This window comes from Crinia signifera, chromosome 19 (assembly GCF_055691185.1).
Source record: "Crinia signifera chromosome 19, ASM5569118v1, whole genome shotgun sequence".
Taxonomy (NCBI): domain Eukaryota; kingdom Metazoa; phylum Chordata; class Amphibia; order Anura; family Myobatrachidae; genus Crinia; species Crinia signifera.
Genome location: NC_139226.1, coordinates 21,145,911 through 21,217,999, shown reverse-complemented (window position 1 = coordinate 21,217,999; position 72,089 = coordinate 21,145,911). Strand labels below are relative to the sequence as shown.

General features: G+C 45.1%; 2 protein-coding genes and 3 long non-coding RNA genes across 6 annotated transcripts in view; 1 reads left to right on the top strand and 4 right to left on the bottom strand.

Moving 5' to 3' along the window:
• The window catches only part of LOC146041739 (sialic acid-binding Ig-like lectin 13), a 147,870-nt gene extending 133,908 nt beyond the window's left edge, over positions 1 to 13,962 (top strand). Inside the window, exons 3-9 of the mRNA XM_083161647.1 lie at positions 2,386 to 2,640; positions 3,147 to 3,188; positions 4,768 to 5,019; positions 7,359 to 7,406; positions 11,465 to 11,558; positions 12,263 to 12,353; positions 13,384 to 13,962. Coding sequence (XP_083017773.1) covers positions 2,386 to 2,640; positions 3,147 to 3,188; positions 4,768 to 5,019; positions 7,359 to 7,406; positions 11,465 to 11,558; positions 12,263 to 12,353; positions 13,384 to 13,536 — 935 coding nt within the window. The 3' untranslated portion in view covers positions 13,537 to 13,962. The remainder of the gene's footprint in view (positions 1 to 2,385; positions 2,641 to 3,146; positions 3,189 to 4,767; positions 5,020 to 7,358; positions 7,407 to 11,464; positions 11,559 to 12,262; positions 12,354 to 13,383) is intronic.
• A 39,058-nt stretch (positions 13,963 to 53,020) lies between these two features.
• Positions 53,021 to 56,049, bottom strand: LOC146041738 (uncharacterized). The gene is made up of 8 exons (XR_014463571.1): positions 55,949 to 56,049; positions 55,679 to 55,781; positions 55,399 to 55,512; positions 55,130 to 55,232; positions 54,862 to 54,964; positions 54,594 to 54,696; positions 54,311 to 54,428; positions 53,021 to 53,340 (listed from the first exon to the last, which is right to left on the bottom strand). It is a non-coding gene; the product is annotated as an uncharacterized LOC146041738 (long non-coding RNA).
• Positions 56,050 to 56,217: 168 nt separating this feature from the next.
• On the bottom strand, positions 56,218 to 57,592 carry LOC146041737 (uncharacterized). Of its 2 annotated transcripts, XR_014463570.1 has the most exons (5): positions 57,331 to 57,592; positions 57,049 to 57,165; positions 56,756 to 56,883; positions 56,487 to 56,589; positions 56,218 to 56,320 (listed from the first exon to the last, which is right to left on the bottom strand). It is a non-coding gene; the product is annotated as an uncharacterized LOC146041737 (long non-coding RNA). The 2 variants fall into 2 exon arrangements; XR_014463569.1 differs by lacking the exon at positions 57,331 to 57,592 and having other exon boundaries at positions 57,049 to 57,310.
• A 307-nt stretch (positions 57,593 to 57,899) lies between these two features.
• On the bottom strand, positions 57,900 to 60,055 carry LOC146041736 (uncharacterized). Its single transcript, XR_014463568.1, has 10 exons — positions 59,942 to 60,055; positions 59,720 to 59,838; positions 59,498 to 59,616; positions 59,276 to 59,394; positions 59,054 to 59,172; positions 58,832 to 58,950; positions 58,610 to 58,728; positions 58,388 to 58,506; positions 58,164 to 58,266; positions 57,900 to 57,998 (listed from the first exon to the last, which is right to left on the bottom strand). It is a non-coding gene; the product is annotated as an uncharacterized LOC146041736 (long non-coding RNA).
• A 1,440-nt stretch (positions 60,056 to 61,495) lies between these two features.
• On the bottom strand, positions 61,496 to 64,712 carry LOC146041467 (uncharacterized). The gene is made up of 8 exons (XM_083161443.1): positions 64,676 to 64,712; positions 64,461 to 64,544; positions 64,246 to 64,329; positions 64,050 to 64,118; positions 63,891 to 63,971; positions 63,662 to 63,805; positions 61,705 to 63,582; positions 61,496 to 61,594 (listed from the first exon to the last, which is right to left on the bottom strand). Exons 1-7 carry the CDS (start codon positions 64,710 to 64,712, stop codon positions 61,712 to 61,714), a joined length of 2,370 nt encoding a protein of 789 aa, XP_083017569.1. The 3' UTR covers positions 61,496 to 61,594; positions 61,705 to 61,711.
• Positions 64,713 to 72,089: the final 7,377 nt, after the last annotated feature.

Here is a 72,089-nt window from a genome sequence, read left to right as displayed (position 1 = left end):
CCCGTAGTGTGACCAGGTGTGCATGACACCAGTGCGGTCCGGATCCAACTTGTATGTAAGTGCACCCTGGACCACCCGGGACACCACCTATGTCCCACTCTATTTTTATCTTGTATATGTTTTTTGGAAATTGCATGAAGAAATATTTTTATACATCTATAACATAGAAAAAGATACCTTTATGAGAGGACCCACAAATCATACCATCGTGAGTACGATAATAAAACTGACCCACACATTGTTTTCTTCATATTTGTTTTCACTACATAATACAAATCCTGGACTGGAGAAAAAAAATCACAACAACACAAAAAGAAAAGGAAAGAATAATCCAAATTCAACAAGAGAAAATTACACAGGGGAGTCCATACTACACATTTTTTTTTTTTTTTTTATTTCTTATTCTTCCTTTTCTTCTCCCTTTTTCGTTTTCTCTCTTTTTTCCATCCAAAAAGGTGTCTGAAACAAAGAAAGCGCCCATTTCCGTTACCCACCCCCCATTCCTCAAATCTCAAGGTGAGATTTTCAGTGTAACAAGATAGCAGCAACCTTGAAGCTCTTGATTTAAATCCAAAACCTTTCAGTTACATGTCATATCTCCTCCTGCCCATACCCAGCCTTCCGTCTCCTGCACCTACCCTGCCCCTTCCCAAACCAGTTACCCATCTCATCCTGCTTATACCCAGCCTCCCATCTCATCCTGAGCATACACAGCCTTCCATTTCATCCTGCACATACCCAGCCTTACTCACTCAAATCACCCCTAGCAGCTAGTAATTAGAAGTTTTACTGTGAGGCTTAATATTTAATGGGCATTGGGGTGTGTGGCATAATGTGTAATGGGCATTAGAGTGTGGCATTATGTGTAATGGACATTCTGGTGTGTGGCATAATGTGTATTGGGCATTACAGTGTGTGTCATGGGGCAGATGTATTAAGCCTTAACAAGAGATAAATGCAAGGGTGATAAGGAGAAATAAACGTCCAGCCAATCAGCTCCTTACTGACTTTTTTCAAACACAGCCTGTAACATGGCAGTTAGCAGGTGATTGGCTGGACGTTTATCTCTCCTTATTTCTCTTGGATTTATCTCTTGTTAAAGCTTAATACATCTGCCCCAATATGTGTAATGGACATTATGGGGTGTGGTTCATGGAAGTTGTTATGGAGTAGCCGCCCCCTATACTCCATAACAACTTCCATGTCAAGGAGGGAACTAGAGAAGTAGCAGAAGAGATATCAGAACACTGTCTTAATCCAAGTGGTGATGAAAGTATTGAATGAAGAGCCCAGCTGTATTTGCCGTGGGAATTATCTTAAGTGCGCTTTTTATCGTCTGTTTGTGAGTGCATTTAGTTGAATAAATTATTTTCCAATTCTCAAAGAAATATTGCACCAATTGTTTTTGTATTATCTCCAAAAAACACTCCAAATTTGGAGTCTTTTTTGGCATTGTTTTTCAGATAACTGGAGGACTTATATGGAATAACAGCCATTTATCCATTATTGAAAGTTATGTATATCATTCCATATTGAATTTTTGGTGTTGGTATATATTGTAATTAGAGGTAGCGCTTATGGGGTTTGAATGAATTCTTTTCTACACAGTATTTCCTATGGTGCATGACAAAACACCATTTTCATTTAATCCCTAGCTGCACATCCTCGCTACGAGGCTGGTATCTAGAAATATCTTTTTCTATCTGGCATTGTGCAGTTGACCATATGGTGCTGACCTATTGACTGTCCACCTAGACACTGTTGACCTATGGACCATAAGCATACCTCCCAACTGTCCCGATTACAACAGAACAGTCCCGCTATTTGGAATCTGTCATGCTGTCTCTCCCACAATTTTCCGCATACGAGGGCAGTTGGGGGAGCCGGAGATCACCACCGGTGATCGCTAAGAGATGACTTCTGCAAGTTCACGGCATCTCTTCAGTGCAGGGAGGGAGCCAGGGGCTGCCCAGTCACTAGGAGAGAAAAAAATGATAAAAGCAGGGGTTGCTGAGCTAGACTACACTTCCTCTACCCAAGACCAAGTTAACTAATTACAAAAGTTAGGAGGTACTCTATGCATAAATCTATGATTGCAACAATTTACAGTATAATGGTGAGATTACTAAGGTTCGCACATTGGAACGGCCATCAACCACCTACAATTTGGCCACTTTTCATCTGATTTCTCGGCCTTATCTGTTGGAATCAGGTGAAAAGAGGCCAAATTGGACAAGTGTATGGGACCTTTTAGTGTACACTCAGTGTAGGGCAGACTAGATGGGCCAAGTGGTTCTTACCTGCTGTCAAATTCTATGTTTGTAATTGATTTACATCAGGAATACCGTATGTAATAATACAGTCTGTTTCCAATGTATCATTTAGGTCGTAAAAAGCCAGAAATCTCCTGTCCCGACAAGCTGATATCAGGGGAAGAGGTGACAGTGACTTGCTCCCTTTCTGTGGCCATTCCTGGAATTTCTCCAGTATTCCAGTGGACAAAGAGCAATCACAATGGAATTTGGGGACAATCATCAACTGTGACATTTACTCCAACTCCAGAGGATCATGGGAAATCTATAACCTGCACAGTGACTGACACTGTGACAAGTGAGAGCACTATAAGCGTGAATGTTCTCTGTAAGTATAGATATTGGCTCATATGTACAATATTCCTGCCTTTTCCATGTAATCAATGACATTTTGGGGTGATTCAGGTTGGTTTGCAAAAGCACAATCCTTTAATGGACAAAATCATGCTGCACTGCAGGTGGGGCAGATGTAAAGTGCAGAGAGAGTTCGTACTGCTCACTTCCACTTCACTTGTAAGTACTGTGGATATTTCAAATTGAGAGAAGGGGGTACTCATAAATAAATATTCTGTAGCTTGCATTTACAGATTAGTTCTGATGGCAGTTTGAAAAGTGCATATGAAACAGTTAGACGAGGCGTCCCGGCCTTAATCATCTTCTGTAAAGTCCACAATTTTGATCTGTTTGGTATCAGCCAGGCTCCGTGTATCGGGCCCAGTGGTCCATTATTCTGTGCAGCATCTGTTTTCTTTATGCAAATAAAGTTTTAAAAAGTGACAGAAAAAAATGGGAATTCAGAGCTGTACAAATTCCACTAATGATGTTTTATTACAGATTCCCCGAGGGAACCAGAGATCAGTGTTTACCCACATGCAGGTATAGTGATAGGACTGTTATTAAGTTGTTATAAGTATTTTGACATGTTACTGTATTCATTATAAAATAACAGCAGTTACTGAATATACGTTGCAATCCAGTTGGTCTGAAATAAGCGTTCTGCTGTAAAAATTAGAAATCAGATCCAAATTGGTGCAAAAACGCACTCTAATACAATGGCCAAGCTCTGGGAAAAGTCAAGTTGGCCCCGACTTCCCCTGAGCTCCCCCAGCAGCTGCCCGGGAGAGCTTGATAAGATATGGAACTTGATGTGCCCTTTTTTACATGTGATAAATCGGCTAGATTTATCACATGTAAACCCAGTCGAGCTGCAGGAGAGCAGGGTTCGGGGGTAGCTGCAGGAGAGGGAGCAGAAGCTGTAGCAGCAGGGTCTGAGTACGTGGTGGGGAGCAGGGACCGGAGAGCATAGTCCGGTCCCTGCAGCGAGCGGTGCGAGAGTAGAAAAAATTTCCATTAAAAAAACTGAGTTGCCACTGATTTTATCTCAGCCATTCAGCGGCCGCCCAGTCTTTTGAATACGATTTTTTCTATTCTCTCGCTTGCCGCAGGGTCCGGGGAAGCTGCGAGCGGCGGGAGAGTAGAAAAAATCATATTCAAAAGACTGGGTGGCTGCTGATTGGCTGAGAGCTCAGTTTTTTTAACAGGATTTTTTTCTATACTCCTGCCGCCCGCCCCTACCCTGGACTCTGCTTTCCGCTCCCTGCCCCCCGCCTTGGACCTGGAACCTACCACTCCTGCAGCACCCCTCCCCCCAAAGACCCTGCTCTCCATCCCCACTCCCACAGATCTGCTCCCTGCCTCACTGACAGCTGCACATAAGATTTATCTTGTGTGCAGACCGTCCGACCTCCAGATCTGATCTGGTGCGCACGGGACCGTGCATCGGATCAGATCGTCATGTCCTACGCAATTTGGGCAATTTCGCCACATTTCTCTGCCCGATCCTCCAGAATCAGGTTAAATCGGGCCCACATCGCGTAGTGTATGGAGGCCTAAAGTGTCTTTATTCCTGTCACTGAAATTGTCTGCCATAACTTCCTGACCTATAGATCAATAATAGGGTGGTCACATCAGCCATATTTGCAATTGGAAAGAATCTAGGACATCACATTGTCTAGATCAGGCATGTCCAACGTTGGCCCTCCAGATGTTTTGAAACCACACATCCCAGCATGCTTTGCCTCAGTTTTAGCATTCTCTAATAGCAAAACTGTGGCAATGCATGCTGGGATGTGTAGTTTCATAACATCTGGAGGGCCAACGTTGGACATGCCTGGTCTAGATTGTACCCAATATGTCTCTGAAGATATGTACTCGCATGCATCATAAGTAACATACCCTGTCCGCCTTGCATGGAAGCCATCGCTAGCAATTGCCATGCTGTTGAATGCAGTATGGCCAGTGCTCAATCACGTCTGGCATCGGCAAGTGTATATGCTTGCTGTTGTGTACTTGCTGTTGCCGGCTCCCCCTGCAGGTGAGGTCACATTGCAGAGTGTGTACCCGGCTTAAGGCAGAAACGTTGCCAACAAGTATTGATATGTTTGTGTTTCTATAGGAATAATACAGAAAGCAGAATCCGTGACAGTGCTGGAAGGAGCCTCGCTGAGGTTAATGTGCTCTGTAGACAGTAACCCGGCTGCTAATGTGACCTGGATGAAAGGAGAAGATGAGGTTCTCAGCAGGACTACTGGACGATGGCTGGAGCTCAGTCTGACGGACATGATATCTAGTAATATTGATACATATTACTGCGCAGCATGGAATGAGCATGGAAACTCAACCAAAAGCATCAATATAACTGTACAATGTAAGTAGCATAGAAGAGCGGAAACATAATGGCGCCCAGTTAGATTTGCATTTTGCACAAGGAATATGTTTCCTGGAGAGGCCTTTCCTGGCTGCAGTGTGACACAACTGTGCGGATGTGCGGTCAGGTGAGGCAGAACCTCTAAACCTTACACAGTCAGATGCAGTCATACACCACTCATACCACTTATCTAAAAATAAAGACTCGGACTACAGAAATATGGCATGAAAGCTGGTGGTTTTTATTGAGTACGGAGGCCTATTAACATCTAACTAGAATATTAAGTCCCTGCTCTAAACTAAAGGTGGTCGGGAGATACATAAATTAAGAAAATAACAAAATATGGGAAATAACAGACATCGAAGGGCCTGCTGCCGTTTTGGCAAGGATCGGCCTTCTGCCAGTACCCTTGCCAACTAAAACCAAATGAAACAAATAAATAGCTACTGGGACAACTGCCCCATATGGTCAGGGGTCGACTTTCTGCCCCACCCCTGACCCCTCATACCAAACACAAAGGCAAAGCTAATCGCTATATCCTTGCTTTAATAAACATTGGGCCACCTGCCCTCTCATACTAATCATTTATATAAAGTAAAACAGACAATCACGAAGGGGCATATGGACCCACCTAGACTGGTGATAACCATACTCGATAACACCTCTAGCCAATAAAATTAAAACATCATGCAGATAACCTTCCCATCCACAAAAAAACTTGTCACCAGTGGATAGAGTGGCAAGTTATCTTCCCAGCCTGGTAAGTTTATGCTGTTGACACTAGATGTCCTATGCAGCCTTCCTATTATTCCACTGTATACTTCAGAGTTAAAAAAGGAGCCCTACAGTTGGAATCCCAACCGACACAGGCTATTTTACCTTGTGGGGATCTACGACCCCCATACAGAGAGAATAGAATAGGTGGTGAGCGCAGCTCGCCACCGAGCACGCAAGGGGCTTGAATGTGCTTTCCCCCTGTCGGGCTCCTGACAGCCGGGATTCTGATGTCAGAGAAATGACTGCTGGAATCCCAACTGTCGGGAGCTTGTAGTATACCCGGACTAGGCAACATACAGCTGGCCATGGAAGAAGCAGTCACTCCTCAGATCCACACCAGTCACTTTAAAACTCTGTCCCTGAGCTTTGTTAATGGTCATGGCCTAGCAGATCTGTACCGAAAACTTCAGCCATTTGAACTGGAAGTGGTCATGTGATTGGGTCAGAGGAATTCTCGTAAAAAAAACCCTGTGAATACTGTTGCTTCAGTTACATGTTTGTGCAGTGTTTTCACCTGCAGCCCGGTACCACTGGACAGTGTGATATATACACGGGTGGATTCAAGTTGCGTAAAAGCATTATGTAGGCACCAAGAACGATACTTCAGGTCGTTGTATCATCTCAAGTAAAACCAAAGAGTGGACTTGGGGGGATGTTAAATAAGCTCCTAATAATCCTCCACTTTACAAAATATTGACGGGGTTTCAATAAAATGTTTTTGTTTTAAAACCTGTGTAGATTAATACGCTGCTAAAATATATACCTTTGGCTTTAGCCCCAATAGGTATATTGCCACAGGTCCGTTATCCGGCAGAAAGCAATTATGTAACAAAAAAAACATTATGGGACATACTGGTCAGAAGCATTTTCAGTGTAGCTGGAATACATGTACAACTGGTATCCGGTCGATGGATCTACAATGTCTAGATCGACCGTTACTGTCAATCTAGACGAGGTTGACTATCTTTAGAAATTTTTTTTTTTTTAAAGATATTTTATTGAATTTTCAATACATAATAAGAAAAAGTAAAACAGATGACCAATGAAATCGTGAGCAGAACATGACAGCATCACGAAACATATGCAATGAATACAATGGTCATATTTGAAAGCGCCAAATCCAAATAACATCACCAGACGCCAATAAAGGACTGGAAGGTGCGATTATATCAAATACAAAAAAAAAACTGCATAATGAAGAAACTGTAAAAAATAAGAGACATACAGTGGGGGGGGGGTGAGGGGGGCAGACATAAGGGAGACAATATAGGGAGACAAAGTTAAATAGCAAGGACAGTAGAGTAGATCCAGTATCATTGCTATCTTTAGGAGTTTAACTAGACGGGTTTGGCCAAGGGTGGACGGCTCTAGCATGGTCGCACTAGACAGCTTTGATCCGCTATACCGTAACCATATAATTTTGCTCTGTTTGATACTGTAGCTGTGCATTTTGGTGTAGAAGATCCTCTTGTCCATGATTGTGTAACATTTGTAATATTAACTTAAAATCTTAAAAACTACAATAAGATAAAACATTTTTAATTTTCTAAATTATTGTTAAGTTACAGACAAGAATAAAACACATGATGGCTGTATTTGCTCCTCTAAAGGTATGGTAAAAAAAAAAAAAAATGTATGTGTTGTGCACTGTTGTATTAATTGTTTGGATCGTTGCAATAACATAAAATAATTTCATATTGTACATCATACAATTGAAAAAAAGTTTATTTACTCTTGTTAATGAAATATATTTATCATCTCTTTTATATTTAGCCAGAACTGTCACTCTGTGACTGTGTGTGTATAACGCTGGGCGGAGTCTGGGCGGAGTCACAGAGTGACAGTTCTGGCTAAATCTATACAATAAAAGATTACAAAAGTTCCAAGATAATATCATACTTAAAATAACAGTAGTATGAGGGGCGAGCCCGCATATAACCCCACACAGAATAAATGCTTCCCCCCTTAGACAGTTACAGCACGTGATGCTGCTGCTGAGGTGCCGCCCTCTATCCCCTCCATCCGCCTCCTTCTATCTATGTGCCACCTCCATCATCAGCCCCTCCCCACCCCCTCTGCTCCCGCTCCCTCCTCCTTCCCAGAAACACTGCGTGGGCCGGCCTCACCCAACACAGGGGCAGATTTATTAAGCTCGGAGAAGTGATAAACTGTCTGTTTTTTATCACCGGCCAATCAGCTCTTACCTGTCATTTTTCATACCAAGCCTGTAGCTTCACAGGTAGGAGCTGATTAGTCGGTGATAAAAACCAGACAGTTTATCACTTCTCCGAGCTTAATAAACCTACCTCACAGCTCAGCCGCCGACATCTTACATAGCAGCAGCAGCTACTGTCATGGAGCCTGCAGGAGCTTGGGACCAGCCCTCCTGCAGGTACAGGGGGAGCCGGCTGCGGGATCAGCTCCGCCCCCACCATCCTCCACAGCTGCCCCCGCTGGACTGACAGAGATTACAGTAATGAGGAATAGCTGCAGAGCCCGGCCACAAGAACCAGGGGAGCCGCCTGCAGGATCAACGCCACCGCCAACATCCTACACAGCCTCCAGTCATAGGCGTGCGCACGGGGGGTGCCAGGGGTGCACAGGCACCTCCTAATGATCGGCACCCCCGCACGATTTTACAGGGGCTGGCAGCTGACACAGCTCTTGCAGAGCCTGTCACTGTCTGGAGAGGAAGCAGTGGCAGCAGAGTCTGCTGCGGGGAGCGCAGAGATAATGATGTGCAGGTCCTTACTGCATTGTTAGCCGTGCAGGAGGACTCGGAGGAGGGCAGTGTTACAAAGGAGTCAGTGGGCGGGGTTACACGGGAGTCAGGGGCGGGGTTACACGGGAGTCAGGGGCGGGGCTACACGGAGGTCCCTACTGGCCTGCTCACATTGCTGCTGCTGCTGCTGCTGTCATGGAGGGAGAGGAGGGGCAGCTCCACATCCTTCCAGACCAGGGCATGCCCATCAGGAAGATTACCCTCTGTTCCTCAGGCAAGAGTGAGTAGAGGGAGTACTACTGTGTGTGTGTGTGTGTTTTTCTTGTGAAATTAATTATGTAAGGTGGGTTAGCATTAGGTTGGAGGAGGGAGGATTAGATTTAGGCACTAGATGGGACATAGAGTTAGGCTGTGGGGTAGGGGGGGGCTTAGGTGGAAAAAAGGGAAGGTTAGGCCGCAGGGCAAGTTAGTGCATCAATGTGATAGACTGCAGGCCGCATGGTGTGTCAGAGTGAGGGAGAGCGCTAGGGTTATAGAGCACAGGCTGCAGGGTAAGAGAATGTGTCAGTGTCACAGAGCGCATGCCGCAGAGTGAGGGAACACATCAGTGTGATAAAGCGCAGGTCGCAGGGTAACGGAGTGTGTCAGTGTGATTTAGTGCAGGCCGCAGGGTGAGGAAGCATGTCAGTGTGATAGAGTGCATCAGTGTGCGATAGAGCACAGACCGCATGGTAAGGGGACGCGTCAGTGTGAGGGAGCGTCAGTGTGATAGAGCGCAGGCTGCAGGGTGATGGAGTGTGTCAGTGTGATTTAGCGCAGGCTGCAGGGTATGGGAGTGTTCAGTGTAATTTAGTGCCGGCCGCAGGGTGAGGGAATGTGTCATTGTAATAAAGAGCAGGACACTGGGTGAAGGAGATTGCTCCATCTAGAGCTCCCAGATAACTGATGCTGTTGCTTTGCCCAGTTAAGGTAGGTAATATTTTTCTCCAACACCCTGTCCCATGTCACTGATACTCACACGCCACTGTCACCCATATGCCACTATCACTAACTATCACTGTGTGGCATAATGTGTATTGTGCATTACGGTGTGCGGCATAATGTATAATGGGCATTATGGCATGTGTTATACTATGTAATGGGTGTGTGACATGTAATAGGCATTACGGTGTAAATTTTTGGCACACACTGTCCCTATTGTCCCTATTTTACAAAAATACAGGGTGTGGCATTATGTAGAAGGGCCATTAATATGTGTAGCATTATTTGGGATCTGGGCATTATGGTGTGGCATTATGTGTAATGGGCATTACTGTGCATGGCATTTTGGCGGGCCCATTCCCTGTTCTAGTACACATGGGAGGGAGGGGTGATTCATTTAAAATGCATGTACATAAATAAGTCACCTACAGTATTTAGTTTGCACAGCCCAGTAGGCTGTAATATACATGCCCAGTAGATGGTGATGGACACTCTCAGTAGGTGGTGATGGACATGCCCATCTAATGGTGCACCCCCTAAGGAAATGGCCTGCGCACGCCTATGCCTCCAGTGCTACTGCTCAAGTAACAGAGCCTGCGGGAGGGAGGATGTGGTGCAGCACCCAGGCCTTGTACAGGTACTGGAGTCGCCTGCTGCAGCCTGGGGGGAGGGTGCAGGACACGCTGTCTATAAGTCCAAAGTGGGAAGTTTCACTTCTATATAACATGGCCCCGAGGCTGCCTACACCAATCCCACTACCCTACTCCCAAACTGGGGGTGACCTGGGACTGCATGTTAGTGTAGAGGCCTGCCGGTGCCAGGGGAGAGGGTGCTCCTGGGGCGCTGCTACCTGTCACCCTCGTGCATGGTGCCCAACGCACTTGCCCCTCCAGCACCCACACTACCCTCCCACACAGCCCTATCCCACGCACCGCACCCACAGCACCTTCACCCAAAGAACCCCAAGACACCCTTCCTGCACCCCCAGCATCACTGCACGCACCCCTCCCCCACCCGCAGGACACTTGCACACACCACTCCCACAGCCACACCCACCCTGCACCTAAGCTGGACACAACTAAAATACCACTTCCCCGCCACTCCACCACCCATGCACACACCCACTACACACCCGTTACTACACAGTTCCCTCATAACTCCATTTTGTACATCTTACTCTCTCTAAGCACTGTTCATACCAATGGAATAGACTACACCCCCTTCACAATCGCACGCCCTTTTCATCTAAAATATGTCACCTCTAGCTAAAGTAGCAATACTAAAATCCTCCATATAATACAACAAATATTTCACGCAATAAAGAAGTCCACGGGTTAAGGGGGCGGAAGCCCCTTACGGTGGTGTGTAGAGCACCCGTAGGGTGCGATGAATCACCTAGTTATTATGTTATATCTGCTTTGTAATTACCAAGGAACTCGCAATGGCATCTCAGACTTCAATTAAAAACTGCTGAGCTAAATCTTTATAATGTCAGTTCTTATTCCTTAGGGATCCCCTCCTTCTACAGCTAGAATCCAGCCACCTGTATTAGTTTCCAGTGCCAGCACTGTTTCTAAGAACCTAATTTGGGGCAATAGATCTCTGTTACATAGATTTTAATATAAAAATGGTGATGTCACAGTGACATCACCAGACTGGGCATGCCAAAGCAAGGAAGAGTCATCCCAAATGATGTCATCAATTGCACTGTATTAACAGTAACCTATTGGTACAAACCTGTCCTCATACACACTGAATCACGTCCCCTTCGCATTCTACAGTAGGTCCCGCAGATGCCATGTCCATCCACTCAGTAGCTCTGTCCCCTTTTCAGCATGCCTTCAGCATGACAGGTCCCAGTTGGTCACTTACAAAAGTTTAGAGTTATGATAACTCAACAAAAATAATTTTTAAATATTGGAGTGAACAAGTTTTACAGTGCCATCTGTTATCTCTGATTTGCAGGTGTCCCATCCACAATTCGTGATATAATGATTGGAATTATATGTGGAATCTTCATTGTTCTTGGTGCTCTTCTACTGGCAAAATTATTTGCAAAGTAAGATTTCCTATGTAGTATAATATGTCGCTTGACCACATTTACAAATAGGTTCTACCTGTATCTATTATCTTCTAAAAGGTTCCTGTGTGTAGAATCTGATTGGTTGTCCATAGGAACATCCCATTCAATAGAATTCTAATCTTCATAAATAAACCTTCTTGAGTGTACATAGTGTTTGGGATGAATCTATAGCAGGGTTGCCTACCCCTCCGGAATGGCCGGGAGGGTCCCGGAAATCGGGTCCCCCTTCTGGTGCCCCGGAAAGGGGAGCAAAAAGGGGCATGGTCCCAGGAAAATTGGTTGTGGCTTTGTAGGAATGATCGCAATCACAAGGCCACACTGGCTGGCATTGGGGGAGTTGCTGGCCATGCCCCTTTCCCTCTGTCTCAGCATCTATTCCCCACTTCTCTAATAAGCAGAGCAGCAAGTGACAGTTGTGTAAGGGTAACTAAATTAACACCAGCTTATATAAAAACCTTTATTGATTATAGGGATAGTTACAATAAGTCTGGTGATGGTTCCAGTACAATGACTCAATGGTACATTAGTAGTCACATTGATGACAATGGTGCAAATAATGTGCTATTAGCATTTCTTAACCTGCCCCTCAGTCATCAACCTGAATATTGGCTAACCAATAGGAAAATTGCAGAGATATGTTACACTGATCACTGATATGACCTAATCCCTGTTATTGGTAGGAGAAAGAACCCAGAAAATGTTCCCAGGGAGGAACCAGCAGCAACAGATGATCCCAGTTTGTTCTACATGAATGTCAGGGCAAGGCCACAGGTGAGTGGAGTTGATTGAGACTATGGGGTGTATTCAATACCGGGTCCTGACTGTCGGTACATCCTGACAGTTTGGACCCTGGCCTATTTTTGGTCCACTCACCATTTTATCGGCAGGTGGGATTCAATGTTACGCCTACCGATCAGCGAAAAGGGGGCATGTCTGTGAAAACGGCAGTGTATTGTCAAGATCCAGCTATGATCTCAACAATCCACGGCCATTTTCGGCAAAACGGGCCAGGCTGCTTTTAAAGTCAGGTCCATTCTTTTGTGCTGCCTCTTCACTGCTCTCAGGAATGACAGCATTGAATAGGTGACCATTGCTATTTCCCCTGATGGAAACAGCGGTGGGGATTGAATACCCCCCCCCCCCCTATGGTGGTTACCATCAGTCACATGTTTATATGCACGTTGTACAATTCTATAGGTAAGAACACTTACATTTTAATAATAAAAAGCAAATACTGCACATTAATTTATTGGGGATGAAGTCACATAATGACACTGGGATTGATTCAGAGTTGTTTGCAAATCCTAAATATTTCTCCAATGGACAAAATCATGCTGCACTGCAGGTGGGGCAGATGTTACATGCAGAGAGCATTAGTGAAAATAAAGCAGCCAGTATACCCTGCACAAAAACAAGATACTGTAACTCACCTAAATCTAGCTCTTTCTGTACACATTACATCTGCCCCACCTGCAGTGCAGCATGGTTTTTAAGATAAACAGCAGTCACTATGATAAGGAATCAATCTCTCTTGGGTTAACTTTACAGCTGTATTGCAGTATGATGCTCTAATGAAAGGCTTGGGCACATGCAGACCCTTTTATAGAGCCAAGTAAACAACATGCACCTGTAGTCTAATCAGCCTGACCTTTAAGTTTGGCTCATAGTTCTTTATGGGTAAAGGAAGACCCATATTACACATACCTACCAACTTTTATGATGTGCTCATAAGCACAATAAAAATAAAAAATAAATGATTTCCTGGGTCTGAGACTTTCATTGGTTATCATCCTTTGCTTAGGAGAGTAATGATACAAGCACACAAATGGAATCAAAGAACATGCCATCTGCCCAGATGGAGCTGAATTACTCAAGAATAAACTTCGCCGCCGCTCCCTCCGGGAACTCCTCCAACCAACCAGACGCGGAGTACGCACAGATAAAGCGCAAATAAATCCAGGAATCCACCACTCACAGCGGCTGATGAGTTGAATGTCCTCCTGGTTTGCGGAGACTGTCATTTTCACCATACATGTGGCAAGATTGAGCATTCATATACTGTACAAATTTTGATCGCACTGATAATTACAGCCTAACAAATGTGCTTGGGTTGGGACAGTTGGTTTTTACCTCACCAAAGTTCAGTATGGGCCTCTACATAACTGCGATTTGTGCAGACCTGGATGTTAGTCTGGACTGGTGATGATAATTAGTCACAAACCAATCATGTACTGTACATAAGGGGCGGACGTACCGCATACAGTGCTGCATGTGGGCGACTATATGTACCATGCTGTAGAGTGTGTGTGTGTATTTGTGCATGTGTGCATGTGGGGGGCATGCACACACACACAAACACTCCCCCTTCCCCCTCTGCCCCTCCCGGGCAGCAGCAGTATACACCTCTACAGCATGTGCTGACTGCAGGCTCAGCATGAGCTCTGCAGCACAGCACATGCTGTAGGTGTGTGCTGCTGCTGAAGAAGGGGGGGGGGGAACCCCTCCCCCCCCCCCGACTTTAGAGTGGCTTTTTTGTAATGTTTTCCAATTAGTCATTGTCCAATTTTATAGTCCTTTTTTTTTCCAACAAAGGTTACCCATTTACCAGCGCAAATGGGACAAATGACAACAAATTCCAAATTCTGTGTGTACACCCCTTACAAGCTGTCCTTTGCAATAATAGGACTTCCAGGTTTAACTACTGTATCTGTGCATGCGTTGGATGATGCGTGCACTGCAGAGAAACTGCTGGGAGGGATCTGATTGGAATCCCTCTTAGCGGTGAGGTGAGATAGAAGACCATAGCTTTCTGTAGAAAAACACCATCTGAATATGGCGTGGCCCACCGCAACCAAACCCCAGAATATATCCCATTCCACACTTACTTCTATATTTATACATACAGTATATAATTATATTACAGAGAGCATATCCTCATATCCAGCAAACCAAACAATGAGGACAACCAGCACCAGTCTTTGTAGAAAAAACACACCAAAGTTTAATGAAGCTAGCAGGCTTCAATAGCAGATAGCAAACACAGCAGCTTTAGGTCACATGGCAAATAATTATACTTATGCTGGTCCTCATGGACGGCAGCCGTTTCGGTGTGCCAACACCTTTTTCAACAGAGTACAGCCATTACAAAAAACGTGCTAGATGCCTGCTATATAAAGAAAAACATAATTACCTTCACCTGTGAGCCATCCCGTCTCCCGGGGAAACACTCCTCTCCACAAGCTGCCGCACACACATTCAGCGCCACGGACGTGACCTCAGCGCCCGGAACCAATGCGCCTCAGCCTGTCTGCGGGGACTTGAGAATAGTTCCCAGGTGCCAGGAAATGACCAACGTGGATTCCAGACAACGCTAGGTTGCCATAGAAACGTCTAAACAAATAGAGAAAAAAAAGATATATGAAGAAATAGCAAATAAAAGTGTACAAGAACGGCATATATATACCAGAGAGTAATGCAATATATCTTATACATTTCTAGGGATAAATACGGAAAGATGCTCGACCAATCACACCCTTAGAACAAAAGACCTACATAGCTAGAGAAACGGTGTAAATGAAAATTCTTCATTAAGCCCCACAGGACTCATGGCATTAAGTTCGTAGATCCAAAAACACTCCTTTTGCAAGAGCATTTTATGCCTGTCGCCTCCACGCCTGGGGGCCGGCAAATGCTCAATTGGCATAAATCCAAAGTCTGACATATTGTGTTTACAGGAGGCATAGTGTCTGGCTACTGGAGGCATGGTGGCTTCCACTTTGCACAAAGCTTTTTTAATCGAAGATTGATGCATTCCCACACGTTATGGTTTTGCCAATATATATTTTTTGGCAAAGGCACTTGATCATGTAAATGATGTATTTAGACTCACATGTCATATGATGTTTAAGATGGTATTTTTTGCCAGTGACCGGATGTTCAAAGCTGTCTGCTACAATAATGTGCTGGCAATTTTATGCAACCAGTGCATTTGAAAGAACCCATAGGTTTAGATAGCCAACTTTTATTCTTGGTGTTAATCTGACTCACATCATTGAACGTCAATTTTTGTTTCAAATTATGGCTGCGCTTGTAGCAGTATAACGGAGGCCTGTGGCAACTTGCTCCCAGAATCGGGTCCGTTTGCAATATATGCCAATGACGATTGATGGAGGTATGAATATGACTGGAGGCTGTAGAATAGGTCCTGGAGAAAAGCAGACGGTCCTCATTAGCACTTGACTTTTTAGGAAGTAATAAGCCCTCTCGCTTTAATTTCAAGGGTCAAGGGTCTTAGTTAATTCCTCTGTCTTAGATGTAATACGGACAGCCCTTAAAAGTTGAGAATATGGTAGTCCTTGTTTTAGAGGTTGTGGATGGAAGCTTGTAGCCAGCAATAATGTGTTTTTATCGGTGGGCTTACGAAATAATGTTGTCACAAAAGATTCCTCTTGAATAGAAACAGTCACATCTAGAAAGTCAATGCGACTCAAACTGCTGTTACAGGTAAATCTGATCCGACCCGGAATAGAATTTAAACAGGCAACAAATTGGTCGAGCATCTCCTGAGTCCCAGTCCACACCAGAAACAAATCATCTATGTATCTAACAAAAAACTTAATAAAATTTGAAAAATTAATTAGACATAATGTGTTGTTTTTCGTATTTGTACATAAAAAGATTGGCATACAGTGGGGCCATGTTAGACCCCATCGCCGTACCCTGGAGCTGTAAAAAAAAATTATTGTCATAAAGGAAATCATTTTTGTGTAAAATTAAATCCATAAGCAAAAGTAAAAATTCAACGTGTGGGCCTTTATAGTGTGGACTGGTACTCTGGGTTTCACGTACAGCATCAATCCCCTCCTGATGGGTGATATTGGTATATAAACTGGTTACATCTAAAGTAAACAATCGGCTGGTGGCTGGCCGAAATAGGACAATTTATTTAAAAAAAATCGGTGGTATCCTTCAAAAAATACGGACTATTTTGCACCACAGGCTGCAAAATAGTCAACGTATTGGGAGACAGGTTGACTCAGGGAGCCCATGGAGGATATTATGGGCCTCCCTGGAGGTGAGACGAGGGTTTTGTGGATTTTCGGAAGAACATAGCTCAGGGGAATCCTGGGGAAATCTTGGGTCAGGAAACCCCTGACCTGCTCATCAATCCATGAATTATTAAAACCCATAAGAATAATAAAGTCAAATTCCTTTTTAAACCTCTCTGTCGGATCATAAGTAAGTTTCATGTAACAATCCGAGTCTGCCAATTGCCTCTCTATTTCTTTCTTATAGTCATCTTTATTTAGAATAACAATACCCCCGCCTTTATCGACGAGGCAGATTATTATTTCAGGATTCTCCCTAAGCGATTTTATAGCTGCAATTTCCTTAGATTAAAGATTAGAGAAAGACTTAGGTGGTTCTTTCAAAACAGGAAGGACATCCCTCCTGAATAAACGCCTAAAGATGTCAATGGAGGCATTAAGACAGGGTGGGTCAAACATGCTCTTGGGTTTAAAGGGCATGGGCGGTTCGGAGGATGCGATCATGGGCTGTCTAGCAAAGTGGTCCCTAATGCGCAGTTGTCTATGAAATTTGTAAAGCTCAGTTTCACCTTGAAAAGGCTTTTGTCTATATACTGTATATATAATTATATTATATATGTGGATGAATACCACAGACCAAAGGACAAGTCAGGATCCCTGTCACTGTGTGCTGGCAGACACTTACTTTAAGTTTCTGCCTCATGTACCCGTAGCGTTTATCTTTATCTCCTCACAAAAACACTGCCCAAGTGGATGGCAGATGCCGTATCTGCCATCCACTTGAGCAGTGTTTTTGTGAGGAGGAAGGGAGATTCCACCGGAGAGCGAGGATTGCATTGTGTCTGCGGCATCTGTGGCCGGAACATCTTCACTTCACCACGTCTCAGCCCCATCCCTCCAAACCTTTGTACACCTGTGAACTACCGCATGTTTTATCGCTTGAATATTAAATGTTTTCATCTTGAAGAGTGGAGGCGTGTTTTGAAAGAACCTGCTACGGGAATGTGAGACAGAACGTCTAAGTAAGTGTTAGACAACTTGGTTGAGTGAAAGCCTATGTGATATCAGCTGTTTTAAGATAAAGAAAACGTCACGGGTACACAAGACAGAAACTCAAAGTAAGTGTCTGCCAGCACACAGCGACAGGGATCCTGACTTGTCCTTTGGACTGTGATATTCATCCACACATATAATTATATGTGTATGAATATAGAAGTAAGTGTGGCTACAACGGGAATACGGTCCACCACAATCCATTCGGGGACTGCAATATTGAAGCAAGCTCAATTACAGCGCTGTTTTTTTCCCTAACCCCTTTTTGTAGCCACGTTCATCACATTCGGGAGATTGATGATCTCCAAGGAAAAAAACTAACTGCTTGTTATTTAATACAAATACTTAGTGCCAGGTCATAAGTATTTGTATTGTTTGCCATATCCCATTCCAGGCTTGGTGCATACAAAGTAAGCAGCCAAACTTAAATTATATTACGAACTGAATATATATTTGGGTAGATGACATGTACTGTATTCTCTCCTAATCTATATCAAAGCAACAAAAATAGTAAAGCGAAATATATGCTATAGAAAAACATAATGCAATAGATATTTTAGAGGTGACAGAGATCCATTCCAGGCAGGGGCAAACGCAAGATTTTCAGAAGGGGGTTTCCAGAGGGGCGGAACAAAGCACGGAGATGGACACTTAGGTGACCCAGTATATGCCGGGTCAGTTAAAGTATTATAGATAGACCAAATGTATATAAATTATAATAATAATAATAAATAAAAAATATATATACATATATATACACACACACACACACACACACACACACACACATATATATATATACACATATATATATATACATATATATATATATATATATATATATATATATATAAATTCCAGGCAGTTCCGCACCTATCACAAAAAAGAGTCACCACGGCGGTGCTCACTCCAGGGATAAATATCCAGACAATAAAGAGCAAAAAGAAGAGGGCACTCACCAATTGTAGAATGTAGTTTTGAAGAGAAAAATTTATTTATGCTTACATGACAGGGCTAACGTTTCGGTCTTGTACAGACCTTTGTCAAAGCCAAGCAATACAGAGAGCAGGTCCTTCCACCATGAACACCCAATGCATACTGGCCACCATAGCAGTATATATACCTGTTACACATCACATGGTATAGCAGACAGCCAATCAACATACCCTGGTATTAAACTCATATTCTAGCACAACTGTATATTATCTATATAAGTGTTATGGCACATAAGCATAGCGTTATGCTAATCAAGGTAATCTTAAATGAAAAAAGAGAAAGAATAATGTATATAGGCAAAAACAAACTCATATCGTAATGACCGGAAGTTGTATGTGCTCCATGTTATTGGAATGCACATCAGATCCCGGAAATGCCCGTAAACACTGTAGTGAGGTATTAGATAAAGCTCCATAATCAACAGCCAACATAAATAGTATAGATAGCGTCTTACCTCAGGCGCTAATGGAATAACACACAACTTAGCATTGAAAAACAGGAGACAGGCAGTAACTTATACATTGCCTCGTATAACCAGGAAGTGGCATGCGTTCCACGCTGTTGGAACGCATGCCGGAAACCAGGAAGTGACGATAGCGTTGTCAGCGCTACCCTGGTAACCGGACAAGCCTCAGGGGGAATTAAAGAAGTAGCGCACAGAAGCGCTGGGGACATGTTACACATACAAGCATGTAACTTACTGAGGGGGTCGCTGGAAACATATTTAGAACTAAATATATACTAGGCAATCGGTAAAATTAATAATGTAACCTTTGATTAGCAAACGCTGCTATGTTACCCAGACAACCAATAAAGACATAATATATGTTAAACAGGCTAAATACTGCTATAATAGTGGTCAGAAAAAATCTCATAGTATGCACAAAAAACACAATTTATACAAAAATATAGACAAAACACACAAATACCACAAATATGATAAAAAAGGCAGATGTCGACAATGTCGACCATAGCCCTCCACTCAAAAGGAGTGGGTAAAATGTACCATAGGATGCCTCATCAGTATCCTATCTGACTCTACCAAAACCAGCCAAAGTTCACAAAAAAACATTCAAAGAGTTGTATTCGTTCAATCCCTTCGGGGTAACCGTCCCCAATGTAGCAATCCATTTTGCCTCTCGTTGCTTTAATTTTCGTTCCCGATCGCCTCCTCTCGGGAGTGGGGGTATATGGTCAATGACCATACACTTAAGACTCGAGATAGAATGTCCCATACGGAGGAAATGTAGTGCCACTGGCTTGTCACTTTTGTTTGTATCGAGCGCTTGTCGAATTGAGTGGCGATGGTTCGCCATGCGCTCTCTAAAACTACGTGTCGTCATGCCGACGTACATCTGGCCGCACGGGCACGTTAATGTGTAGATCACGTGGTTGGATGTACAGGTCAGTCTATGACGTATCTGTATTGATTTGCCACTATGAGGGTGGGCAAATGTCGCACCAGAGGACATTGACCTGCAAGTCGTGCAGTCGGCACACCGGAAGCAGCCCTTACGGCCAGAGGTGAGCCAGGTAGATGTCCCTTTCTCAGGTTGTAGGGTTGGTCTCATAAGGAGTTGTTTAAGGTTAGGACCCCTGCGATACGACAGCATAGGAGGCTTCTTGCTGATGTTCTGAAACTTGGCGTCGGACGTGATCACAGGCCAATGTTTTCTGACCACTTTTTCAAGGTGGTGGGAGTCGGTGTTAAAGGTGGATGTGTAGATCATACGATCCTGGTCAAATGCACGCTTAGTATCCGTGGCATCGAACCTTGCTCTTGCTTTAGTCAGACAACGCTGGATAGTATGGGGTGAGTACCCTCTCTCAAGAAAACGGTGTCCCATCTCAGTCAACTGTTCTTCCGCTAGAACATCAGAGCTATTATTTCTCATAACCCTGAGAAACTGAGAGATCGGAAGGCTCTCCTTGAGGGAGGGGGGGTGGTGACTCGTGGCGTAGAGAACCGTATTCCGGTCAGTCTCTTTCCGAAAAAGAGTGGAACTTAGTGTGTGGCCATCCTTGTACACGGTGACATCAAGGAAGTTCATTTTTTCACTGTCGATGTTGTATGTGAACTTTATCGGATTGTCTAGCTGGTTAAGAGACTGTACCATCTCAAAAAATTCTGCCTTGGTGCCATCCCACAATAAAAACACATCGTCTATAAAACGTTTATAGAACCTTATTTTAGAGCCAAAGCGTGGTAACAGAATAGTACTCTCGTATTGACCCATATAAATGTTGGCATATGCGGGTGCCAGGTTGGAGCCCATGGCGGTGCCCGTCCGTTGGATGTAATAATCCTTACCATAACAGAAGTGATTTCTGTTCAGTATCACTGATGCTAGTGCCAACAAAAATTCGGACGGGGGACCACCATGAGCACCAACCTGGAGTGCCATGCGTAAGGCCTCAACACCTCCCTGATGTGGAATTACGGTATACAGAGAGTTGACATCCATTGATGCCAACCACACACCCTCAGGGACAGGCCCCAAGTCCTTGATTTTAGATAAAAAGTCAGATGTATCTTTAATAAAGCTTGGAAGTTGACATACCAGAGGCTGAAGGAAAGTATCAACAAAAACCGCTAGAGGCTGTAGTATCGAACCCATGGCCGATATAATGGGCCTACCGGGGGGTGCCTCTAGCGATTTGTGCACCTTTGGGAGCGTATATATGATCGGGCAGATGGGATTATCCACTTTAAGATAGAGGGCGATTTTTTCATCTATCCACCGATGTGTCACCGCCTCATCAACAAGTTTATCAACCTCTTTTTTGATCATAGGCATCGGGTTAGGGGACACCAGTTCATATGTGCCCTGGTTGTTCAATTGCCTTCGGATCTCACAGTCGTATTGGGACCAGTCTTGAACGACTATGGCCCCACCCTTGTCAGCCTGTCTAAAAACGATCTTGTCGTTTTTCATCAACCCTGATAGTGCATCTCTCTGACCAGGTGTCAAATTGTCAAAGGTTTTTGTAGGGGGTTTTTTACTCATGTCATGTTCAACCAAGTGTAGGAAATTCCTAATACTTGGATTGTAGGATTGCGGATCAAACCTACTTGGTCTATGGAGATCAGAGAGTGTTACTGTTTCATCCATTTTCTCACTGAAAAATTCACGCAGACGCAATTTGCGCCCAAATTTATAATTATCGACGGTGAGGTCAAAATGATCCGGCCTCACTGTCGGAACAAAAGAAAAACCTAGAGCCAAAACCTCACACTGGACCGGAGTAAGGGGGGTACTCGAGAGGTTGAAGATCACTTCGCTGCTTTCCTGTCTCTTGTTCTTTTTCCACCCCCTACCACCGCGTCTTGTTGGGTATTTCCTGGCCCGGGCTGTGGGTGGCCTGATGACTTCTGAGTGCCATGGCCTAAAAAAGGAACCCTGGGTGGCCTGGTAGAGATAGAGTCACTATCAGAGTTGGAATAGTTGCTTTCAGAATCCTTGTTGGATCTATATCTATGAAAAGCTGCAGTACGTCGGGGATAAGAGGGTCTTGTGTCTCCTTTTAGCCACCGATATACTTGGTGATTAGCGTAATCAGCGTTTACAGTACTTAGCTTTTTTCTCTTAAATGTGACCAAGTCGGCCTGATACTTGCTAACTTGTTCCCCAAGTTTGAGTAACCAGTCCTCAGATTTTTCAGTTTTGAGTCTGGTCAGGTGTACTGTATTAAATTCAGTGATCTCAAGTCGAACCTTGGCCAATTCAGTACCAACCTCTTCAATAACTAATAAAACCAAATCTAGGGAACACTTATTCAGCACACCACACCAACGGGTGCAGAATGCCAAATTGTTCCTACCCAGAGTGGGTATGTTCGACACTCTAAAACCCCTAGGGATTTTTTTATTTCTATAGTACTCGGACAAAAATTGCCCGTGTAACGTTAGGTCGACTTCCCTACGTCTTAATTTAAGAATTTTGTGATACAGATCAATAGGGGTATCAGCCGGTAATCGACCGAATTCAGTCAGGTCAAACAACACTTTATCGGCGTCGTCGTCAGTGAGAGACACCAAATTCTCCTGTGCACGATTCAATGTGAGTACATCAAGGAATTGACTCTCCTGAGACATAGCCCACTCAGTAGATAGAACAAAAACCAAAGGTACAGATAAACACCAAGGCAGAGGCGTACAGAGACAGATGGAACTTCCAAACAGTGATCCTTTGAAAAAAATTGGTAGAGTCAGGTAAAGAAACACTTAAAAACAGTCCAAAAAACAACTCAAAAAGTTTTTTCTGAGAGATTTCTAGAACAAAAAGTGTCCTGGTGTGTATGGTTTCCTGTATGTTATAGGTAGTCGTCCAACCAACAAGGGTATTTATAGAAATATAGTGCTGGAACAAGGGGCTCACACAATGTCGTAAAACAATATCACAGTCCCGTATGTAAATTCCAGGCAGTTCCGCACCTATCACAAAAAAGAGTCACCACGGCGGTGCTCACTCCAGGGATAAATATCCAGACAATAAAGAGCAAAAAGAAGAGGGCACTCACCAATTGTAGAATGTAGTTTTGAAGAGAAAAATTTATTTATGCTTACATGACAGGGCTAACGTTTCGGTCTTGTACAGACCTTTGTCAAAGCCAAGCAATACAGAGAGCAGGTCCTTCCACCATGAACACCCAATGCATACTGGCCACCATAGCAGTATATATACCTGTTACACATCACATGGTATAGCAGACAGCCAATCAACATACCCTGGTATTAAACTCATATTCTAGCACAACTGTATATTATCTATATAAGTGTTATGGCACATAAGCATAGCGTTATGCTAATCAAGGTAATCTTAAATGAAAAAAGAGAAAGAATAATGTATATAGGCAAAAACAAACTCATATCGTAATGACCGGAAGTTGTATGTGCTCCATGTTATTGGAATGCACATCAGATCCCGGAAATGCCCGTAAACACTGTAGTGAGGTATTAGATAAAGCTCCATAATCAACAGCCAACATAAATAGTATAGATAGCGTCTTACCTCAGGCGCTAATGGAATAACACACAACTTAGCATTGAAAAACAGGAGACAGGCAGTAACTTATACATTGCCTCGTATAACCAGGAAGTGGCATGCGTTCCACGCTGTTGGAACGCATGCCGGAAACCAGGAAGTGACGATAGCGTTGTCAGCGCTACCCTGGTAACCGGACAAGCCTCAGGGGGAATTAAAGAAGTAGCGCACAGAAGCGCTGGGGACATGTTACACATACAAGCATGTAACTTACTGAGGGGGTCGCTGGAAACATATTTAGAACTAAATATATACTAGGCAATCGGTAAAATTAATAATGTAACCTTTGATTAGCAAACGCTGCTATGTTACCCAGACAACCAATAAAGACATAATATATGTTAAACAGGCTAAATACTGCTATAATAGTGGTCAGAAAAAATCTCATAGTATGCACAAAAAACACAATTTATACAAAAATATAGACAAAACACACAAATACCACAAATATGATAAAAAAGGCAGATGTCGACAATGTCGACCATAGCCCTCCACTCAAAAGGAGTGGGTAAAATGTACCATAGGATGCCTCATCAGTATCCTATCTGACTCTACCAAAACCAGCCAAAGTTCACAAAAAAACATTCAAAGAGTTGTATTCGTTCAATCCCTTCGGGGTAACCGTCCCCAATGTAGCAATCCATTTTGCCTCTCGTTGCTTTAATTTTCGTTCCCGATCGCCTCCTCTCGGGAGTGGGGGTATATGGTCAATGACCATACACTTAAGACTCGAGATAGAATGTCCCATACGGAGGAAATGTAGTGCCACTGGCTTGTCACTTTTGTTTGTATCGAGCGCTTGTCGAATTGAGTGGCGATGGTTCGCCATGCGCTCTCTAAAACTACGTGTCGTCATGCCGACGTACATCTGGCCGCACGGGCACGTTAATGTGTAGATCACGTGGTTGGATGTACAGGTCAGTCTATGACGTATCTGTATTGATTTGCCACTATGAGGGTGGGCAAATGTCGCACCAGAGGACATTGACCTGCAAGTCGTGCAGTCGGCACACCGGAAGCAGCCCTTACGGCCAGAGGTGAGCCAGGTAGATGTCCCTTTCTCAGGTTGTAGGGTTGGTCTCATAAGGAGTTGTTTAAGGTTAGGACCCCTGCGATACGACAGCATAGGAGGCTTCTTGCTGATGTTCTGAAACTTGGCGTCGGACGTGATCACAGGCCAATGTTTTCTGACCACTTTTTCAAGGTGGTGGGAGTCGGTGTTAAAGGTGGATGTGTAGATCATACGATCCTGGTCAAATGCACGCTTAGTATCCGTGGCATCGAACCTTGCTCTTGCTTTAGTCAGACAACGCTGGATAGTATGGGGTGAGTACCCTCTCTCAAGAAAACGGTGTCCCATCTCAGTCAACTGTTCTTCCGCTAGAACATCAGAGCTATTATTTCTCATAACCCTGAGAAACTGAGAGATCGGAAGGCTCTCCTTGAGGGAGGGGGGGTGGTGACTCGTGGCGTAGAGAACCGTATTCCGGTCAGTCTCTTTCCGAAAAAGAGTGGAACTTAGTGTGTGGCCATCCTTGTACACGGTGACATCAAGGAAGTTCATTTTTTCACTGTCGATGTTGTATGTGAACTTTATCGGATTGTCTAGCTGGTTAAGAGACTGTACCATCTCAAAAAATTCTGCCTTGGTGCCATCCCACAATAAAAACACATCGTCTCAAAAGGAGTGGGTAAAATGTACCATAGGATGCCTCATCAGTATCCTATCTGACTCTACCAAAACCAGCCAAAGTTCACAAAAAAACATTCAAAGAGTTGTATTCGTTCAATCCCTTCGGGGTAACCGTCCCCAATGTAGCAATCAACTCTTTGAATGTTTTTTTGTGAACTTTGGCTGGTTTTGGTAGAGTCAGATAGGATACTGATGAGGCATCCTATGGTACATTTTACCCACTCCTTTTGAGTGGAGGGCTATGGTCGACATTGTCGACATCTGCCTTTTTTATCATATTTGTGGTATTTGTGTGTTTTGTCTATATTTTTGTATAAATTGTGTTTTTTGTGCATACTATGAGATTTTTTCTGACCACTATTATAGCAGTATTTAGCCTGTTTAACATATATTATGTCTTTATTGGTTGTCTGGGTAACATAGCAGCGTTTGCTAATCAAAGGTTACATTATTAATTTTACCGATTGCCTAGTATATATTTAGTTCTAAATATGTTTCCAGCGACCCCCTCAGTAAGTTACATGCTTGTATGTGTAACATGTCCCCAGCGCTTCTGTGCGCTACTTCTTTAATTCCCCCTGAGGCTTGTCCGGTTACCAGGGTAGCGCTGACAACGCTATCGTCACTTCCTGGTTTCCGGCATGCGTTCCAACAGCGTGGAACGCATGCCACTTCCTGGTTATACGAGGCAATGTATAAGTTACTGCCTGTCTCCTGTTTTTCAATGCTAAGTTGTGTGTTATTCCATTAGCGCCTGAGGTAAGACGCTATCTATACTATTTATGTTGGCTGTTGATTATGGAGCTTTATCTAATACCTCACTACAGTGTTTACGGGCATTTCCGGGATCTGATGTGCATTCCAATAACATGGAGCACATACAACTTCCGGTCATTACGATATGAGTTTGTTTTTGCCTATATACATTATTCTTTCTCTTTTTTCATTTAAGATTACCTTGATTAGCATAACGCTATGCTTATGTGCCATAACACTTATATAGATAATATACAGTTGTGCTAGAATATGAGTTTAATACCAGGGTATGTTGATTGGCTGTCTGCTATACCATGTGATGTGTAACAGGTATATATACTGCTATGGTGGCCAGTATGCATTGGGTGTTCATGGTGGAAGGACCTGCTCTCTGTATTGCTTGGCTTTGACAAAGGTCTGTACAAGACCGAAACGTTAGCCCTGTCATGTAAGCATAAATAAATTTTTCTCTTCAAAACTACATTCTACAATTGGTGAGTGCCCTCTTCTTTTTGCTCTTTATATATATATATATATATATATATATATATATATATATATATATATATATATATATATATATACACATATACATACATACATACATACATACAGGGGCATCAACAGCAGTGTAGGCCCCTGGGCATAAAAATGTATTGGGGCCCCTACCGACCATCCAGCAGTAGGGGTGGGGGAAGCTTTGATGTCCCAAGGGTGGTAGGGGGTATTATATCAACCACTCAGCATGTAGGGCCTGGATTAGTAATTTCCACTAATTACCCCTTTACTGCACAGATGGTGGGAGATGAGGTGGGAGAAGGGGGCATTGGGCTGAATGAAGGGGCCCTGATACATAACTTCCAGGGTGGTAGAGGATGTTTAATACGCAGAGGAGGGGTGTATAGTGGAGTGGGCTCATTATTCATAATTTTCTGGTGGGAAGACAGCTTGCTTGACTGCAGATATCTCCAGTTCCTGGGAAAATAGATTTCTTAGATTTAAATGGAATTAAAAACTAGAGAATCCCACCTACCAAATGGTATTGGGGACTAGGGGATGAGAGTTCAGGAGGCAGAGCAATCTGCCAACGAGTATATAAAACTACATACCAGGTGTGTGGAGCTGGAGCAGTAACCAGCTGCTGGAAGGCTGATATCTCTGGTTCTGAGCACAGTAGAGACAAGCTACTATCTGACTGGGAAGAGCAATTAACAGGCTTGGATGGGGACCACTGCTTTGAAGTCAGATATCTCCGGTTCCCAAGGGCTGATTTTTAAAATTCTTGTCAAATAATAATATCCATTTTAAATAAAATATAAAGTAAATGAGTTATATTTAAAATTACTATAAGTCAGCCACAAATTATTTGTATAAACTATATTGTATAAATTGGCTAAAAATACTGTACTGTATGTATCCGGTCAATGGATCGACGATGTCTAGATGACTTGGTTGACTACTAATGGTCGGCCGTGACTAGTTAGTCAACTAAAAATGGTAAAAACACTAGATCGAAAATGTCAGAAGTTCGACAATAGCAAAAGGTTGACATGAACATGGTCGACACAGAAAAGGTTTACACAAGTTTTTCATGATTTCTTTTATTAAACTGACTTGTTCATACTTTATCATCCCAGCAGACATAGAGGTAGCCGAGTGCAGCGAGGCATCGTGCCTGAAGCATAGTGGAGCACCGGGCCCGAAGCATGGTGAGCCACGCAAGGGGATGCGATACACTTTTACGTGACCATGTTGACCTATGTCAACATAGACACTAAAAAAGTGGAAAACTTGTGTTGTCCTTTCCACTGTCGACCTTTTGCTTGTAATAATTTTCTGGCACTGTCCTCTATTTTTAGGCGTTTTACTGGTCTCGGTCGACCAATAGTGGTCCAACAAGTTATTGCCAAACTAGACATTGACAATCTTCTATACCATAATCAATACTATATATTCTGTAACAAGGCTACAATTATGAACAGTAAATGTAAGTGCCATTGGGGCAGATGTATTAAGCCTTAACAAGAGATAAATGCAAGTGTGATAAGGAGATAAACGTCCAGCCAATCAGCTCCTTACTGACTTTTTTCAAACACAGCCTGTAACATGGCAGTTAGCAGGTGATTGGCTGGACATTTATCTCTCCTTATCTCACTTGCATTTATCTATTGTTAAGGCTTAATACATCTGCCACATTGTGTCCACAACTGGATGGCTGGAACAGGTTGCTGTATAAAAAATATTAGTAGACTATCAAATGCAATAATTTCAGAAGATAGAGTTACATGAAAGGGAGCAGCAAAAGATGTATCCAGATTTCCATTGAAATCATCAGCTATATCAAGAAATTGCCACAAATGTGGCACAATTCAGTTGCTATATCTGGTATATATGCTGTAATAAATAGGGAGATACTAGTAGTAATTTGCAACCTTTAATAAAATGACAAAGCTTCTGGTGCGTTTCGTCTCAAGCAGTTATCAAAGAGCAATCATGGTGCATAGGGTACAATTAATTGTTACAGCAAGGTACGCAAGCCTAATGATAAACATTCCTTCTTCCCCTTGTAACTCTTTCTCAATATGTATATGTTAGTACTCATTATAAAAATAGTTGTAAATAATTTATTTTAAAGACTGCAGCAATGATTTTAATCTAAAGATGAAATAAAAACAGATTTTATTTAAAATGTGAGATAAACTGTGATTCTTCCACTCTCTATGGTAGTTAGCGGTGACGAAGCATATCTTACTTTTACCAGGACAACGTCTACTCTCTATAATTCCTTACAGATTATGAACAATCTAAGATCATCATTGGGATATTCCTCCCATAGGGACAAATGTGCAAAGCCTTGGACAGTGATACAGTGAAGAGGGATAAACAGATTATTTTATCAAATTTTTCAAACAAAGACATGGCAACTAGGAGCTGATTGGCTGGTAATTTTTAATTCTCCATTTTATCAATCTCCAAGGCTTAGTACATTCCCCCCTTAATGGGATAATATTTACTAAAGAGATAATAATGGAGAGAGCCTCACAAAAATAACGCCATCTTCCAATGGCATTATAAAGGCTGTTAGTCTATTTCCCCTACACCTGTTCTGCCCTGCCTGTATGCTGACTGGCCATGTATAGACTGGAGTTGGCTTCTGTGATTAGACCACAGGCTGATCACAGAGAAAACAAATCTATAATAAAAAAAAATAATATAATTGAACTTTTCTCCTTTCAAGCATTGGAAACAGTGTGCTGCTTATGTGACCCAGTCAGCTGATCTGTGTGGTCAGCTGAGGTGCCAGGTAGGACTTTCACTACACCTTGGCCCTTATTCTGATTGACGCGGACTTTACCGCGTACTTTCGGATCGCGTCTTTACGGCGTCTGCACATGCGTGGAGAACGCCACGCGCATGTGCCACGCATTGACTCGGTACCAGTTCGGCCAAATCCCGTCCAGAACTGTTCACCGCTATCATTCGGGAAATAGGGGCGTATTATGGGCGTCATGCGGAATGTCACATGGGCGTAGTTTCAAAGTGGGCAAAACGGGGCGGAAACATGGGCGGACACGGGGGAGTACACTTATGTTGGGGGGCGTACATTCGGAAACCACTCCGAATGCACGCGATCAAAAAGGGCAGAAATGTGCGGTGTCCACATGTGTACTATTGCTTTGCGGACACCACTCGTTCATGCGGTAGGCGAACGTACGCCTAATGACTACAACCATTAACACCTGAACCCAATAGAATCTACTCCTTTACTCATTACTCACTAATAGGCCGCTTGTCAGTGCTTTAATTGAAACCATTGCTGCTTCAAGGAAACCTTAGTAATCCCCCACATATGCTGTACTTGTCCCACACTTAAAAACTGCTAACAATGGACATGACTGAATATTAATACTATCAATACACATGTGTATTCGACATGTACTCATGAAACCACACATTTTGGGTAAAGTAAACACATTTATTTATATTCATGTCACACTCAATGCCAGTGTGATGCAAAGACCATAAAATAATACATACAAACAATAAACAACATGGCAGGAATGCTGCAAAATAAATAATAATACAAAACATATATAATTGCACACAGATGGACTCCAGCACCTCCTATGTGCCACTGCACATGCAGCCAGTGGGAAATGAGGAGGCTGCTGGCCCTTCTACAGCAGGGCAAGCTGCACCTGACCATTCAACAGCAGGGCACCCTACACCTGGCCCTTCTGCAGCAGGCCAACCTGCAGCTGGCTCATATGCACCATCAGCAGAATCATTTGGAACACAACCGGGGACTTCACAAGATAGTACCATGGCCATCACTTCAAGTACAGCTGACAGTAATGGCAGGCAAAAGAGGGCAACAGGGGAACCACTAAGGACATATGAAGCAAGGGCTCATCTGGTTACCCTGAGCACGTGATTGGACACAAGAAGCTGACACACACAGCACAATGGAAGATTTGGGAACACATAACGGCGGAGATTAATGCAGCCACAAGTTCATTTCCGACCACGTTTGGCCTTGGTAGGCTCCTTGGCCTGTGCAGCAGCTCTTCGGGGACGGCCAGATGCTGGGGCAGGTGGAGCAGATGATGTGGAGGGGTTGGCTGGTCTACCCCTCCTGCCAGCAGGGAGTGTTTCCGGTGGTAATGCACCAGAAACGGATGACATTAGGACCCTGTTGCTGGTAATCAGCTCCACCATAAGCTCATTATGGTGGAGGAGGAGATCATTTTGGCGGGTGGCTTGCTCGGCCAGCACCTGAGCACTTGCAGCCATGGCCTGCATGCTCGCAGCCATGGACTGCTGGGTGCTGACCAAGCTCGCCAGGATCTCCTCGGTCCTACGCACCCGTTCTGATGCCAAGTCTCCCTGCTGGTTGATGTCCCCAAGCACCTGGGCCAAGGCGGCCAAATCGGCTTGGCCCGATGCCTGCTGCTGCACAGGCCTACCTCTGGGGCCAGGTGGCACGGACTCCTCCACCTCCTGAGCAGAGTCCTCACCAAGCGGTGGGGTGTCTGTGGGAAAAGATAAACACAATTAGGAGACATTCTACGATAATTACTTGCACAAGTTTATGGCATGACCAATATTTACCTTCCAGAAAAGACGCAAACACTTCAGCTGGGGCCTCGCTATCCATCGTGCTCACCCCCCTGATCTCCTCAACTGCTATACAGCTCTCGGCCATCACCTCCAGGGGGGTGAGCTCTAGCCCTGATGGCATGGGCCCGGCCCCAGATGTCTGGCTGTGTTCCCACCGCTTGGTCATCTTCCTCTTCAGGTTGGTTTTGAAGTCCTGCCACCTGCAATGTAAGTTGACATATTAATACATGTCACTCCCAATGTTAGCTGTTGCAGCCATTGCTCTGTGCTACATATTACAACATGTGATTAATGTCCCATATATAATATTACATGCAACTATGATATCAACCGTTACAATACACATTCACAATCACCCTACTCTAACTCTCAACCAAATAACATGGCAATAATGTATGTGTATCGTAACAACCTCACGGCCCATTTGCTAAATGCATCTAAGCATCAATTCAATCATTACTTGGCTCTTACTGGCCACATGTATCACAAAACAACTTGCCTCTTCTTCACATGGTCCGTCTCACGAACTTGTGGCGCTACTTCATTAATCTCTGCCGTTATCTGTTCCCAAATCTTCCATCTGCGTGTGTGTGTCAGCTTCTCCGATGGACACTCAATCCAATCACGTGCTCGGGGAACCAGGATGGCAAGCTCCTGTGCTTCATATGCCTTATTTCTTGTAGTTGGTTCCTCTGTTGCCCTGGCTCGCCCCTTGCCACGTCCCTGGCCACGCCCCCTGGCACCAGTCGCTGCACTTGAAGTGCTGGCCATGGTACTACCTTGTGAAGTCCCCGGTTGTGTTCCAACCAATTCTGCTGATGGTGCATATGAGCCAGCTGCAGGTTGGGCTGCTGCAGAAGGGCCAGGTGTAGGTTGCCCTGCTGTAGAATGGTCAGGTGCAGCTTGCCCTGCTGTAGAAGGGCCAGCAGCCTCCTCATTACCCACTGCCCGCATGTGCAGTGGCACATAGGTGGTGCTGGAGTCCATCTGGTCAAATAGTTGCTGCAGATCTGGGTCCACCTCTGGTTGTGATCCAGACATGTTAGCAACAACATTGTCACCTTCTAATACACCTTTATATACTGTTTGTGTATCCTGTTTGGCGGACATCAGCGGCAGCTGCGTTCCGTGCGTGTGCGTACGTCGCTGTTTTTTCGCGCCGCATACGGTGGCGGAAATTCCATTGTGTAAAACCTGGCGAAAGTTCGACATGAAATACTGGTCACCAATGCTAACATTGCATAGAATCTTCTGATAAACCTGTGACTATTGCACACTACACATGCTATTTGCTAGCATGACATGACATTTGAATTATGACTACTGTGGTATTGTGGCGTTTTATTGCAAGCTAAAAGTAGCCCAATCCCTTAGATAATCCAGGCCACAAATCATGCAATACTCATCTCTACTGTTATAGACCACACATGTGAGAGCCCTATAAATAGTGAGTTGCTGCTAGAATCATTTGTCTCCAGATCTGGACTTGTCAGGGTCTAAGGTAAGCTCTTCCATGCTCCTTGTAGATATGATATCCATTAACAATGTAAGTGTATGAATGTATGCACCATTGCCTCACTGACTACAGATTGTTGGGCCAGCAAAGTGCGTGTATCATTATTGCAACATGTCACATGTTCACTATTTCACTCACAGGTCTTAAACATGTGTGGGTTCATCTATTGCAGGACAACATGTCCCAGCAATAGATGAAATGTCTCATTGTACATGATGTCGGCAAAAAATGCTGACACCTTTATCTGTGTGTTTTGGACGGTGTGTATTGAGTTCATATTATTGTGTCATCATTAGAGAGTCAAATGGATCTGCGGGATTACACGGGGCGGCCATCTATTGTACGTATTGAAGGCTACAAATCAATTTGGCCATTATGTGCATAGGTGCCTCAGTATTTATGTTCATTTCTTTATAGGTTGCAGAAGCTATTCTGCGCTACATGGAGAGGAGGCTAAGGGCACTTGCGGCTCTCCCCACTCGTCGCCCAAGGAGGCCAGGACGTGCTAGAATCTATCGCACACGGGTGACTCTGTTTGCTATGCCCGATGATGAGGTACTTACTAGGTACCGGTTACCCCCACATGTAATTCTGGATCTGCTCACCCTAATTCAGAGTGATTTGGAACCTCTACACGGGATCACGACAGCAATTCCGCCTCACACACAGCTGCTGGCGGTGTTGCATTTCTGCGCCTCAGGATCATTCCAACAAGTAGTGGCAGTACTTGCTGGAATATCTCAGCCGGCCTTCTGCCGAATCCTGAGGCGTGTGACGTCGGCCATGTTCAGGCGCAAGGGGCACTTCATGGCCATGACATTTGCCACCGAGACCCTGCGCAGAAGCCAGCAGGCCTTCCATCAAATTGCTGGCTTCCCTAATGTGATAGGGGCTGTGGATGGCACCCATGTACCATTTGTGCCTCCATCTCGAAGTGAGAAGATATATAGGAACCGCAAATTGTTCCACTCACTGAACGTGATGGTGGTATGTGGCCCATCCATGGAAATTCTTGCCTTCAACTCGAAGTTTCCCGGAAGTGCCCATGACTCTCATGTCATCCGACAAACCGGGATATGGCAAAGACTACAAGAGCTGGAAGGCCGTGATGCGTGGGTTCTGGGTGACTCCGGTTACCCATGTACGCCCTGGCTACTTACGCCGTACAGCTACCCAGCACCGGGCCCACAGGAGGCATTCAATCGGGCGCATGTTGCCACCAGGCAAGTGGTGGAGCGCTCAATTGGCCTTTTAAAAGGTCGATTTAGAGTGCTCCACCGCACTGGTGGTGACTTACAATATGCGCCTGAAATGGTGTCGAGGATCGTGGGCCTGTGTATATTTTTCCACAACATTGCTGTGCGGCGTGAGATACCCTTTGATGAGTGGGAGGTACCATCTGAGCCGCAAGATCCGCCCATGCGCCCATCCCGCGCCCCTGAATGCCGGAGGGGATACCAGCTGCGGGACTCTGTGGCGCAAAGATACTTCAGGTACATGTTATCGAGTTCACAGAACACACCAATTATTGTACAAATCACCCCTGCAAATAAGTACAGTGTGTTAGTTGTCAGTGTTACAACACGAAAATTAGCCAGCCTGCCCTCCTAATGGCAAAGAAATAGGATATATTTATCATATGTGCTTAGTTTTGGGGGAAGTTAAATATTGTTGCCAATTATTATACCTTGTTCAAGGGATCTTATGTGTTTGTTATATCTTCATTATTGTAGTTGATACTATCCCTGATGACTGGTGAGTACATTGATTTATTCTGTAATGCGTTTGGGATTTTTTCATGTGTTGATGTCTGATTTGTTTGCAGATATATATATATATATATATATATATATATATATGATATTAGAATTTATTCACATGTTTCGACATTTCAAGGAGCAGGCAGCCAGGCAGGCAGGCAGGCAGGCAGGCAGGGCTGTTGTATAATGGTGGTCTCAGGATACCTGCAAGTGTGTGTATGTGTCTTTTACACATAAATGTACGCATACACATAGATGCATAGAGTAAATAATGCTAAGTACAGCTATGCGTTGCTAAGCTATAGCACGCGTTGCTTGGCGGAGCGAGGCATCATTGGATTTGCTAAGTGCATACACACTGTGTTTTATATATATCAGATTTGTTCATTGCCATACATCAACACTACTGTTTGGAAGGCAAGCGAATTTGTCACCATTTGTGTTTGCGCAGAGACGCTGTTCATGTAAAGATGAACAATAAAGTTATTAACACAAATAACTGTGATCAACCAATGCCACCAGCTGATTGGTTGATAGATGCCATTGTCAACATGGCGGAGACACGAAGGGCAGAACCCTTCACACATGCGGAGCTGCGGGTTCTTGTCTCCGTCATGGAGACAAGGCTGGGCCGTGCAGGGCCCTTTATAACCAACAGACATAAGCGGAGGGCCTATGCTGCGGCAGGGCGCCGAATTTACGCCCGCACTCGGGTGCGGAGGTCCCTCGGGCAGCTGGAGAGGCGGTGGTCGGACCTCCGCAGGCGCCAGCCCCAGCTGCTTCAGCAACTCAGGGGCGAAATAGCTGAGTGTGAGTATTTTAGCTATGAAATTTCGCACTTACAACATAGCATATATAAACAATAAAATGTGTCTCATGATAAGTGGGTGTCCATGGGTTTAAAAGTCCATAGACTGTTATGTGTGCTTCTTCCTGGTTAACATGCAGTCATGTGGCTTTTATATGTAATGCCATAGCATTGAGGATTATGATGCATACAATGTGCCAGATCTAATATGTGTTACACATTGATAAATGCCTGGGTTGTAATGTGTGAACAAATTACTACCAATCACATACTAATTTAAATGTCACTATTTGGAATCCATTAACAGTAAGGAGCTACTTTCCTGCATCGTTTGCCATCATTATCACCCTTCCATTTATGTCTTGTTATGGATTAATACATGTGCCCCAATGACCCCACATTGACCATGATGTTTTTTTCTAACACACAGCACGAGCCCAAGCACAACAGGCCCGGGAAGAGGCGGAGGCAGCCCTGGCACATGAGGAGGCCCAAGACCCGGAGGAGGAGGTGTCGGAAATGGTGGAGGAGGAGGAAGTGGAGGAGGAGGAGATGGTGGTGGAGGAGGAGGAGTTGCGTGAGGAGGTGGTGGAGGAGGATGTGGAAGCGGAGTTGGTTGCGGAGGAGGAGGTGTTGGTGGCGGAGGAGGAGGTGGAGGAGGTGGTGGTGGTGGAGGAGGAGGAGGAGGAGGAGGAGGAGTTGGAGGAGGAGGAGTTGGAGGAGGAGGAGTTGGAGGAGGAGGTTGTTGGTGGAGAGGAGCTTGCGGAGGAGGGGTCTGAGGAGGCCACGGTTGCCCCGGAGGAGTCGGATGACGATGGGGAGGAGGCGTGCCAGGCCCCGGAATATGAGCAGATTGGTATGTTAACATAATGCATCATTCATGAAGTAGTTGTACTGGTATTTGTTATGTAGCACTGTTGGTAAAAAAATTTTTTCCCATACTATTCATATAGACCCCAAAGTGGGTAGCTACAGATACAGGTACGGGTTAGATGGGGTGTCCAAGGCATCCCTTTCATCCAGGACACCTCTGAATTACACCGGTTTGTGGGATGGGTTGGAGCTCCATTTTGACTGCCACATAACCGTTGTAGTTAAACAGGATCCTGGAGTAAAGGGATGAGTGGATCATTTGTGGCTTAAATTCACCTGCTGCAAGCGTGGATTATGACCCATCAAATAGTGGAATCTATATTGTTGGTGAATGTTATTTATAAACTCTAGGATGTATGCTATAAATGGAGTATGGCCCGGCCTACCTTGGAATGGAGTCAGAAGTTGCCAGTGTCCCAGGAGCCTCCTCTACCTAAACACCCCCTGTACTTCAGTTTTTTTTTTTGCCCTCACAGAATTGTAGGTTGGTTTAGACAGAATTATGATTTTGAGGATGTGTACTGTGCATTCCTGACATTTGCATAACTCCCATGCCACGAACCATCACTGAACTTAGACTGAGCAGATTGTGACAAGTTCTTATTGACGGAGGCCATGACCTGCTTGTCATTGGTTAGTCATGGGTGGGTTGTGACTGAGAAGAAACAATATGACTGTTATGTCTTCTGCAGAGTAAAGGGTATAGGGCAAAAAATACAGTATGTAGTAAATAAGTTAGCATGTATGTATATATGTATGTGTCATATCTATTTATCTATGTGTGTCTCTATCTCTCTACATCATGGGTCCTCAAACTGCGGCCCTCCAGATGTTGTGAAACTACAAATCCCGCCATGCCTTGCCACAGTTTTAACACTTCCTTATAGCAAAACTGTGGCAAGGCATGCTGGGATTTGTAGTTTCACAACATCTGGAGGGCCGCAGTTTGAGGACCCATGCTCTACATAGATATATATATATATATATATATACACACATGTCACCTAGCATTTGTGCAATTTATGTCGCAGTATGTGAAATGTATGCAAGAATAACATGACTAATTGTTGCCCCTTTGACATGCCCACAGATGACACCACACCGGCAGATGAGGGTGTGCGTGGGGCCCTCCGGCGACTGGAGCACCATCTGCGGCTGGCTCAAGCAGACCTGCAGGACCTGAAAGACCTTCTTCTTTAATTTATAATTTTATATTTTTTTATTTCTGTTAATTGTGTAGTTCATTAAATTCTTTATGCAAGTTCACAGTTGTTGGTTTTATTTGCACTTTAAATAGTATATGTGTAGATTGTTTATAATCTTTTACACAGGGTGTAATACAAAGCATTGCACTTACATTGCTGTAAGGGTTAATGTGTGCAATGCATGTGTTAGGCATGCTTGTAAGGATATATTGGAATCTAATTGATTCCAATTCCAAATAAGCAGTTTTTTATGAGGATAGGTAATTGAATAAGTGGGTCATGTGATGTATTGCAGAAGATACTTCATAGTGGGTTGTTTGGCGTAAATACTCCGCTTACGTGCGGTAGCACCGCTTGGCTCCCATTCGGATGCGGTATTCCCGAGCATACTCTGTAATACTCTGTAATACCGTGCCGAATCGGAGTGTTTCTCCCGCACACGCATGCTTTGTATGTCGTCCGTAAACACGCCCTGTTCTTAAAGAGTGAGTCCGTCCGAATGCGGAGGACACGTGGGCGTTTCTACGGACGATGGCCGCATGCGGCAAAACACCGTGGCGTGCGGACCGCTCCGTAAGAATGCGGGAATTTCCGCACAGATCAGAATAAGGGCCCTTATCTGACCACAGAGATCAGCTGACCAGATCACAGAGCAGGAGCTCACCAAAAACTGATCCTTGTGCAGTTAAGTTTTACAGTACAGCATATCATTATTACCTGTTATAAGTAGGGATAGTAGCAGGAGAGCTACAGGTATAAGTTTAAAACAAGTCATGCTCATAGTTATCTGGAGATGTGGAAGATTCCCCAGTTTCTATGGAACTTTAATCTGCAAAATTAGATTGTAGTCCTGCAACAGTGGTTGGAAAAGCAATGGTAGAAGATGACTAAATATTGATTAATTACTAAATTAAAAAAGCAGGATCAGAATATTTTTACTATATCACATTTCAGGCTGCAAACCCAAATACAGGTACATTATTTGGCATGTGCAGGCTAAGGGTGGGCTCAGTGCGACACCTATCCCTGTGATACAGACTTTCCCTGACTCCCCCACTTCCAGAACATTGATTGCTCACATGATTTGTTTCAGTTGGCACTATATATATATATATATATATATATATATATATATATATATATATATATATATGCAGAAAAGTGGAATTTAATAAGCAAGGGTCATGATACTCATCACAAGGGCAGACAGCAGCTTATATCATCCACATCAATAGTTACAAAGTGGCAGCAGCATAAACTAGGTCCGCTCCCTACGCAGTACCCTGATGGGCCGTTTCAGCGAGCAAACGCCTTTTTCAAAGGGTAACCACTGAATGTACCTTAAATCCCCTCAAATCTCAGTGGAATATACCAAATTTACCATTCACCGGGGCCGCCGCCGCACTCTAGACCCTGCCGTGTTCCCGCCATGCCTGCGCCACATCCCACTGCCGCGTCATCGACACTCTCCCGGAACCAAAGTACTGGAAGTGGAACTGAAAACGCCAGCCGGGGACCCGGGGAGCAGTTTAGGTGGACACACAAGCAGGAAGCGAGGCGTCCCGGTTACCATGGCAACACGGCATTCCCATAATCAAAAATGAATCCCAGACAATAAATATAAAAAATACGAATAATTCGAAAATAAATACACATTATAAGATATACTGAGCTATCTGGCATCAGTATAAATACATGCATATAAATCAAAAAGATAAAAGAAAAAAAGAAAAAAGTGTCATTAACATCATAAGACACAATGAGCTGAAATGGCATCACAATGCAAAGAAGTAAGCAATATGGCACCAACGTGCAGCCATCCCATAGGGCAGGCATGTCCAAAGTCAGGCCCGGGGACCAATTGCGGCCCGTGCTGTCATTTCAAGCGGCCTCCAGCTGGAAGCGGGCAGAGCATCAGATGTGGGAAGCACAACACAGGACACTAAAGGTGGGGCCCCGGCGAGCGCGCCTTTACCTTGCTGTTTGCTGCAGTGAGGAGGTGCCGGCCGCCACAGTCAGATGTGTTTGGCGTCCTACCCCTGCTGCTGCAATGGTATATCACCCTACTCCACAATCACAGTGACAGCAGTGTTTGGGGAGGGGGGCAACAAGGGGAAGCTTGCTCCCGTAACATGCAGAGCGGAGGAGGGCAGCAGTGGGAGCCCAAGCATCTCCTGTCCTTGCAGTGACTGCTTCGCGTCTCCTTCCTCTGGCTCACACAGGGGCTGGGAAACATACAGAGAAGGGAGGGGGCAGGGTGGGGGACATACAGTGAAGGAGGGTCAGGCTGGGGGACATACAGTGAATGGAGGCAGTGATGGCCATTCAGAGAAGGGGGAGCGGGGCAGGCTGGGGGACATACAGTGAATGGGGGCAGAGTTGGGTACATGGTGAAGGGGGTTCATACAGTGAATGGGAGTCATACAGTGAAGGAGGGCCAGGCTTGGGGACATACAATGAATGGAGGCACTGATGGACATTAAGAGAAGGGGGGTAGGTTGGGGGACAGAGTGAATGGGTGCAGAGTGGGGAACAAACAGTGAATGGGGGACATACAGTGAAGGAGGGGCAGGCTGGGGAACATACAGTGAATGGGGCAGGCTGGGGGAAATACAGTTAAGGGGCAGTTTGGGGGTCATAGAGTGAATGGGGGACCAATCTGATGTGATTAATGATTCAAAGAATGTCAGGCTGAATGGTTGGCCCCCACACATTTACACTTCACCTTATCTGGCCCTCGTCGCAAAAAGTTTGGACACCCCTGCCATAGGGTGTGCAAAAATTACTAGCTGACCTGCCCGGCAGTGGTGTAGCTAGGTTCCACGGTGCCCGGAACAAGGGCATGTTTCGCGTCCCCCCCCCCTTTGTAGTAGGTGGGACCCTTGCCCAGGCTGCTCCCCCTGTATAATAAAAGAACAACAAAGGCTGCCCCCCCCCCCCTGTATGATAATACTAATAACAGGACACCACAGGCTGCCCCCTCCTGTATAATGATACTAATAACAGGACCCCACAGGCTGCTCCCCCTGTAGTGGTCACTGGCGTGGTGATCCCAAAGTTCAGGATATTATGGGATGGAAGGTGGTTAGTTCCCACTCCATCATGTTGGTGGTGACTGTGGGGAGCTAGGTGTAAGGGAAAAGTTGCAGGCTAAAAGGGGAAACAAATAATCTCAGGCTGGTGCCCTAGCTATGCCGCTACCCCACACACCACCCCCCTCTCTGATCCACTACTGCTATTTGTCACCTCCTATGCCATTGTCCGGGCACCACGGAGGTGCTGCTTGTGTGACACTTCTGCGGGACAGGGGCTGAGCAGCAAGAGGAAGCACAAGAGCGCTTAGAGTTTTTCAGCCTCTTCCTGCTGCAGCTGCTGCCAGAAACAGCAGCGCGGCGATTGGAATTAAAAAAAAAAAAAAACACATAAAATTACAGCTGCCCCCTGACAAGCCTGGCTGTGTCCCCCCTGCCACCAACATGCTGGACGGACAGCGTCACCGGACCCTTTAATGCCTTGGGCTCCGGCGGTAGTTCCGCCCCTACAATATCCCCCTCCTCATCCTCGGCATCCCCCGCTGCGCCCCCCCCCATGACATCATGGCGCGGCATCCCAAACCAGCGCATGCGCAGTGTGTGCGCTCGCCGGTTTTAACTTTCCCCCACCGATGCCGGGCACAGCGGGGAGCGGGCAAGCAGGGCGGGGGAGCCGGTGGCAGAGCTCTGGCGCCAGGTGACATGTCTGTGCTCCATTGGCTCCGCCCTAGCTACGCCTCTGCCGCCCAGCATTGCCTGGGAAAACCTTGGGGTTTTTTTATTTCCAAAATTGCTGAAAAATGTAATGTTACAGTATGCTGTGCCAAAGACCTAATTTGTTATAGATTCCACCATAATGTTAGAATGTGTTTGGATTGATACTCAATGACGGCAATGAAATCAGGGGTGGTGTTGTCGTTGTTTGAAACACAACGCTCCTGAGTTGATAACTTGTCTGTGTTGAGGGTGAGTGCAGTGTACCCACTTTGTATTGATCAATGGGTGCATTGGCCAGGACAAAGATTTCTCAGTGCAACTGGCCAGGGAGCGCAGTGACAGGCTGGAGGACTGGAGAGACGGATATGAGGAAAAAAGAAAAAAACGGTACATTAGGTACAGTTTTTATTTGCCGGTACAGACTGTTAAATAAACAGCAAATTCTTTTTTATGTGTTCTGTGTGTTTGTGTGTGTTGTACTGTTTTTGTGTGTGTTGTAGTGTATATGGTTGTGTGTGTTGTGTTGTATGTATCTGTCAAATGCGTAAGTGTGTGAGGTGTGCTATGTACAGTATATACAGTATGTGTATGTGTGTGTTGTGTCTTTGTGTATCTGTGCAATGTTTAAGTGTGTGTTTTGTGTATGTTGAACTTTTTTGGGGTGTGTATGGTGAATGTGGGTGTGTGTTGTGCTGTTAGAGGTATGTTATGTGTGTGTTGTGTGTATCTGCCCTATGTGTAAGTGTGTATGGTGTACTATGTATAAATATGTGTGTGTGTGTAGTGTGCTGTGTGTATCTGTGCAATGTTTACATGTGTGTGTTCTGTGTATTGTAATGTTTTGGGGTGTGTGTTGTAGTGAATGTGGGTGTGTGTTGTACTGTGAGTCTGTGAGTGGTGTGTTATGTGTGTGTATCTGCCGAATGTGTAAGTTTGTGAGGTGCGCTACATATATATGTGTGTGTGTAGTGTGCTGTGCGTATCTCTGCAATGTTTTTGTGTGTTCTGTGTGTTTCTGTATCTGCACAATGTTTAAGTGTGTGTGTTCTGTGTGTTTGTTGTATTGTTTTTGGGTGTGTGTTGTAGTGTATATGGGTTTGTGTTGTACTGCATGTGGTGTGTTATGTGTGTGTTTTGTTGTTTGTATCTGTCCAATGTGTAAGTGTGTGAGGTGCGCTACGTATATATGTGTGTCTTGTGTTCTATGTGTATGTATGTGGTGTACTGTGTGTGTGCGTGCGTGTACAATGTGTACGTGTGTGTGTGATGTGTGGTCTATGTATATCCTTAATTATTACTAATTGTTTAAAGCCTTCACCATAATGTTAGAATGTGTCATTCATACGCAATGACAGCAATGAAATCAGGTGTGGAGTTGTTCCTTCGACAATGGTCTCTGAGATCGTCAATCTTTTTCCCAGATCATCAATGAAGGCAAATTAAAACTTGGTGTTTTTTAAATTTCTAAGTGAAATTTCCCACAAACGGCTGTGAAGTGCACACCATCTGGTCCAGAGGTATCTTGATGCTGAATTTGGTGGCTCTGAGTGCACACACGCACACACACTCTTCAACTTATTATATAGATGGCCATCAGCTCACCATATCTCATATCAATCTAAAAACCTAGAAATCAAAAATTAAAGGACATAAGGAATATATAACTAGACACACTAAGGTCTACCAAAACAGATATAACATGATGAAGGTAGCATTTCGGTCAATGGTCAAAACGACCATATTTATTCAATCAGGTGCACCCACTATTGGCTCAGATAACTATAGACATATTGATCTCATTTAGTCCCTGGGGGTGCCAGGGATTGCAGATTATAAATCCACTGGCTCTCACGTTGGAGCAACCGTTATGTCGATCACCCCCTCTTCTCAATGGGGGTATGTGGTCGATGGGCATAAATTTGAATTCATTAATTTTGTGTCCACAATAGGCAAAGTGGCTGGCAACCAGGGAGGTTGTGTTATCAACCTTTAGCAATGCCTTTTTTAGTGAGGACTATGAACATTACATCATGGTCATAATGTAAAAATTGACCGTGTGGACATTCATCAAGATGACAATGATATAATGCCAAAATCCGGAAATGTTGGCAATGTATTTTTGTTGTTTTTTATTTCTATCCCTACCATTAGCACTTACCAAACCGGTAACCCCAGCCCTAATTTAAACCTGAACACAACCCTAATAGCAACTTTAATGCTACGCCAGACCCAAGCAGTAATCCTGCACTAATGGTGAGTTCAGGGGCTGGCTGGCAACTTTTAGCCCTGGCCCATAAGTAAAGGTCCATACACACTTTGCCCAGCGTGTATGGACAACGATGATCGCATTCATCACTGGGGCGGAAAGCCGCTCGGTGCATACACACTGAGCAGCTTCCCCCTGCCCTGTGCTGACATTGGGGGGGCGGACGGCTTTGCAGAGGATTACCAGCAGATGAACAGCTTTCCCAGCGATTATGCGGGAGCGTGCAGCAGCACTCACTGCTCACCGCCTGGTCCAAACACACTGGGCGACTTTGCCCAGCATGTATGGACAACGATGATCGCGATCATCGCTGGGGGGAAAGCCGCTCCATGCATACACACAGAGCGGCTTTCCCCCTGCCCGGCGCCAACATTGGGGGGCGGATGGCTTTGCAGAGGACTACCAGCAGATGAACAGCTTTCACAGCGATGATGCGGGAGCGTGCAGCAGCACTCACTGCTTATCCCCGGCCCATACACACTGGGTGACTTTGAGCTGAAAGCCGGTTAAACATGCTGTTTTGAGCGACTTTCAGCTCAAAGTTGCCCAGTGTGTATGGGCCTTAATTAACAGGGCAACCTCAAAAAATTGAAGATTTTCATCTTACATGGGGTGGGATTCCACTCTGGCTGGGCAGCAAACTGTATGACTGATTGCTGGGCTATGCAAATTAGCAGTCCAGCGATCAGGTCTGAATAACTACGAAAGTTCAGTAGAGTGAGAGTGTAAAGTTGTGTACTCCCTGCCGGCTCGGCCCGTGTGTACAAAAAAAAGAGATTACATACTATACTCTATAGGATTTTTCATTTCAGCAGCAAAAGAAAATAAAAAAGAGCATACTAAACATACAGTACACTCACCTGGATTTCTTCTCTATTTTTCTTTACCTTTAACTGGGTTCTTCTTCTGCTTTTCCCCTACTTTTTTCAGTTTCAGGGTGCAGCCAGGGCAGGGTGGACTTTCCATGGCCCTGCCTACACGGAGTGATCTAATGACAGATCCTACCATGTAGGCTGCCAGGGGTGGGCATGCCAAACATTTTCAGCATGCCCTGATAGAAAACCTGTGGCAGAGCATGCTGGGATTTGTATTCCCACAGCTAGAAGGCCACTTATTTATTTAGGTAAATATGTAAAGGGATGTTTCTGGATGGCAACGCGGCCCCTAGTAGCAGCGTGGCTGTTTCAGTTTTAAGTCATTCTGCAGTGGTACCCCCCCCCCCCCCCCCCGCAAGTCTTGATGTGCATGTTGTGTGCTCCGCTGTCTCGCGCTGAGCATCTGCACACACAGCAACACACAAGCTAAAGATCCCACTGACTGGGATATGGCCGCCTGTGCGCAGCAGCACAGCCGTATCACAGTTTGCTTTGTAGAGAATATTGTCCTACAGGGCTTCCGTAGCCCTGTGTGCCGGATTTGGTGGCAACCCTTAAGGAGGCTTTTTCAGTTTCCCGGATTCTGTGATTCTCCCGGAATTCGGGTGTTTTAAAAAGCCTTCATACACCATCTCTCTCAACAGTGTGGCAGCGGAAGTGCCTTTGTACTGCCATCACAGCATATACAGGGTTAAGCGCCAATTTTTAAAGATGGCTGTGTGTTCAACTTGTACACAGTGTGACACGCATCTCTTAATGGTATACGGTCATATGGTCGAACACGGGAAGATCGAACTTACTTTGATCGACTCCACTGGACAGACACTCCATTGGTCGACGGTTACTTTACATCGAAAGATATTAGGTCGAATTGAACATAACATCGATATTAACATGATCGCCAAACTAACAAGGCCGACCTTACCTTACATCGACCAAGCTTACATCGACTTCGTCTAGGTCGACTAACGGACGCTCGAAATGCATTACTTCGAACAAACTTACATCGAATACATCTAGGTCAAAACACTGAACATCGAACACACAGTACATAGAAAGTCCTTATATCGATAAGTACTTGGTCGATACAACGAAGTTCGAACCGCAGAATGTCGAACATACAAACATCGATAAATATTAGGTCGAAACTCAGTTCATCGAAAAATAAAGTATCGACAGTTATTTGATCGACAACAACTAGGTCGAATAAAATAAGATCGACCCGCATTACATCGAACGCTATTTCATCGACGAGTGAAAGGTCGGCCGTTTATAAGTCGAACTTATTTAGGTCGCCGAACACAAGGTCGACCGTTAATAGCTTAACATCTTACTGTACTGTAGTTGCACCCATTCATGATGGTAATGAGACCCTGCTCAATACCCTACATCACCACTCTGTCAACGCTGCACCACTCCTAAATCCACCCATATCTGTCTAAATCTACACGCCGCTATACTCCCGTTGTAAAGCACTATTCTAACGTGGCACTACAAGTGCTACAATGACTTCTCACTGCTCAGCGCTGCATACCCAAATTACACCCTCACCCAGTAAGGGCTCCACCCCTGGGATCCCTCCTTCTCCCTTGCTGCATCCATAAAATACGGCACCCCCATTGCCGGCTAAATGCAGACTTCCCAAGCCTCCCCATTCAGTCACACTGCCTCCCGCCTACAATCAGTCGCCTACCTCCACTCTAGCCCATTGCCGGCGCCTATCATGACTGCCGCGCCCAGTAGGCAGCTGCCTAGGGTGCCGCGATCTCGTGGGGCGCTAAAGTCGGACTTTCCAAAATACTAGCATGTCCGTGAGCATCCCTGTTGTACTTAATGCAGATGGCTGCTGTGCAACATGTGAGACCTCCCCCACACTTTCCCTAGAGGCATACTTCCCTACTTTGGTGCCTAACATGACTCACACCGGCCCTGCTGGCACCACAAGTGCCACAACGACCTGGCACTGCTCAGCGCCGCACACCCCCATCCATGAAGGGCTCCACCCCCGGGATCCCTCCATCTCCCTCGCTGCACCCATAAAATACGGCACCCCCATTGCCGCCTAAATGCAGACTTTCCAAGCCTCCCCATACAGTCACGCAGCCTCCGCCTACATTCAGTCGCCTACCTCCACTCTAGCGCATTGCCGGCGCCTATCATCACTGTGGCACCACAAGTGCCAGAATGACCTGCCACTCTTCAGCGCCGCACACGCCCATTAAACCCTCACCCAGGAAGGCCTCCACCCCTGGGATCCCTCCATCTCCCTAGCTGCACCCCTAAAATACGGCACCCCCATTGCCGGCTAAATGCAGACTTCCCAAGCCTCCCCATTCAGTCACACTGGCTCCCGCCTACAATCAGTCGCCTACCTCCACTCTAGCCCATTGCCGGCGCCTATCATGACTGCCGCGCCCAGTAGGCAGCTGCCTAGGGTGCCGCGATCTCGTGGGGTGCTAAAGTCGGACTTTCCAAAATACTAGCATGTCCGTGAGCATCCCTGTTGTACTTAATGCAGATGGCTGCTGTGCAACATGTGAGACCTCCCCCACACTTTCCCTAGAGGCATACTTCCCTACTTTGGTGCCTAACATGACTCACACCGGCCCTGCTGGCACCACAAGTGCCACAACGACCTGGCACTGCTCAGCGCCGCACACCCCCATCCATGAAGGGCTCCACCACCGGGATCCCTCCATCTCCCTCGCTGCACCCATAAAATACGGCACCCCCATTGCCGCCTAAATGCAGACTTTCCAAGCCTCCCCATACAGTCACGCAGCCTCCCGCCTACATTCAGTCGCCTACCTCCACTCTAGCGCATTGCCGGCGCCTATCATCACTGTGGCACCACAAGTGCCAGAATGACCTGCCACTCTTCAGCGCCGCACACGCCCATTAAACCCTCACCCAGGAAGGCCTCCACCCCTGGGATCCCTCCATCTCCCTCGCTGCACCCATAAAATACGGCACCCCCATTCCCTGCTAAATGCAGACTTCCCAAGCCTCCCCATACAGTCACACAGCCTCCCGTCTACATTTATATGCCCGCTACCCCTATTTTGATCCAAATGTGTTTGCCTCCATGTGTTAGGGAATACAGTGGGACAGGGACTGATGTGATGTCATGTTTGTGCACATGGGGAAGGGAATATAGAGTGTAAGCACTACTGGGGCAGGGACTGATTTGTATGTTCATATATTTTCTGTAAAGCGCTGCGGAATATGTGCGCGCTTTAATAAAGAAATTTAAAAATAAATAAAAATGTTTTGTGCCAGCCTACACCAATTTATCTATAAAATCATGTCTCCTAAAAGCATGGGTCATTCTCCTGGCGCCTAAATCGGTTCTATATCTTGACACTGGGGTCAGATGTCTTTTGATTTTGCTAATATAATTATTTTAATCTGTGTATTCACGGTGACTTTAAACAAAGCATGTGTCATAACCTTGGTGCCTTAGTCTTTTTGATATCTTCAAAGAAATATTTTATATCTTGGTCAGATATCTTTTGAGTTTGGTAATATCATTATTGTAATCAAAGTGTAATCACAGGTAGCTTAAACAAAGCATGTGTCATACTCCTGGCGCCTCAGTCTTTTGCATATCTACTGGGCTCACATAATTTTCTCATCTGCTAATTGAATTTTTATAATCGAATTGTATTCATGTTTACTGTACCTACAATACACCTTGATTTCTTTGTTTCGGAGAATCATTTAGACGCCGCAAATCTTGCCCTGTACACCCCATTTTATATATATAGACTTATCTACACCTCAGAAACTATTCTACTTTTTAATATAGTACTACAAGTAACATAATGCCCTTGCACTGCTCACCGCTATGCTAGCAGTGATACCCGCACACCCATTCATTAGTGTTAGGCTTGGGGAGTCAGCTAGGCAGATGGAAGGATCCCATGGGTGCAATCCTTCATGCTTTACGCCCATTAAACCCTCAGCCAGGAAGGGCTCCACCCCTGGGATCCCTCCATCTCCCTAGCTGCACCCCTAAAATACGGCACCCCCATTGTCGGCTAAATGCAGACTTTCCAAGCCTCCCCATACAGTCACACAGCCTCCCGCCTACATTCAGTCGCCTACCTCCACTCTAGCGCATTGCCGGCGCCTCTCATCACTGTGGCACCACAAGTGCCAGAATGACCTGCCACTCTTCAGCGCCGCACACGCCCATTAAACCCTCACCCAGGAAGGCCTCCACCCCTGGGATCCCTCCATCTCCCTCGCTGCACCCATAAAATACGGCACCCCCATTCCCTGCTAAATGCAGACTTCCCAAGCCTCCCCATACAGTCACACAGCCTCCCGTCTACATTTATATGCCCGCTACCCCTATTTTGATCCAAATGTGTTTGCCTCCATGTGTTAGGGAATACAGTGGGACAGGGACTGATGTGATGTCATGTTTGTGCACATGGGGAAGGGAATATAGAGTGTAAGCACTACTGGGGCAGGGACTGATTTGTATGTTCATATATTTTCTGTAAAGCGCTGCGGAATATGTGCGCGCTTTAATAAAGAAATTTAAAAATAAATAAAAATGTTTTGTGCCAGCCTACACCAATTTATCTATAAAATCATGTCTCCTAAAAGCATGGGTCATTCTCCTGGCGCCTAAATCGGTTCTATATCTTGACACTGGGGTCAGATGTCTTTTGATTTTGCTAATATAATTATTTTAATCTGTGTATTCACGGTGACTTTAAACAAAGCATGTGTCATAACCTTGGTGCCTTAGTCTTTTTGATATCTTCAAAGAAATATTTTATATCTTGGTCAGATATCTTTTGAGTTTGGTAATATCATTATTGTAATCAAAGTGTAATCACAGGTAGCTTAAACAAAGCATGTGTCATACTCCTGGCGCCTCAGTCTTTTGCATATCTACTGGGCTCACATAATTTTCTCATCTGCTAATTGAATTTTTATAATCGAATTGTATTCATGTTTACTGTACCTACAATACACCTTGATTTCTTTGTTTCGGAGAATCATTTAGACGCCGCAAATCTTGCCCTGTACACCCCATTTTATATATATAGACTTATCTACACCTCAGAAACTATTCTACTTTTTAATATAGTACTACAAGTAACATAATGCCCTTGCACTGCTCACCGCTATGCTAGCAGTGATACCCGCACACCCATTCATTAGTGTTAGGCTTGGGGAGTCAGCTAGGCAGATGGAAGGATCCCATGGGTGCAATCCTTCATGCTTTACGGTGTAATTGGTGTTTGCAGTGCTCCGCAGTGCCATGTCATTCTGGCACTTGTAGTGCCACAGTCATGATAGAGCCAGGCAAAGCGCTAGAGTGGAGCTATGCGACTGAATGTAGACGGGAGGCTGTGAGACGTTGGGGAGGCTGGATTTATCCGGGAATAGGGTCCACGGCATCCGCATTCACCACAGTTCAACACTTTGAATGCTGCACCCCTAAGTGTACCCATAGCTGTGTACATGTAGACACCACAAATTTCTACCCTGACATCCCTTTTTCTGTATATATTAGATGCGCCCGATACCTACAGATGTCCAGTGTTCCCCCGACTGTCCCTTGTAATTTAGTACCACAAGTAGCATAATGAAGCGGTACCGCTCACCTCTATGCTAGCACTGATACCCGCATTATCACCCCTTCATTGGGTTAGCACCTGGCATCCTCCTTCACCCATGTTGCACCCTAAAGTTGCCCTCTAAACTAAAATCAAACATTTTCAGCATTTTCGTATTTTATTTTCAAACCAATTTACAGTACTTGTTCAAGTCGTAACGGCTAATTTTAAACCAGCCCACTTTTTAAACCCGCCCACTTTTTGAAATGAAGCCTTTTCATTGGGTTAGGTTTTTTTCTAACTTCGAAAGACTAACGCCCATTTCAAACACTATAAAAATACCTACATTCAATGTCCCGGATTCATATTTGAAATTTTGGATCAAGTATTCTGTGGTACAGCTACAGCTATTTTTTCTAAGATGGCAGATGAATCTAGACCAGCACCAGCAGCAGCAGCAGCAGCAGCAGCAGCAACAATATCACCAGCACCAGCACCCGAGCCCGAATTTACATTTGTTCCGTCCCGGAGAGGAATGTTACTCAACGTAAACGGCTATCTACTTGCCAAGAATAAGCAGAAGGGAGACGTCGTCTATTGGCACTGCACAGAAAGAACAACAGGCCCTTGTTCAGCCTACGCCAAAACCACGATTGTGGCCGGAGTTCACCAACTTAATAGGCACGGTGAGCATACTCATGCTCCCAGACCGGAGAAGACAATTGTGGCCGTTGCTAAGGCAGCGATAAAGCAACGTGCCAGGGATACCACCGAGGAACCATCACAAATTATCCAAAATGTAACAGCGGATATGCCTTCTACAAGTGCTATGTGTTTGCCCAACCGGGAATCCCTTCGTCAATTAGTAAAAAGGGTAAGAAGGGAAGATTGCCCTGCCGAACCCACCATCCTGGAGGACATTAATGTTCCTCATAATTTGGAATACATCGAGGATACCAAATTTTTGTTAAGGGACAGTACAGTTGGTGATGAAAGGGTACTTTTATTTAGTACAGAAGAGAACTTGAGGAAGCTCCATGAAGCACAGTATTGGGTAATGGACGGAACTTTCAAGACTTGCCCGACATTATTTCGCCAGATCTATTCCATACATGCAATGGTTGGCACACATGAAACATCACAGCGCTTTTTACCGCTTGTTTATGGACTGTTAAGCAGCAAGAATGAGGAATGCTATTTACGATTTTTTGAAGAACTTCAAGACATTGCAACTGATTTGGGAATGCCATTTTCCCCAACGTATATAATAACGGATTTCGAACTTTCAGCAATCAGAGCTTCAAAGTCTGTTTTTCCAAGCAGCACACACAAGTGTTGCCTCTTTCATCTTTCCCAAAACATTTGGAGAAAGATTCAAGCACATGGACTTGCAGGTGATTATGCAAAGGATTATGCACTTGCATTGAAATTAAAGAGCATACAAGCACTTGCTTTTCTACCGGAAGATGACATTCCAGCTGCTTTTGAAGTTTTGAAAGGGGAAATGCCTGCAATTGCTTCCCCCGTGTTAACTTATTTTGAGGAGACATATGTATTGGGACGTCCAAGAGATCGCACACGAAGCCTTACCCGGTCACCACCTCTTTTTCCACCAAAAATATGGTCCATCTATGACTCAATGTTAGCTGGAATACCCCGAACCCAAAATAGGTTGGAGGGTTGGCATCGCAGATGGAACATAATTCTTAGCGAAAAAAAGTTCGGTGTATACAAGCTCATCACGTTTTTACATAAAGAACAGAAAGTCACAGCGAGTTTTATCCAGAAGGTAGTTCTGAATGTTGCAAGAACACCCCCAAGGAGAGACTTGAAAGAACGTGAGGAGGCAATTCAGCGTTGTGTTTCACAGTATGGACATGTCCCTGTACTGGAATATCTTGGTGCTATTGGACATCACTTAGCATTCCCTTAAAGACATTGTTTTTCAAATTTTTTCTACAAGTTTATATGTTTGGATAATTATTTTTCAAGTTAATCTTCAAGTTCAAGTTCTAATTTTAAAGTTCTGAAGTTAAAAAGGAAGCCAAGCCATTACAGTGAATTCAAATTTATGGTAAGTAAACGTTCTAATTCATATACTTATACATTACATTTCTCACCTTTAACAATAGTAAAATATGAATGTTTTAAACCCCCCCCCACTAAGAAAATAATCTGCATTAACTTTTACTATTGTAAAATCCCCAAGTATTCTACTATGATGGTATTGATCCAAACTTAAATATTTGATTTGCAATTGGTCAGTATGATGTATTTAAATAACCTTTTAAGGTGGTATCTATTTACCCTTAAATGTATATATTTTTTTTAATTTGGACAACTGTATTTAAATTAGTTAGAATCTGTTTCTAGTTTTTATGTTCTTTACCAATCTAGATTTTCCAAATTCTATCATCAGTCAGTGGGTTACCGTACAACTGTTAAACCACACTTCGGTAGACAGTCAACATGGGAAAAGGTAGACATGGGCCAAGGTCGAAATTATTGTATGTCGTCATGTGTTTTTTAAAGCCAAATGTCGACATGTACACAGTTGGAGTTGCACCACAGCCCCTGCAATTGCTTTCTATGCTTCGGACACGGTGCATCGTTACACTCGGCACACTTTGATTCTCCCGCCACGCCATAGTGGATGGTAGGGCATGAAATACCACCTGTAGGCACAAAAAAACCTATGTCGACCTAATGACTGGCGGCCTAAAACCATGTCCACCTTTAACCCGGTCGACCTTCAGTGGTCTCCCTAATGATTGTCCACCTAAGTGTTGTCTAATAATGATATATAGATGCAGGAAACGGTCATCTATATATCATTGAGTAATGACTACACCTGTGCAGCAACCATCTGGTCTGGAAACAAAACTATTGTTAGCTTTCGATTCATATACTTGGCTAACCCTGATCTATGTAATGACATTACACCTTAATATATAGAGAAAGTAAATCACACAGTGTACAATAATCATAATCCCAAAAATTTTTATATAGTTAATATTAACTTAATAACCCACTTTTTTACATTATATATCTCATATCAATCACTTACAATAATCAAAAATATACCCAGACACATGTAAATTGATAGAATTGCTTTTTATTATATTACATTTATATCAAATATGGGTGCAATTTTATTATATTCAAGTCATTTGAAATCAATTATGGCATCTTTGTTGTGTAACCTTTAACCATAAACCGCTAAAGACATACATATTTATAAACATTGTTTCATTCTCATTAATGTGAGACATGCAGAATAAGTACTCGCTATATAACAAAGTGTTAATAATAATTATAATAATAATTATGGTTCGGCATTTGCTTTCAAAACTATATTCAATCATTTTTTGGCATCATGTATTTCATATACTTCATTTCTTCTGTAATGTATGAGCTGCAAAACAAAAGAGAAAGTAAATTACTGCTTAACTTGTGCATTAATACTTGATGGTTCTTGTCCCAAATTTCTACACGCATATATAAATGGTACGTCTGAGGACCAATCTTTCAGGCAGTTTTCTTTGTGATAGTCCCGTACAGATGGGTGGTTTACTCATGTTTATTTGCAAGACTGCGAATTCGCAGCCTTGCGAGTCCACCAAACCCCGCCCGGCGAAAGCCCCCCCCCCCCCCCCCCCCTTAAACTGAGTCTTCATCCGATCAGCTGTGAATTTACATTTTGCATAGACATCAATTCGTATGGCTCGGGTAACCACCTACATCTTTCGATGGTCACCGACTATCGAATGATGTTTAGCGTGCACGCATATAGAAGTGACTTCAGTTACTTACATTTGTGTGCACACTGGCGTGGATATAGGCGGGCAGCTGACACAGTGATGTCAGCTACCCGCCCCCCACACCCGCATCACTGCCTCATTACCATGAGAACACCCATGCCCCCGCCCATCTCCTACCCCCCCCCCCCCCCCCCCAGGGTGCGTGCACGCATCATACGCCTGCACATGCGCAGATACATATTGATCTGAAGGCCCATTATCCTGTCTGGCACTAGACACACCACTGTATTTTAACACTGGTTTTAAAAATTAACATTAATTCCCTTATTCAGATCTGATTTGAGTGTTTTGGAAATGCCATCTAAATTTTAGATTAAAAATAATGCAATCAGCATTTACCCTGCACAGAAACAAAACACCAATATAAATTTATACATGTTACATATGCCCCACGGCACTGCACATGCTTTTACCCATTTTTGGAAAAATATTGTACTTTGATCAGATCTGAATAAGGCCCTAAATGTGCTCACATTGACATTGCTAAATAAATAAATATATATATGTGTGTTTTTTTTAAATACAACAAAGAAAAAAAAATTATAGGAAGTAAATCAAACTTACCCAATGTGTCATCCTTTGATAGCCCTATGCCAGCCTCCTCATTGTCTTCTCTTCCCAGGCTGGACCCTTGCACGCTTCTGTGCCGACGTCTTCTCCTGTTCCCTCTGGATGGTCTTGGCTTGAAGGATGCAACCCCCCCAACAAAATCTAAGTTATTTATGGGCACTATAGTATCTTGTTTAAAAATTTGTCCCTGTTACCATCTCTTTTTACCTTTCCCTAACTCCCCCTTTCCTACAAAAAGTGTACCCTCTTTGCTTGTGTGTTGATGCAACAAACTTACCCGATTCAGCTCCCTTTATAGCCCTATGCCAGCCTCCTCATTTTCTTCTCTTCCCAGGCTGGACCCTTGCACGCTTCTGTGCCGACGTCTTCTCCTGTTCCCTCTGGATTTGTCGTGATGGACGTGAAGCAAAAGGAAAAAAAACAAAAGTAAGTTCATATCTACTCCTGCCAGGTTCTCTTCTACCTCTGACCCTCTATACTTGCCAAGCCCCCTTTCCTACAAAAAGTGTACCTTTTTTGCTTGTGTGTTGATGCAACAAACTTACCCGATTCAGCTCCCTTGATAGCCCTATGCCAGCCTCCTCATTGTCTTCTCTTCCCAGGCTGGACCCTTGCACGCTTCTGTGCCGACGTCTTCTCCTGTTCCCTCTGGATTTGTCGTGATGGACGTGAAGCAAAAGGAAAAAAAACAAAAGTAAGTTCATATCTACTCCTGCCAGGTTCTCTTCTACCTCTGACCCTCTATACTTGCCAAGCCCCCTTTCCTACAAAAAGTGTACCCTTTTTGCTTGTGTGTTGATGCAACAAACTTACCCGATTCAGCTCCCTTGATAGCCCTATGCCAGCCTCCTCATTGTCTTCTCTTCCCAGGCTGGACCCTTGCACGCTTCTGTGCCGACGTCTTCTCCTGTTCCCTCTGGATTTGTCGTGATGGACGTGAAGCAAAAGGAAAAAAAAACAAAAGTAAGTTCATATCTACTCCTGCCAGGTTCTCTTCTACCTCTGACCCTCTATACTTGCCAAGCCCCCTTTCCTACAAAAAGTCTACCCTCTTTGCTTGTGTGTTGATGCAACAAACTTACCCGATTCAGCTCCCTTGATAGCCCTATGCCAGCCTCCTCATTTTCTTCTCTTCCCAGGCTGGACCCAGGCTGGACCCTTGCACGCTTCTGTGCCGACGTCTTCTCCTGTTCCCTCTGGATTTGTCGTGATGGACGTGAAGCAAAAGGAAAAAAAAACAAAAGTAAGTTCATATCTACTCCTGCCAGGTTCTCTTCTACCTCTGACCCTCTATACTTGCCAAGCCCCCTTTCCTACAAAAAGTGTACCCTTTTTGCTTGTGTGTTGATGCAACAAACTTACCAGATTCAGCTCCCTTGATAGCCCTATGCCAGCCTCCTCATTGTCTTCTCTTCCCAGGCTGGACCCTTGCACGCTTCTGTGCCGACGTCTTCTCCTGTTCCCTCTGGATTTGTCGTGATGGACGTGAAGCAAAAGGCAAAAAAAAACAAAAGTAAGTTCATATCTACTCCTGCCAGGTTCTCTTCTACCTCTGACCCTCTATACTTGCCAAGCCCCCTTTCCTACAAAAAGTGTACCCTCTTTGCTTGTGTGTTGATGCAACAAACTTACCCGATTCAGCTCCCTTGATAGCCCTATGCCAGCCTCCTCATTGTCTTCTCTTCCCAGGCTGGACCCTTGCACGCTTCTGTGCCGACGTCTTCTCCTGTTCCCTCTGGATTTGTCGTGATGGACGTGAAGCAAAAGGAAAAAAAAACAAAAGTAAGTTCATATCTACTCCTGCCAGGTTCTCTTCTACCTCTGACCCTCTATACTTGCCAAGCCCCCTTTCCTACAAAAAGTGTACCCTTTTTGCTTGTGTGTTGATGCAACAAACTTACCCGATTCAGCTCCCTTGATAGCCCTATGCCAGCCTCCTCATTTTCTTCTCTTCCCAGGCTGGACCCTTGCACGCTTCTGTGCCGACGTCTTCTCCTGTTCCCTCTGGATTTGTCGTGATGGACGTGAAGCAAAAGGAAAAAAAAACAAAAGTAAGTTCATATCTACTCCTGCCAGGTTCTCTTCTACCTCTGACCCTCTATACTTGCCAAGCCCCCTTTCCTACAAAAAGTGTACCCTTTTTGCTTGTGTGTTGATGCAACAAACTTACCCGATACAGCTCCCTTGATAGCCCTATGCCAGCCTCCTCATTGTCTTCTCTTCCCAGGCTGGACCCTTGCACGCTTCTGTGCCGACGTCTTCTCCTGTTCCCTCTGGATTTGTCGTGATGGACGTGAAGCAAAAGGAAAAAAAAACAAAAGTAAGTTCATATCTACTCCTGCCAGGTTCTCTTCTACCTCTGACCCTCTATACTTGCCAAGCCCCCTTTCCTACAAAAAGTCTACCCTCTTTGCTTGTGTGTTGATGCAACAAACTTACCCGATTCAGCTCCCTTGATAGCCCTATGCCAGCCTCCTCATTGTCTTCTCTTCCCAGGCTGGACCCAGGCTGGACCCTTGCACGCTTCTGTGCCGACGTCTTCTCCTGTTCCCTCTGGATGGTCTTGGCTTGAAGGATGCAACCCCCCCAACAAAATCTAAGTTATTTATGGGCACTATAGTATCTTGTTTAAAAATTTGTCCCTGTTACCATCTCTTTTTACCTTTCCCTAACTCCACCTTTCCTACAAAAAGTGTACCCTCTTTGCTTGTGTGTTGATGCAACAAACTTACCCGATTAAGCTCCCTTGATAGCCCTACGCCAGCCTCCTCATTGTCTTCTCTTCCCAGGCTGGACCCTTGCACGCTTCTGTGCCGACATCTTCTCCTGTTCCCTCTGGATGGTCTTGGCTTGAAGGATGCAACCCCCCCAACAAAATCTAAGTTATTTATGGGCACTATAGTATCTTGTTTAAAAATTTGTCCCTGTTACCATCTCTTTTTACCTTTCCCTAACTCCACCTTTCCTACAAAAAGTGTACCCTCTTTGCTTGTGTGTTGATGCAACAAACTTACCCGATTCAGCTCCCTTGATAGCCCTATGCCAGCCTCCTCATTGTCTTCTCTTCCCAGGCTGGACCCTTGCACGCTTCTGTGCCGACGTCTTCTCCTGTTCCCTCTGGATGGTCTTGGCTTGAAGGATGCAACCCCCCCAACAAAATCTAAGTTATTTATGGGCACTATAGTATCTTGTTTAAAAATTTGTCCCTGTTACCATCTCTTTTTACCTTTCCCTAACTCCACCTTTCCTACAAAAAGTGTACCCTCTTTGCTTGTGTGTTGATGCAACAAACTTACCCGATTCAGCTCCCTTGATAGCCCTATGCCAGCCTCCTCATTGTCTTCTCTTCCCAGGCTGGACCCTTGCACGCTTCTGTGCCGACGTCTTCTCCTGTTCCCTCTGGATTTGTCGTGATGGACGTGAAGCAAAAGGAAAAAAAAACAAAAGTAAGTTCATATCTACTCCTGCCAGGTTCTCTTCTACCTCTGACCCTCTATACTTGCCAAGCCCCCTTTCCTACAAAAAGTCTACCCTCTTTGCTTGTGTGTTGATGCAACAAACTTACCCGATTCAGCTCCCTTGATAGCCCTACGCCAGCCTCCTCATTGTCTTCTCTTCCCAGGCTGGACCCTTGCACGCTTCTGTGCCGACATCTTCTCCTGTTCCCTCTGGATGGTCTTGGCTTGAAGGATGCAACCCCCCCAACAAAATCTAAGTTATTTATGGGCACTATAGTATCTTGTTTAAAAATTTGTCCCTGTTACCATCTCTTTTTACCTTTCCCTAACTCCACCTTTCCTACAAAAAGTGTACCCTCTTTGCTTGTGTGTTGATGCAACAAACTTACCCGATTCAGCTCCCTTGATAGCCCTATGCCAGCCTCCTCATTGTCTTCTCTTCCCAGGCTGGACCCTTGCACGCTTCTGTGCCGACGTCTTCTCCTGTTCCCTCTGGATTTGTCGTGATGGACGTGAAGCAAAAGGAAAAAAAAACAAAAGTAAGTTCATATCTACTCCTGCCAGGTTCTCTGACGAATCTCTAACCCTGCGAAGAAAGCATGAGGCAACTTACCCTCTGCCGCAGCACTGGAAAGCCTTATGACAGCCCGTCGTCTCTTTGCAGACTGGACCCGTTGATGCTTGACGAATCTTCAGTGTGGCAGAGGTGCAGAGCCTTCTTGGACGTTATTTCTGAAAGAAAGTGTGAGTTATTGACTAAAGTTTTCAACCCTCTGCTATCTGTCCCTTACCCTACATCACTCTAACCCTGCGAAGAAAGCATGAGGCAACTTACCCTCTGCCGCAGCACTGGAAAGCCTTATGACAGCCCGTCGTCTCTTTGCAGACTGGACCCGTTGATGCTTGACGAATCTTCAGTGTGGCAGAGGTGCAGAGCCTTCTTGGACGTTATTTCTGAAAGAAAGTGTGAGTTATTGACTAAAGTTTTCAACCCTCTGCTATCTGTCCCTTACCCTACATCACTCTAACCCTGCGAAGAAAGCATGAGGCAACTTACCCTCTGCCGCAGCACTGGAAAGCCTTATGACAGCCCGTCGTCTCTTTGCAGACTGGACCCGTTGATGCTTGACGAATCTTCAGTGTGGCAGAGGTGCAGAGCCTTCTTGGACGTTATTTCTGAAAGAAAGTGTGAGTTATTGACTAAAGTTTTCAACCCTCTGCTATCTGTCCCTTACCCTACATCACTCTAACCCTGCGAAGAAAGCATGAGGCAACTTACCCTCTGCCGCAGCACTGGAAAGCCTTATGACAGCCCGTCGTCTCTTTGCAGACTGGACCCCTTGATGCTTGACGAATCTTCAGTGTGGCAGAGGTGCAGAGCCTTCTTGGACGTTATTTCTGAAAGAAAGTGTGAGTTATTGACTAAAGTTTTCAACCCTCTGCTATCTGTCCCTTACCCTACATCACTCTAACCCTGCGAAGAAAGCATGAGGCAACTTACCCTCTGCCGCAGCACTGGAAAGCCTTATGACAGCCCGTCGTCTCTTTGCAGACTGGACCCGTTGATGCTTGACGAATCTTCAGTGTGGCAGAGGTGCAGAGCCTTCTTGGACGTTATTTCTGAAAGAAAGTGTGAGTTATTGACTAAAGTTTTCAACCCTCTGCTATCTGTCCCTTACCCTACATCACTCTAACCCTGCGAAGAAAGCATGAGGCAACTTACCCTCTGCCGCAGCACTGGAAAGCCTTATGACAGCCCGTCGTCTCTTTGCAGACTGGACCCCTTGATGCTTGACGAATCTTCAGTGTGGCAGAGGTGCAGAGCCTTCTTGGACGTTATTTCTGAAAGAAAGTGTGAGTTATTGACTAAAGTTTTCAACCCTCTGCTATCTGTCCCTTACCCTACATCACTCTAACCCTGCGAAGAAAGCATGAGGCAACTTACCCTCTGCCGCAGCACTGGAAAGCCTTATGACAGCCCGTCGTCTCTTTGCAGACTGGACCCGTTGATGCTTGACGAATCTTCAGTGTGGCAGAGGTGCAGAGCCTTCTTGGACGTTATTTCTGAAAGAAAGTGTGAGTTATTGACTAAAGTTTTCAACCCTCTGCTATCTGTCCCTTACCCTACATCACTCTAACCCTGCGAAGAAAGCATGAGGCAACTTACCCTCTGCCGCAGCACTGGAAAGCCTTATGACAGCCCGTCGTCTCTTTGCAGACTGGACCCCTTGATGCTTGACGAATCTTCAGTGTGGCAGAGGTGCAGAGCCTTCTTGGACGTTATTTCTGAAAGAAAGTGTGAGTTATTGACTAAAGTTTTCAACCCTCTGCTATCTGTCCCTTACCCTACATCACTCTAACCCTGCGAAGAAAGCATGAGGCAACTTACCCTCTGCCGCAGCACTGGAAAGCCTTATGACAGCCCGTCGTCTCTTTGCAGACTGGACCCCTTGATGCTTGACGAATCTTCAGTGTGGCAGAGGTGCAGAGCCTTCTTGGACGTTATTTCTGAAAGAAAGTGTGAGTTATTGACTAAAGTTTTCAACCCTCTGCTATCTGTCCCTTACCCTACATCACTCTAACCCTGCGAAGAAAGCATGAGGCAACTTACCCTCTGCCGCAGCACTGGAAAGCCTTATGACAGCCCGTCGTCTCTTTGCAGACTGGACCCGTTGATGCTTGACGAATCTTCAGTGTGGCAGAGGTGCAGAGCCTTCTTGGACGTTATTTCTGAAAGAAAGTGTGAGTTATTGACTAAAGTTTTCAACCCTCTGCTATCTGTCCCTTACCCTACATCACTCTAACCCTGCGAAGAAAGCATGAGGCAACTTACCCTCTGCCGCAGCACTGGAAAGCCTTATGACAGCCCGTCGTCTCTTTGCAGACTGGACCCCTTGATGCTTGACGAATCTTCAGTGTGGCAGAGGTGCAGAGCCTTCTTGGACGTTATTTCTGAAAGAAAGTGTGAGTTATTGACTAAAGTTTTCAACCCTCTGCTATCTGTCCCTTACCCTACATCACTCTAACCCTGCGAAGAAAGCATGAGGCAACTTACCCTCTGCCGCAGCACTGGAAAGCCTTATGACAGCCCGTCGTCTCTTTGCAGACTGGACCCCTTGATGCTTGACGAATCTTCAGTGTGGCAGAGGTGCAGAGCCTTCTTGGACGTTATTTCTGAAAGAAAGTGTGAGTTATTGACTAAAGTTTTCAACCCTCTGCTATCTGTCCCTTACCCTACATCACTCTAACCCTGCGAAGAAAGCATGAGGCAACTTACCCTCTGCCGCAGCACTGGAAAGCCTTATGACAGCCCGTCGTCTCTTTGCAGACTGGACCCGTTGATGCTTGACGAATCTTCAGTGTGGCAGAGGTGCAGAGCCTTCTTGGACGTTATTTCTGAAAGAAAGTGTGAGTTATTGACTAAAGTTTTCAACCCTCTGCTATCTGTCCCTTACCCTACATCACTCTAACCCTGCGAAGAAAGCATGAGGCAACTTACCCTCTGCCGCAGCACTGGAAAGCCTTATGACAGCCCGTCGTCTCTTTGCAGACTGGACCCCTTGATGCTTGACGAATCTTCAGTGTGGCAGAGGTGCAGAGCCTTCTTGGACGTTATTTCTGAAAGAAAGTGTGAGTTATTGACTAAAGTTTTCAACCCTCTGCTATCTGTCCCTTACCCTACATCACTCTAACCCTGCGAAGAAAGCATGAGGCAACTTACCCTCTGCCGCAGCACTGGAAAGCCTTATGACAGCCCGTCGTCTCTTTGCAGACTGGACCCCTTGATGCTTGATAGTGTGGCAGCCTTCTGTTGTAGTGCCTTGATGGAAAACAAAGTTATTTTCAAATGGAAATAAAATCATCATGCATAAGCATTATTCAACAGATTTATTTAACATACAAAAGTAAATAAAATATAATTAAAGTTACCTTTAGGTTAGGCTTGGTCATCTTTTTCTTTTTCAGGGTCCACCTTTGGGGCTCTGCCCTCCTGGTCCACCTTTGGGGCTCTGCCCTCCTGGTCCACCTTTGGGGCTCTGCCCTCCTGGTCCACCTTTGGGGCTCTGCCCTCCTGGTCCACCTTTGGGGCTCTGCCCTCCTGGTCCACCTTTGGTTCTCTGGCCTGCTTCACCACCTTTGGTTCTCTGGCCTGCTTCACCACCTTTGGTTCTTTGGCCTGCTTCACCTCCTTTGGTTCTCTGGCCTGCTTCACCTCCTTTGGTTCTCTGGCCTGCTTCACCTCCTTTGGTTCTCTGGCCTGCTTCACCTCCTTTGGTTCTCTGGCCTGCTTCACCTCCTTTGGTTCTCTGGCCTGCTTCACCTCCTTTGGTTCTCTGACCACCTTGACCTTTGGAGCTTTGAGCGCCTGCTCCTTCAGCTGTTCTGTCTCTTTCTTGTCATACACCACTCTCCAATGAATCTCCTCCTGTGCTGTGCCAGCCTTTGTCCTTTTTTGTCTTCCTGCCTTGCCCTCCTTTATGGCTCTAACCACCTTTTCCTTTGTTCCTCTGACAACCTTGTGCTCCTTACTTCCTGTGGCCATATGCTGCTTCTTTAAACTTGCCCGGTTTTGTTGTGCTGTCGTCAACATGTCTGTCAGGCGCATGCTTGCCGGTGTCTCCTGTTGTGCCGTGTCTTTCTGCTCCTTCTGCTGGCCTTTGTTCTGGTTTCCTTTAACCACTCCCCAAGAATGCTCCTCCTTGGCTCCGTCAGCCTTCTCATTTGCCATTCTTGCAGCAATGACCTCCTTTGTGGATCTGAGAACCTTGTCCTTTGGTCCTTTGAACACCTGCTGCTCCTCACTTCCTGTGGCAACATGCTGCTGCTGTTCTTTTTGCCGTGCTGTAATCAGCATCTCCATCAGGCACAAGCTCGCCTGCGTTTCCTGTTGGCCCATGTCCGCCTGCTTCTTCTGCTGGGTTATGTCTGCCTCTCTCTCGCTTTGTACTCTCTCCTCATTTTCCTTCGCTGCTCTGTTCCACATTTCTTGTGTTAATCGATCAAAGTTCTCCTTCTCTGCTCTGGTACGCTCAGTCTCCTCGGCTCTGACCCGCTCCGCCTCCTTGGCTCTGGCACGCTCAGCCTCTTCGGCTCTGGCACGCTCAGCCTCCTGTTGTTCTCTTTTGAGCCGCTCCTCCTCCGCTACATCTTCCCGTACCAGATCAAGTGCTCTATCCCAAACACGGCGGTCATGTGTTAGGGACTGCATCAACTGTCCTTGTGGTCTAGCCTGCTCCATTTGATCCCGTCTTTGATGGCTTTGGTATGCCCTTTCAGCTTCCTCTTGTCGAGCATACCAACCAGGATCAATCAATGATGTTGATGGTGAAGTTTGTCGGAGTCCACGAACTTGTGCGGCTGAAGATCTTTCTTCTGTCATCAGCTGAAGGCTTGTACAGATCATGCTGCTATTGGCATTGCACTGCTGCTGCCACATAAGCATGCACTGTAGAATCTGTTCCATGTGTTGACATTGCACTGAATGGTTGGCCTGGAAGTCAGTCAGTTGTGTACTCATTTGTTGCAGAGTCACCTGTCCTTCCCTCTCTTGGTTCTGTGTTGTGGTCATGTTATCAATCTTCTGCTGCATTGTCTGTACATGTCCAGCCAGAGATACATTTGATGCCACAAGTTCATCAAAGTATCGACCAATCGATATCATTGCCTCTGTTTGTTGACTGATGGTTGCATTCATCTGATTGATGCTCTGTTCCATCTTGTCAAAACGACTTGCATTCCTTTCAGCATCTTCAGCTCTTCTTTCCTCCAATTGCCTCAAAGCCTCCAGAATGGCAGTTTGATGTGAATCTATAATACAAAAATCAGTTTAGTTTTTTATGTAATATTCATTTTTCCATCAAACATATTCACAAATTTGAATTCTAACCTTGTTGTGCAGATTCCGGTATTTTATGTGAAACATGCTGGTCCTCAAGAGTTTGGCTCTGTGTTTCAGCTTCTTGTTGCATTGTAACGTCTTGCAACGATGTTTGAAGCAGAGGGACACTTTCCATTTCCTCCATTAGTGTTGCTATAATTGAAAAATACCAAAATAATTTGATAATGTTTGTAATATTTGTACTGAAAAGGTTAATTTATTTTTGACCATGGCTTACCAGGCAGCTCACCGGTTGGTGCTGTGGTTTCTTTCTGAAATGCTCCAAAAGAAACCCTTCTCTTGACCTTTTCAACAGCAGCTGTAATATTCAAACATAAACTAATGGTACTTTTGTCATTTTTAAAGTAAAACATTTATTAAAAATCACATTCCTCACCTGTTTGTTCTGTTTTTGACGTATTCTGCGATGTGATTTCCTTTGCTGTCTTTGAATGCATTGGTGATTCTTATAAAAAAAAAAAAATCATTTCAGACTATTTGTTAATATTTAAGTAATAACCACAAATATTTTGGCTTTCAAATGGTACTTCCTAAATGTTAGAACTACATAAATGAACAATTGCATTCCTCACTTGTGTGCAAAGTTTTAGTCTTCTTCAGCGGCGTGATCTCCTTTTCCGTCTGGCGATCTTCAGGTGTTGAATCAGCTGGTGATCCTTTTTTGGATAAAAGGTAAACATTACTTAAACAACTATTCTATAATAAACACTAACATTTCAGTCCTTTCAAATATTACTTCCTAAATGAAAATGTTAGTACTACATAAATGAACAATTGCATTCCTCACTTGTGTGCAAAGTTTTAGTCTTCTTCAGCGGCGTGATCTCCTTTTCCGTCTGGCGATCTTCAGGTGTTGAATCAGCTGGTGATCCTTTTTTGGAAAAAAGGTAAACATTACTTAAACAACTATTCTATAATAAGCACTAACATTTCAGTTCTTTCAAATATTACTTCCTAAATGAAAATGTTAGTACTACATAAATGAACAATTGCATTCCTCACTTGTGTGCAAAGTTTTAGTCTTCTTCAGCGGCGTCATCTCCTTTTCCGTCTGGCGATCTTCAGGTGTTGAATCAGCTGGTGATCCTTTTTTGGAAAAAAAGGTAACCAATACTTAAACAACTATTCTATAATAAGCACTAATATTTCAGGTCTTTCAAATATTACTTCCTAAATGAAAATGTTAGTACTACATAAATGAACAATTGCATTCCTCACTTGTGTGTGAAGTTTTCGACTTCTTCCGCGGCGTCATCTCCTTTTCCGTCTGGCGATCTTCAGGTGTTGAATCAGCTGGTGATCCTTTTTATAAAAAAAGGTCATTACTTAAACAACTATTCCATAATAAGCACTAATATTTCAGGTCTTTCAAATATTACTTCCTAAATGAAAATGTTAGTACTACATAAATGAACAATTGCATTCCTCACTTGTGTGCGAAGTTTTAGTCTTCTTCAGCGGCGTCATCTTTTCCGCCTTTGGATCCTCAAATGTGGAATCTGTTGGTGATCATTATGTAAAAAAAAGATAACCATTATACAATTGTTATTATTGCTTATTAGGTGATTCATCGCGCCCTTCACACCGTCGTAAGGGGCTGCGCCCCCTTAACCTGTGTAGTTATTTATTGCAGGGGTTCTATGGGTGGGTGTAGCTGCTTTGGGGTTGGTGTGGGAATGGAAGTGGCAGGTTTGTGGATAATGTGGGTTGTGTAGTTGCAGGCTGTGGGTTGAGCCTTGACGGTTTTGTGGTTTGGTTAGGTGCATGGCCGCATGTGGGTGGTGTAGGGGCTGTTGATGCTTGCTGGGGGATTAAGCTGTGGGGACAGTGGCAGGAGATTAGTGGGAGAGGGTGCAGGTGTAGAGGGACTGAGGGCACTGTCCAGAGATTGGCTGTGATGGGGGGGGGATGAGGAGGGCTGTTTGTTTTGGTTGGTTATGCTGCCGGGGGACTGATGACTGGGGACAGTGGCAGGATAACTAGGGAGTGCGGTGCACCGGGTCTTGTGGTTGGGCGATAGGCTGTGGAAACATTTTAGGGAGGGCAGCTGGTGATGCTGATTGGAGACTGACGGATGGTGAGACTGTCTGGGGGTGGTGGGGTTGCAGTGCTGATGGCGATGTTGGCAGGGGAATGAGGGCGGGAGATTGCGGTGGCATGTTATTGTGGATGTTGACGCTATTGGGGGTGTGATGGGTTGGTACACTGGGCTGGAGATTAGAGGGGGTGGAGATTGAGTGCGTGGCGTCTTGTTATTGTGCTGGGTGTGTGATGGCTGTGGACACTGGTGAGAGAGTTTGTGGGGTGAGGCTGGTGGGGGACTGATAGCTGGGGACGCTGTCTGGAGAGCATGGTGGGCTGGTGATTCTAGAGTGGGACAAGGTGTGTGGACACTGGTGGGAGATTGTACTTGGGGGGGAATGCAGGTGTCTGATGGGTGGGGACACTGTGCTTGAGATGTGGGGGGGGGGGCATATTGGGGGCAGTGCGGCTGCCGATGGTGCTGGGAGACTGAGGGCTGTGGGCACTGTTGGAAGATTGTGTGGTGCGGGGACACTGTCCATAGATGAGGTGGTTTGCTGTGCTGGTGGCATTGCTGCGGATGTACACGGGTGAGAGATTGTTGTGTGGTGTTCAGTCTGGTGCCACCTGCGGGAGATGCGCAGGGTTGGGGGGCAACTGGGGACGCACCACTTAGGGGGTATGCGCTGCTTTTTTTACTGACCTGACTTGTGGTTCCTCAGGTTTACAGCTGCAGGGAGGGGGGGGGGGGGGCGGGGGGAGTGGTGCAGGCAGAGGCCAATGTGTGTATTATATCTTTGGCTACTTGTGTATGTTTATGTGTGTATAAGGCTAGGTGGGGGGGTGGCGGCGTTTCATGTGTGACCCGCCCAGCGTTATAGACACACTCTAAAGGATGATTGACACATGTAGCCAAATATATAAGAGATAGTAATATTTCAGCTCTTTCAAATGGTACATCCTAAATTAGCAATGGCATTCCTCACCTGTTTGTGATTTTTTTGCCTGCTTGTGCGGCGTGGTTTGCTTTGCCGTCTTCTTTTTTGCTGCATCCTTTGTAGCACCTTAAAAAAATTATGTTAGAGTTAATATATTTGTAATTGCATTACAAGGTAGTCTACACTAAATTTAATTAAATAAGTCTGTATAAAGATTAAGTTTTACTTTCATGCCCTTGAGAAATCATGTAAAGCATATTGAATGATTTTTAACAGCAAAATGCAAGTGCATGTCTATATAATTTATGTTGCAGGCCCTCTGACTCCTTAAGCTGCAAGCTTTAAGAGTCAAACATATAGACACCCTTACATATGCATAAAAACAAACACCCAAAGAAATTATACCTTGTGCACTGGTTCCAGGCCTTTCTTCTGGGACAACCTTCAAGAACTCTTCTAGCTTCTTCTCCCAATCCTTCTTCAGCTTGTGGCCACTCTGCATCTTCAGACTGGTTGCTCTTCTGCAGTCACGCCACCTCTTCTTGCAGCTTTCCTGTGTTCGGTGGAATATCCCCTCTCCGCTGACTGCACGTGAAACTTCATCCCATGCCGTGCTTGGCAACCTGGCTTGTGAAGTCCTTTCCTGTGGATCAAACAGCTTAACAAAGTGATGTATTACCTGAGTGATGAGGGTCTCAGTTTCTTCATCTGTGAAATTGGGTCCTCTGCCGATTGCTTCTCCAGCGTCATCTTCTTTGGCACTCTGTGATGGTTGTCACTGCTCTGCTTCTTCCTGTGAAGAGAGAGAAAGTCTACCTCTTTCTTGTTGCGATGCCTGCTCTTCCTCTGAGGAGAGAGAAAGCCTGCTTCTTTCTTCCTGGGACATTTCTAAAAAAATAAACTTAAGGGACAAAAGCAATGTTTTAGATTATATATAGATATTTTATGTATAGATAAACATCCATGTATATATTTATACACACACATACATATTGTTTAGGAAAAATGGTACTTGTGTACTAACACGGCGCCCATAGCATTGCATACCATTTCACATGCGATGGTATGCGATGCGACGCTATTTCGTGCTATAGTATACGATGGCATACAATTTTAAAATTGTATGCCATTGTATATGGCATACAATGCCATGCGATTATAAATTATATAAGCACCCTCACGGGTGCTTAAAATGCTTAAATGCACCCCCATGCCACCACCCCAGTATAAACGGCGGTACACGTCCTACGACCTTTTCATACCCCCACTATCCACGTGGAGTTGAGAATAGAAAGTGTGGCGAGCACAGCGACACCCGCAAGGGAACGCGGATACCTTCACAGGTATCCGTGTGTCCCCTCGCGGGGTCGCTGCGCTCGTAACCCTTCGGGTTCACGTTTATACTGGGTGTGGGGGGGGGGGGAGGGGTGGCATGGAGGTGCATTTAAGCACCCATTAGGGTGCTTATACAATGTATAATCACATGCCATCCCATTGCATGGCAAATATCGCCCGATATTGCGTTGCGTGTATGGCATGCGATGCGATATAGACATCGTGAGACCCATTATCAGGGCGCCGTGCTATTACACAAGTACCGGAAAAATAAATCAATTCTCTATTATAGAATTAACATAACTGGTCTTTGCCATGTCACCCATCTGAATGGATTTTCCAGTCATGCTCACTGACAACACCTGTGTCCAAAAAATCCATCAATCAAAAGCAAGGCCTAATCCACACCAATCAGCATGAGCGACTGGTGAGTGGGGATGACTGAGGAATAAGACAGGCGTCGCCATGGATGCAAAGTCAGCCATAGTGACACCTGCATTATTTTCCAGTCATGCTCACTGACAACACCTGTGTCCAAAAAATCCATCAATCAAAAGCAAGGCCTAATCCAGACCAATCAGCATGAGCGACTGGTGAGTGGGGATGACTGAGGAATAAGACAGGCGTCGCCATGGATGCAAAGTCAGCCATAGTGACACCTGCATTATTTTCCAGTCATGCTCACTGACAACACCTGTGTAAAAAAAAAACATCAATCAAAAGCAAGGCCTAATCCAGACCAATCAGCATGAGCGACTGGTGAGTGGGGATGACTGAGGAATAAGACAGGCGTCGCCATGGATGCAAAGTCAGCCATAGTGACACCTGCATTATTTTCCAGTCATGCTCACTGACAACACCTGTGTAAAAAAAATCCATCAATCAAAAGCAAGGCCTAATCCACACCAATCAGCATGAGCGACTGGTGAGTGGGGATGACTGAGGAATAAGACAGGCGTCGCCATGGATGCAAAGTCAGCCATAGTGACACCTGCATTATTTTCCAGTCATGCTCACTGACAACACCTGTGTAAAAAAAATCCATCAATCAAAAGCAAGGCCTAATCCACACCAATCAGCATGAGCGACTGGTGAGTGGGGATGACTGAGGAATAAGACAGGCGTCGCCATGGATGCAAAGTCAGCCATAGTGACACCTGCATTATTTTCCAGTCATGCTCACTGACAACACCTGTGTCCAAAAAATCCATCAATCAAAAGCAAGGCCTAATCCACACCAATCAGCATGAGCGACTGGTGAGTGGGGATGACTGAGGAATAAGACAGGCGTCGCCATGGATGCAAAGTCAGCCATAGTGACACCTGCATTATTTTCCAGTCATGCTCACTGACAACACCTGTGTAAAAAAAATCCATCAATCAAAAGCAAGGCCTAATCCACACCAATCAGCATGAGCGACTGGTGAGTGGGGATGACTGAGGAATAAGACAGGCGTCGCCATGGATGCAGAGTCAGCCATAGTGACACCTGCATTATTTTCCAGTCATGCTCACTGACAACACCTGTGTCCAAAAAATCCATCAATCAAAAGCAAGGCCTAATCCACACCAATCAGCATGAGCGACTGGTGAGTGGGGATGACTGAGGAATAAGACAGGCGTCGCCATGGATGCAAAGTCAGCCATAGTGACACCTGCATTATTTTCCAGTCATGCTCACTGACAACACCTGTGTCCAAAAAATCCATCAATCAAAAGCAAGGCCTAATCCACACCAATCAGCATGAGCGACTGGTGAGTGGGGATGACTGAGGAATAAGACAGGCGTCGCCATGGATGCAAAGTCAGCCATAGTGACACCTGCATTATTTTCCAGTCATGCTCACTGACAACACCTGTGTCCAAAAAATCCATCAATCAAAAGCAAGGCCTAATCCACACCAATCAGCATGAGCGACTGGTGAGTGGGGATGACTGAGGAATAAGACAGGCGTCGCCATGGATGCAAAGTCAGCCATAGTGACACCTGCATTATTTTCCAGTCATGCTCACTGACAACACCTGTGTCCAAAAAATCCATCAATCAAAAGCAAGGCCTAATCCACACCAATCAGCATGAGCGACTGGTGAGTGGGGATGACTGAGGAATAAGACAGGCGTCGCCATGGATGCAAAGTCAGCCATAGTGACACCTGCATTATTTTCCAGTCATGCTCACTGACAACACCTGTCCAAAAAATCCATCAATCAAAAGCAAGGCCTAATCCACACCAATCAGCATGAGCGACTGGTGAGTGGGGATGACTGAGGAATAAGACAGGCGTCGCCATGGATGCAAAGTCAGCCATAGTGACACCTGCATTATTTTCCAGTCATGCTCACTGACAACACCTGTTTTAAAGCAGGACACATTAAACAGTACATATAAAAAGTTAGGACTAAATTGAAAGACATAAAGCAAGACATTTACCTAACGGTACTATATAGTCTGTATATAAAAATTCATACTAAGTGTGTAGAGGATGCTGGGGTTAGTGTGTGAGAGTGTAATGAGGGCAGACCCGGAGATTAAGCCTGTGGTGTAGGGGAGCAGTTTGATTAAGTATGGGGGGTGCGGGTGTAAGGCGGGTCCGGGAGAATACCCTGTGGTGTTGTGAGGGGGGCCGGTGGTAGGGAGGTGGGACCGGGAGAATACCCTGTGGTGTTGTGAGGGGGGGGCCGGTGGTAGGGAGGTGGGACCGGGAGAATACCCTCTGGTGGTGTGGGGGGCAGGGGGAACAGAGGTTGGTGTAATGGAGATAATTGTAAAAGGTGAAGCGGAGTGGGGGGGGGGACTAGATACAGCACAGTGTCTATGGGTGGAGAGGAGGAGGGAGTTCTGCGCTTACAGTGAAGAAGAGAAATTCCACAGGTTCCGGTCCAATGGGTCTCCTGCTCTGCCGGTGGGTTTCCTCCTCTGCGCCTTACGGTCACTCCTTCCAGGCGTCGTCAGAACACTACTCCGCTCAGCAAAGCTCTCCTGCCGGTGATTGTAATCCAAAAGCCAATAACGAGAAGCCAGCCAAACTTACGCAGCAAGGCAGCAATCTCTAGCAAATGGCGCCTAAGCAAGGGAGGGGACAGTTTTTATTGTGTAAAAGAGCGGCAAAACATAGCTCCTCCTTCAAAATAACATTGCTATGGTTTCATTGGACAGCTTAGTGGCACCACAATACATAGAGGGCATCCTGATTTGTTCATTTAAATGATGCCTTTGGAGCGCATATCTGAATGGTGGAATATTGGCGCGAAGAAACTGTGATGTTTGTTAGTTTGTTTATGAAGTGCTGCCAGAACCATTACCTTTTAAAGTTAAAAAGGTTACACACACCTGCCAACTGCCAAATAAATCACATATGACACAGTACATGATGGGAGGCGGAGCGTCAGCGCTAGCATAGCGCAGCACACTGCCAGGCCATTATGGGACCTGTAGTACCACAATTAAAAACAGTGTCCATAAAACCTCTAACAGTGTTTTGTTGGGGTTATAAACATTAACTGCGGGTTGACTAGTTGGAGGTTTAGGGGAGTGTGGATTTAGTCGGGTATAGGGGTGCTTTGGGGTGCCGTATTTTAGGGGTACAGCTAGTGAGATGGAGGGATCCCAGGGGTGCAGACTGTGATGGGTGAGTGTGTAGCGGGTGTGTTTGCAGCGCTGCACAGTGACAGGTCATTCTGGCACTTGTAGTGCCACAGTCATGATAGGCCCCGGCAATGCGCTAGCGTAGAGCTGGGCGTCTACATGTACAAGAGATGCAGTGTGACTTTGGGGAGTGTGGATTTAGTCGGGTATAGGGGTGCTTTGGGGTGCCGTATTTTAGGGGTACAGCTAGTGAGATGGAGGGATCCCAGGGGTGCAGACTGTGATGGGTGAGTGTGTAGCGGGTGTGTTTGCAGCGCTGCACAGTGACAGGTCATTCTGGCACTTGTAGTGCCACAGTCATGATAGGCCCCGGCAATGCGCTAGCGTAGAGCTGGGCGTCTACATGTACAAGAGATGCAGTGTGACTTTGGGGAGTGTGGATTTAGTCGGGTATAGGGGTGCTTTGGGGTGCCGTATTTTAGGGGTACAGCTAGTGAGATGGAGGGATCCCAGGGGTGCAGACTGTGATGGGTGA

Excerpts from the sequence above, each read along its gene's own strand:
- LOC146041467 (XM_083161443.1), bottom strand. The coding sequence starts at position 64,712 with ATGACGCCGCTGAAGAAGACTAAAACTTTGCACACAA. Across the intron at positions 64,119-64,245 it reads GACTAAAACTTTGCACACAA|AATCACCAATGCATTCAAAG; the intron begins GTGAGGAATGCA and ends TTTTTTTATAAG. Across the intron at positions 63,806-63,890 it reads ACCAACCGGTGAGCTGCCTG|CAACACTAATGGAGGAAATG; the intron begins GTAAGCCATGGT and ends TTTCAATTATAG.